The sequence below is a fragment of the Pinus tabuliformis genome, chromosome 2_1 (genome assembly GCF_031772625.1).
Source record: "Pinus tabuliformis cultivar Carrire ecotype Pingquan chromosome 2_1, CPIR1, whole genome shotgun sequence".
NCBI lineage: Eukaryota > Viridiplantae > Streptophyta > Pinopsida > Pinales > Pinaceae > Pinus > Pinus tabuliformis.
Window position 1 is genome coordinate 735,302,459 of NC_142299.1, and position 72,089 is coordinate 735,374,547.

The 72,089-nt window shown below is 35.8% G+C and overlaps 1 long non-coding RNA gene across 1 annotated transcript; it reads right to left on the reverse strand.

The window, feature by feature from the left end:
* Positions 1 to 19,344: 19,344 nt before the first annotated feature.
* On the reverse strand, positions 19,345 to 28,092 carry LOC149202689 (uncharacterized). The gene is made up of 4 exons (XR_016253559.1): positions 27,616 to 28,092; positions 27,414 to 27,502; positions 20,076 to 20,504; positions 19,345 to 19,962 (listed from the first exon to the last, which is right to left on the reverse strand). It is a non-coding gene; the product is annotated as an uncharacterized LOC149202689 (long non-coding RNA).
* Positions 28,093 to 72,089: the final 43,997 nt, after the last annotated feature.

Here is a 72,089-nt window from a genome sequence, read left to right on the forward strand (position 1 = left end):
ACTATGTGTACATTACGACAAAACAGATGGGCTTGTTCGCTTTGCTGACCTTGTTTACTTGCTCTCTCAAGAATCCATTTAAACGCCGAGAGTATTGTCCGAGCTTCTGTTGGCTTACTTAAAATTTTACCCCCAAAGCTGACGTCGCATAAAATCACATCCTCTGCTTTTAATTGTGCCTGAATGGCATCTCTGACTTGTGTTAGCTGTGGATAGCAAGGAATATCACATGGAAGGTAGCAAAAAACCCTAACTTTTGAAGATAAGGGTGACTTAGCACTTATCAGAGTACGGAATGTTGAACAAAATGCTAACGGGATACAGTGAAGGATTCCCTGGTTCCAACTGTTATTGAAAATGATGCTTTCTCTGGATGAAACCAGTAGAAAGTCTGCTTGTATAATAAATGAAAATCCAGTGACCATTTCGGTGGGATGTAAGGCATAGATACCCGCAGCTATCATATTTTCTCCTGTAAAGCATTTGCCCAATGGAAAGGCTAATGTAATGGCCCATTTTGCAACATCTTTCCTCTGCTCAACTCGATACTCATTTTCCACGGGAAACCATTGCCTCCACATGTAATAACTGCATTGTCTTGTCGAAAATTGATCTTCTTCTGCTACCAAATGCAGAACGAAGGATTCGGTGTCATTGGTCCCAGACCTTTGAATGTACTTTTCTCGAAAAACAGAGATTTTATAAGTTTTGTTAAGATCACTTTATTTCAGCTCACGAACTGAGAGCTTCTTTATCTTAGACATAAACAAAAGAACTTCAGGATGAATACTCGAGAGCTGTTGCTTTACAGCTTCAACCTTTTTGGGACGTAGGGGTAGAACTATAACAGTATTGGGAAGCTGGCATCCATAAATTTCTTCGAGTTGTGCAATGCACGGCTTATCTTCTATCCATTTGGGGATAATATATCCAATATTAACATCAGAGGGAGGGATTTCATTGAATCTGATCTTATATCCATTATTGAAAATGCAAGGCTGACTTGTGACCAAGAAAACGCTCTTAAATCCAATGCCTAAAATGAAAACAATAATTCTCCTTTCAAAAACGAAAAAAAAAAACCACACAATCATCTAAATTTTTAATTGCACTGATGACTAATTTAGAAACAAGGCAGATGTCTAATTCATTGCAGGAACAAGCCTACAAGGTGACTGAAAATATGTTTAATACCTTTTTCTCCAATATAACCACCTCCCCTGTCATTAGTTTTGGTAGATCGTCCCAAGCTGCATATGTAATCAATATTCTGTTTCTGAAATGGCAATTCTCGTAATGCACATTTTTATTATTCATATCAATTAGTAACTTAGTTTAAATTTTTGTTATCATGTTACGTGGAAGAATTAAATTTAAGTGGAAAAAGTAATAATTTGAATGAGCTTCAATAAAGCACACCAATAAATTTCATTGATTTTAAAACTTTTTATAATTTAATATAAGCAAATTAAAACCAATAAAATTATATTTGGAAAAAATATATAATCTACCCTATTTAGTTTGTTTTTTTATTTTAATTATATAGAATTTATTTTAATTGTATAGAATTTATTTAATAATCTAGTATAATAAAAATTAAAACAAATAAAACTATATTTAAAAGAAAAGAAAAAAAATTCAATAAAACTGCTTTAATTTTTATTTTAACATTATAACTTTTATTTTTATAATTTAATATTTTTATTATTATTATTATCTAGAAATTCATTTTTTGGAACCACCATAAGAACATTATAAAAAACTTTTATAATCTAATATAAGAAAATTAAAACAAAATTATAATAGATAATAGTATATTTGAGAGAGAGAATATTCTATGACATAAAAATATATCATTTTAACTATATAAATTTGTATAATAAGTTTTATTCAAATGCTATCTCATGAAAGTTGATTTGTATATATATCATCAAAGTTTACCTCTTTTCTTTTCATTATTTTTGGCCATTTTTTTCACTGTTCAATAAGTAATATGTTTTGTGAGATATAAACCACGTGAAATGAAAAATGTAAAAATAAAAATTTGTCAGACTAGGAGGTAACTCCTCAAATGTAATCGTATTATTCATTGAGGTTGTTTATTAATATATACAAGAGGGAGTGACTGTTCAGTTCATCTCCCGATGCCTCTCCATTTCCTCTATTATTTATTTACACTAATTACATTTGTTCACCCAATCCCTATGATCAGGTGTCAACATTCCCCCCCTTAATCTGAAGGGATGTTGGTGAGTCCAAGCATCGTTTTGAATTTTTCAAGCTTTTGTCTTCCAAGTGCTTTGGTGAAGATGTCTGCAATTTGCTCATTAGTGGAACAATGGCGAAGATGGATTGTTTTGGCCTCAACATGATGTTGAATCAGATGATATTTTGTATTGATGTGCTTCATTCGATCATGGAACTTTGGGTTCTTGGCCAACTTTATTGCCAATCATGAGTGGAGTCGATTGTACTTGTTTTACCTGCAAACCTTCAAGAATTTCCTGAGCCACACAATTTATTTTCTTGCCTCAGCTGCTGCCATATATTCTACCTCTGTTGTGGAATCTGCTGGAACTGATTGTTTGCGTGATCTCCAGGAGACAGCTCCTGATCCAAGACTTATAGCATAACCCGAAGTAGATACCCCAGTTTCTTTGTATCCATCGAAGTCTGAATCAGAGTATCCAATCAAGTTGAAGTCGCCCACCTGTGTATACTTGATTCCAAAGTATTGAGTTCCCTTCAAGTACTTTAGAACTCTTTTTGCAGTAGACCAATGTCCCTCACAAGGCTTTTGCATAACCCTGGAGAGGATTCCTACAACAAACAAAATGTCTGGTCTGGTAGTAGTTAGTTAGTTGAGACTTCCTACAAGCTGTCTATACTTTGTTGCATCCTCAAATTCTTTTCCTTCAATGGATGTGAACTTTAAGTTTTGTTCCATTGGAGTAGTTAGAGGATTTCATTCAGTCATGCCATATCTATTCAACAGATCTCCAATGTACTTCTTTTGAGAAAGGAATATGGACTTCGGATGTTGAGTTACTTCAATACCAAGATAGTAATGAACATAGCCCAAATCAGTCATTTCAAAACCTTTCCTCAATTCCTTCTTTATGGATGCAATGTAGCTCTCATTGTTCCCTGTTATCGAAAGATCATCTACATATACCACAAGATATACGACTATTTTTCCAACCTTCTTGATAAAAAAAGTTGCATCATCAAGATCATAATGTTTGAAATTGAGTTTCAGAAGATGCTCAGTTAGTTTTTCATACCAGGCTCGCTGTGCTTGTTTGAGGCCATACAAGGATTTCACAAGTTTTCATACTTTATGTTCATGTCCTTTTACAACAAATCCTTCAGGCTGGGACATAGAAACATTCTCTTTTAAATCTCCATTCAAGAAAGCAGTTCTTACATCCATTTGATGGACTTTCCAACCGTTCTGAGCTGCTAGGGAAAAGAGTGTCCAGATGGTAGCCCATTTTGCTGTGGGGGCAAAAGTCTCCTCATAATTGACCCCTTCCTTCTGTGCAAAACCTTTTGCCACAAGCCTGGCTTTGTGCTTTTCAAGTCAGCCATCATCTTTATACTTGTTCTTGTAGACCCACTTGAAGCCAATTGGTTTGTTTCCCAATGGAGGATCAACCAGCTTCCAAGTGTCATTCTTTATCAAGGCATCATACTCCTTTTGCATTGCTTCTTTCCATTCATCATGAGAAGCAGCTTCTTTGAAGGAAGTTGGTTCAAAATTTGTAGACAAATTCAATTCAAAATCATAAGAAACATCCATATCAATAGGTGAATCAGAGTCATCTACATCACCTCTAATTTTTCGAGTTGAATTTCTAGTTCTTGTCTTTCCAACCTCATCAAGATGAACACTTTCAAGTGTATTTGTCAACCACTTTGGGGGACCTTTCTGAGATGGTGCAGGCTGCTCCGTTGATTGAGTTGGGACTGAATCAAGATTGAGTCTCCCAATTCTGTCAATCACATCACTAAAAGTATCATCCGTTGTTGGAGTTTCATGCGGGGGAGAGAGTGCTTCAGAAGAACATTCTGTTATCACTCAGGTTGTTCCCTTTGACTCCTAAGGGAATACGGCCGAGGTAACCACAAACCAATCTTTGGACTGCAAGTCCTAGCCTACCTGCAGTCAGAGAGGGCTCTCTCTTTAGGATTTAGCTTTGTTTTAGGGGTGATTTTAGGCTAGATATGATGCACATGGGATTTGTTTGAGTTTGGTGGGATGGTTGATCTATTCAAGCAGAGTTGGCATGCAAAGTGTAAGAAGTTCAAACCATTGGGCATGGAGTCAATGAATGTGAACTGAAGGGTGTGTTTTCTTTGGCAGAAGAGGGGAATATGGAGCAGGATAGCTACACATGGCACAATGATTAATGCTGGAACAAGGATGAAATGGAGCAACCCTACTCGAAGGAATCGCACATATCATGGCTTACAAAATGGTCTGGAGAACTTGCAAGTGTCGTCGAATATTACTTAATGCCCGAATCTACTCAGAAAGAAATTACAAATCTAGATCCCAAGGAAAGTAAGAAACTGTGTGAGTGGTTGAAACAGCATCCTGAAATTACAGAACTTTCTACCTTAAAGTTTGCTGAGCTGCTACTGGATGCTATATCAAAATCGAAAGACAGTCAGCTTGCTATCACCACTGCACATTTTTTGCACTATTCTTCTACAAATAACAAAATCTCATACAAATAGCTTGTCGGCCTTTGTAAGAATGCTCCCCTGGTTGTTGAAGACGGGTATCTAATCAGGGAACGACGGTCGCGAAAGTTTCTCGTGCCTGCATCAATGGGTAACTGGGCCAAGTTAATCAGCATACCACTGATATATCTGTGTTCATTTCACATCGTTTCAGAAATTTCGTGGGCAACTTGGGCGCGGAAATAACATTTGAATTTTGAAATTTTGGGCACCCAGGTTGCATTGAATGAGTATAGTACACTGTCTTATCCACCGTGTGACAGGGTGGAACGGAGCAGCCGGGAAAGCTATGGGGCATAGTTGCCGGAAAATCATGGGAGTCCATGCAGCTGTGCTTGCAATGTTCATGCCCATGCGAATGCAGAGATATATGGGCCAGCCTACATAGGGGCATTTAATACCCAATGTATGGCTGGTTAGCTCTTGCCTATCACGTCGAACAACCCATGATATACAACGTATGCATTTAATTGCACAGTCGTTTGATTTTGAATTTTGAGTTTGAATTTGAAAACCCGCCATCAAAATTTTAATTTCTATCGTGACGGGCATGATCAGTGCAGCGAAAGGCTTCCATTCTGGCTCTCTTGAGGGTGCAGCAAAAGACGGTCTTCTGGAGGCTGCAGCGAAAGACGGTCTGGTGGTGGTTGCGGCCATCATGGCGGTGGCGATCAATATTTACATGGATTCCACTGTTGGCATCCTCGTGCAAGGTTACACAGTGACACTGATCGTTATGTTGGGGATGGCTCCGTATATTTTTTATTTTTCTGTTTCGGCACATTGTTTTGTTACAGTAGAACAAACATTTTTTTCTAGCAGGTGCAGTCACAGCTTTTCAGCAAACTATGAGGGAGTAAACTCACGAAGAAATTCGGAAATGATTGTTGCTGTCGTTTGGTTTAAAAAATTATAAATGATTAGAGCAAATTGGATACGATTGTCAATACTATATTTGAACTTTTGAAAGAACTTAGCAACAAAGATATACATATACATATAGTTGTATCTAAAACTATTTAAGCTTATTTCAGTTTCCACCATATATATTTCTTCAAAAAAGTTTGTTCTTCTCCAACTAAAAAATTATGTGTTGTCTTTTTTTAATTTCTCTTCCAATATCCACCAAAATATAGAAAATTATTTGTTGTTGTCTTTCTATATTTCTCTTCCAATATCCACCAAAATATATGCTTTCTCTATCTGATTTTTGTTATATGGAATTTATGATAAGAGGAACATGTCGCAAACTGTTAGGACTTAAATTGTTGTTTGTTTTCGGATTGTAGCACCAGTGTCACGCTCTATCACAAGAGTAAATTTTTTTTTTTAAATTCTTACTTACCGACTTACAATAAATAAAACCTTATATAGAGATTTCTCGTACCTTTGACATATATATATGTATTGACCCGCACATGATAAGCAACACAACTAAATTTCCACTCGACATATTGTAATGGTTATGTTTTGGAATACATGCATGCATGGGTTAATTGTTTTCCCATACCCGTTTAATAGAAATGTTTATATATGTTAACTTTTATGTGTGGCGATTATGGTTTCGAAACCACGGCAAGTCCCAGGTACAGTGGACCGTTCACCTTCTTAAATATATGCTTTATGGTAATTGCCAAGTATTGTACTGAATTGTTTCCCCGAGGCGCTGTTGTGGTGATGTTCTGCCGCTTACGGCGCTCGCTTGCTAGATGCCGTCCACCTGGCTTGATCAATGGTCAGCCTTTGAACTGCCATGTGCGGTGGCGTGCTCCAAGACTCCAAGTGCTATGAAACCGGGTACCTCGGTCTTACCATTTCGCGCTCATAATTCTTCCCGGTTCCTCCTTGTCGATCGAACGGTGGAAAGAAGCTCAATCAGATCAAAGGTTGGAGTTATGCCACGAGGCAGGGTTTTACAGTGAAATATTTAAGTGCCATTTCCTTTCGGCTTGTTATTGTCTTCATTTGAAACGACTGTGTGCTGCCGAAGTCTCTGGTGGCTCTCTGCCATACCGGGGTTTCATTCTCAGTCTCCAGAGCACGGTGACATGCTGCGGCCTCTCCTTTCGACTCAGGTATAGCCGTCTCGTCATTCTGCTTTACTTCCGGAGTTTTTCGAAGGTAGTCCTCATGGCTCCAGGTTTAACCATTTCCGCTGCTAAATTGTTTTGTCATTGTTTTCAACAATTCCGATAAGGTTCTAAGTTTAATTGTCTTAATGTATTCAGGAGGGCGCCTCGGCGACCAGTCGGCGTTGGGGTAAAATCTGGCTTTTTTCCCTTAGCTGTTCCACTACGAGTAAGAGCTGGTTGCTTACCCTAAGTCCTGCTTTCATATTCTTTTTACAGGGTATTGCCTGAACCACTGTTCCACTGAACAGGGATGCCGAGGTTCTTGCTCTTGCAATCAATTTCCTCCGCCATGCATCCAGGGTTTCTTTAATGAGAAAGCTATATGACTCATGTTTCTAGTTTGAATGGTTATTTATATCTGGTTGTTTTTATGGCCCAATCTCAGGCGGAACTCCACCTAGGCATGGTTTTCCGGCTTAAGTTGTATATATAAATGTACTGTTCTTTTATTCTAAGTTCTGCCCGGCTCATGGACGCTGCTTCTTAGCAAATATTGTGACAGTTTTATAATACTAATCTTTTAATGTTTCGGTTACAAGTTGGTTTTGCGATACTGGTGTTTTTGGTATGGCTATGGCTCTGCATTAAAATGTTCTCGGTGTGTATCGTCTTCTCCACAACTTTTACTTTGAACTCGTTTAACATACGAGTCGCCATTCGATTTCTTTTCAGGTATATTAGTTATTCTGTAGAAGTTATATCTTGGTTTTTGATTCGGCAAAGGCACCCTGCCGGCTAAGCACACGCTTACGCCCCGCAGCGGTGACTCCTTAGAGCCAGAATCTTTTGCAAATAACTATACGCATGCATAATGTGTTGATCTTTTCTTTTGTTACATGAACAGGAATATCTTCGTCTGTAAATTGTATCTATATTATGCTTGTACATAGTTTCAGTCAGTTGTTTCAATTATGTAATAACAGAGATGTTGTTATCGTGCCAGAATCTGTGTTTAGACTGCCGACGAATGCTCGGCCCGTTCTTGCTTTGATAAATGGTCTGAGCTCTTCATTATTTATTGCTACTTTGAATCAGAATAAGAAAACGCATCTATTCTGTTGATGGCTCGTTTTTTCCTTTTTCCTTAATTATTATTCGCTCTAGCATACAGAATAGGGTTAAATAGTTCCTATCTGTTTAATATTTGTTTTACCGCCTGTAATACAAGTTCTCAGCTCAATATATATATATATATATATATATATATATATATATATATATATATATATATATATATATATATATATATATATATATATATATATCTATATATATATATATATATATATATATATATATATATATATATATATATTCAATGCTTGCATTCGTGAAAGGAAATGCAAATACGGTCTCTGTCGAGCACATAGAGAGTTTTTCTTTCTAAGAAATAGGCAGTTTGTCTCCTTCTATTTCATTTGCTCACCACAGAAAGATAAAGTCATTTCTCAGTTAATAAGTTTAATAAGCCATACCTGCTTAGCTGCAAACCTGTATGTAATGCTTGTCAGCCACCCGTCCGTAGGAAGATCCTTCTCGATCTTCCACCCCCAAGCACATCTGCAGATCTCGTCTGCGATCTCACTGGCTATGCCATATCTCGCTCTCTGATCCTAACCAGACATAGCGAATACAAGAATTCTCTTCCTCACAAACATACCATCCAGTCCTTACCAGACATAGCACTTTCTTGATTTTCTTTTCTTTTTTTCCTCTGCCATCTGATCCTAACCAGACTTGGCATTTCCCCTTTTTCCTCTTGGGGTCCCAACTGCCTCCTCAAGGTAGTTAGGGTTTCTTTTATTTAACCACATCCATAGTGATTAGCCACAGTTAATCATATACTCAAATTGAATAATGATAACACAATTAATTATCATAATGGTTAACAATACTTAACAACAGAGTTTTTATATTTCATCAAACAGAGTTTATCTCATAGTCAAATTTACTAATTACCAACATTACTCCTCACGAGGGGCATCACATCTCCCCCTCCTGAAGTTCTACATCGTCCCGATGTTGCTGTCCAGCCAAAAATAGTTTGGGATAAGTTTCCCTCATACTCTGTTCATCCTCCCAGGTGGCCTCGTCAGGCCCAAAGTGCTGCCATTGCACTTTAACCTGGTAGATGGTCCTTTTCCGCAGCTCGACTCTTCTCCGATCTAATATGTTCACTGGCTCGACCATGAACTCTCCTTCCGGTTCCACCTGAAACACACAGTATTCAGTTAGCTGCTTACTAGCATTCTATTTTTTTTTTGTTTACGTTTATTAACAGCCTTTCTTACCTGAATATCCTGCCAACTTATTATGTGCCTAGGGTCATAGACATATTTCTTTAAAACTGATACATGGAAGACATTATGAACTCGGATATGGCTGGGTAGGGCTAGCTGATAAGCTACTGGCCCCACTCGTGCCAAAATCTGGAAAGGCCCACAGAAACGAGGTGCCAGTTTGGCACAAGCATTCCATTGAAGTGTACTTTTCCTAGCTCGGATTCTGACATACACATGTTCACCAACCTGATATTCTTTAAATGTCCTCTTCCGATCTGCAAAGTTTTTCTGTCTGTCTTGAGCTATCTTTAAATTAGCCCGGACCTTTTTGACCATGACCTCCATTTCCTCCAACATCTCAGGACCCATCAAGAGTTTGTCCTCCGGTCCACCCCAACTGGATGGTGTACGGCATTTCCGGCCGTAAAGCACTTCGAATGGACTCATCTTCAAGGATGTATGGTATCCATTGTTATAGGCAAATTCCACCAGATGCAAATACTCCTCCCATCGAGTAGGTTGTTGCATCACGTAAGACCTCAACATGTCTTCCACCACTTGATTCACCCGCTCAGTCTGCCCGTCGGTTTGCGGATGATAAGCGGTGCTGAAGTTCAGTTGAGTTCCCAGCCTTTCAAACAAGGTCCTCCAAAAAACTGATGTGAATTTCACATCACGATCGGATATTATTGTTTTTGGCAGCCCATGGAGTTTGAATATATTCTGCATAAAAACATTTGCGATTTGAGCCGCACGATAGGTGGATTGAACCGGTATGAAGTGAGCTGACTTACTGAGTTTGTCTACTACAACCATTATAGAATCATTGTTCTTTTTAGATTTTGGCAATCCCGTAATAAAGTCCATGGTAATGGTCTCCCATTTCCATTCTGGTATAGGTAATGGCTGTAGTAAACCCGCAGGGTGCTGATGTTCAGCCTTAACTTGCTGGCACTCTAAGCATCGCGCCAGATATTCCACCGCATCCCTCTTCATGCCTGGCCAGTGGTACTCTTTCCGAAGCGAAGTGATCAATTTTTGGTAGCCCGGATGTCCCGCATAAGGACTTCTATGATATTCATCCAGAATCTTTTCTTTAATACTGCTTTGATTGGGTACATAAACCTTCTTTTTGTAGCACAAAATTCTGGCTGCATTCAAGGTGTACCCTTGTTGCATTATGTGGGTATTTAAATCCTGCACCAGTTGTTTCTTTTGTAGATAAATCTGATCTTGAGCAGCAGCCTCTTCAATTTCTTTATCAAGGGTGAACTGTCCCTTACTAATACCGATTTCATAAAGGCAGTGCACTTTTCGACTCAATGCATCAGCTACCCGGTTTTCTTTTCCTTTCAAATGTTTAATTTCAAAATCAAAACCTCCCAAAAAGTCCACCCATCTTGCTTGTCTCGCGTTCAAGGTTGGTTGACTAAAGTAGCTAGTCAAACTATGGTGATCAGTCATCAGCAAGAATTTCCTTCCCACTAAATAATGGCGCCACATCTTCAGCGCATGAACCACCGCGGTTAATTCCAGATCATAAGCGGAATACTTCTGCTCATGCTCTTTTAACTTCCGGGATTCATATGCGATCACCTTTCCTTCCTGCATTAACACCCCACCTACGCCCTCCTTACTCGCGTCCGTGCAAACTACATATTCTTTCTCTGGGTCTGCAATACTCAGCACAGGTGCGGTGGTGAGCAAGTGTTTGAGCTGCTCAAAGCTCCGCTGACATTCTGCTGTCCACTTAAACACTTTTCCCTTCTTTTGCAAAGAAGTGATAGGGTATGCAATCCTGGAGAAACCTTCTACGAACCGTCGATAATAACCAGCCAACCCCATGAAGGATCGAATATCTGCTACATCTTTGGGGGTTGGCCATTCCATTATGGTTTTGATCTTTTCGGGATCCACAGCTATACCTTCTTTGGTGATGATGTGTCCCAAATACTGGATCTGTTCTTTATAAAAATCACATTTGCTAAATTTGCCATATAACTGATGCTCCCGTAGTGTCTGTAACACTATTCTAAGATGCTCCTCATGCTCCTTAATATTCCGGGAGTAAATAAGTATGTCATCAATAAAAACTAACACGAACTTGTCTAAGTATTGGTGAAATACACTGTTCATCAAGCACATGAATGTCGCAGGTGCATTAGTCAACCCAAAAGGCAGTACCACAAACTCGTAGTGTCCATAACGAGTACGAAACGCGGTTTTGGCTATGTCCTCATCCTTAATTCTGATTTGATGATAGCCCGACCTCAGGTCGATCTTTGAAAAGATTGTCGCCCCCTTCACCTGATCGAACAACTCATCAATGCGGGGTAGTGGATATTTGTTTTTAACTGTCAGTTTGTTCAGCTGTCTATAATCTATGCACATACGAAGAGTTCCGTCCTTTTTCCTAACAAACAACACGGGAGCCCCCCAAGGAGATACACTGGGGCAGATGTACTTCTTATCCAACAACTCTTGCAGCTGCATCTTTAACTCGGTTAATTCTGGCACACTCATCCGGTAGGGTGCACGGGATACCGGGGCTGCACCAGGTACCAATTCGATGGTAAAGTCCAAATCCCGCTTGGGCGGCAGCCCTGGAATTTCCTCTGGGAATACATCAGCAAAGTCTTGCACTACCGGTATATTTTCCACAGTCGTACTTTTATCCTTAGACCCAGCGTACCCCACCTGAATTGCATATATTTGGCATTTCTTCCGCACACTTCTAACTAGCTGTGAGGCCGTAATTGGCCAGATCTGCACCGGTTTTTGGATGCCTTGAATCTCTTTTTCCACTCCCTATTCATCTCGGTAAGAAATTGTTTTTGTCTTACAGTTAATTACAGACCATCGCTTCTCCAACCAGTCCATTCCTATCAGCACATCATAAGATCCAAGAGGGAGTACATTCAGTTCTGTTGTTATCATCTGACCAGCTAACCTTAGTGGACAGCTGCTGACCTTAGTCAGTACTCGTCTTTTGGCCCCCATGGCCAACTGTACTAACCAGGGATTTTTAAACTTAATAGTTTGCAAACTGCAGCTTTCCACAACTTTGGGACTTACATAGCTTAAAGTAGCTCCTGGATCTACTAAAATAGAAACAGTTCGATCAAAGATCTTACCTTCAAACTCGATCATGGTTGGCTGGTAGTCAGCTTGTCGGTCCTCAAGTGCTGCATTTATTCTGGGTATGGATCTGGCCACGTCTCCCACTGTAGAAGCTTCATAGATCTGGGACAACTGATCGCTTTCCTTCCGATGAGGACAATTTTTAATATAATGGGGTCCACCACAACCCCAGCACTGAACTGGTGGCCTTGTCGCACCTTCATTATCCATTCTAACCTGCTGTTCGCTATATTTAGTTTCAGCAGGTGGCTTCAATCTGATCTGACTTCTCGATGGGTTTTTAGTGCTGGCCCCTTTCGAGAATCCTTTGTGGAAGCTGCTGCGAGTTCCCTTAGTTCCCACAACCATTCTGCTGCTCTTCTTGTCTGCCCAGCGCTTCCCAAAACCTTCTCCTTTTTGTTTGCTCTGCTGGTAACAGAGTCTAGCCTTCCGAATTGCTTCATCCATCGTCTTCGGATTATCAAACTCGATCCTTTCTCGCATTGCCAGAGGTAGGCTGCTAACAAACCGCTGCACCTTAGCCTTCTCCTCTCGAATATACGGTACATAACGGAGCAGGGATGTAAATTTTGTTATGAATTCATCTATGGTCTACTGTCCAAGACGCAGATCATGGAATTCTCGTGCTTTTTCATCATAGAAGCGTTCTGTCAGGTATTTTTCCTTAAAATATCTCTGAAAAGCCTCCCAAGTCACATCCTGCTCACTCACCCCCCACACCATTTTGACCTCTTCCCACCATAATGTGGCCTTGGCCTGCAGCTGGAATATAGCCAGCCGGGCCTTAAGATGGTGATCATACTCGTACACTTGGAAATACTTATTCATATTAATTAGCCATGCTTCTGCAGCTTCTTCTGATTCCCCATCGAATTGAGGTGGCTTAATCTTCCGGAATTCACCTTGTAACTCTATTCGCGGTCTTTTTGGAGTTTGATATTCGGAAGCGTTAACAGACTTCTCACCTCGCGTCTCTGCTTTTTCCTCTGCTTCCTCCTGTTCCGTATGATAGCTTTGTTCATCTGTTACTCGTGTCTGTTCAGGTCTAGGATGAGACTGTTGATGATGTTGTTTGTCTGATAAGCTTTTCAGAATCCTCTCCTGTTCCATGTTTAATCTCGCATTGTCCTCACGCAAACGGACCATTTCGTCCTTCAGCTCCTGGACTGTCCTCAATATAGCCGAATCAGTGTTGCGGCCTTCTGCTCCCAGTTGTACCCATAGCTCAGGATTCCCTTGAGGATGAGCTGCATTATCAGGTTGTTCCAAGTTCCTATGAGGAGCGCTACTTGTTCTTCTCATTCTGCTGTTACCTGTACAAGATTAACTAATTCAACAGCTGTGATTATATATTTCAGTATACTCTTAATTTGGTTGTCATGTCACTATTTAAGCATTACTGCTTTATTAAAGTTTACCCGAGGTCACAGAGTTGTAACCTGGGCTCTGATACCAATTTGTCACGCTCTATCACAAGAGTAAATTTTTTTTTTTAAATTCTTACTTACCGACTTACAATAAATATACACATAAACCTTATATAGAGATTTCTCGTACCTTTGACATATATATATGTATTGACCCGCACATGATAAGCAACACAACTAAATTTCCACTCGACATATTGTAATGGTTATGTTTTGGAATACATGCATGCATGGGTTAATTGTTTTCCCATACCCATTTAATAGAAATGTTTATATATGTTAACTTTTATGTGTGGCGATTATGGTTTCGAAACCACGGCAATTCCCAGGTACAGTGGACCGTTCACCTTCTTAAATATATGCTTTATGGTAATTGCCAAGTATTGTACTGAATTGTTTCCCTGAGGCGCTGCTGTGGTGATGTTCTGCCGCTTATGGCGCTCGCTTGCTAGATGTCGTCCACCTAGCTTGATCAATGGTCAGCCTTTGAACTACCATGTGCGGTGGCGTGCTCCAAGACTCCAAGTGCTGTGAAACCGGATACCTCGGTCTTACCATTTCGCGCTCAAAATTCTTCCCGGTTCCTCCTTGTCGATTGAACGGTGGAAAGAAGCTCAATCAGATCAAAGGTTGGAGTTATGCCACGAGGCAGGGTTTTACAGTGAAATATTTAAGTGTCATTTCCTTTCAGCTTGATATTATCTTCATTTGAAACGACTGTGTGCTGCCGAAGTCTCTGGTGGCTCTCTGCCATACTGGGGTTTCATTCTCAGTCTCCTGAGCACGGTGACATGCTGCAGCCTCTCCTTTCGACTCAGGTATAGCCGTCTTGTCACTCTGCTTTACTTCCGAAGTTTTTCGAAGGTAGTCCTCATGGCTCCAGGTTTAACCATTTCCGCTGCTAAATGGTTTTTTCATTGTTTTCAACAATTCCGATAAGGTTCTAAGTTTAATTGTCTTAATGTATTCAGGAGGGCGCCTCGGCGACCAGTCGGCGTTGGGGTAAAATCTGGCTTTTTCCCCCTCAGCTGTTCCACTACGGGTAAGAGCTGGTTGCTTACCCTAAGTCCTGCTTTCATATTCTTTTTACAGGGTATTGCCTGAACCACTGTTCCACTGAACAGGGATGCCGAGGTTCTTGCTCTTGCAATCAATTTCCTCCGCCATGCATCCAGGGTTTCTTTAATGAGAAAGCTATATGACTCATGTTTCTAGTTTGAATGGTTATTTATATCTGGTTGTTTTTATGGCCCAATCTCAGGCGGAACTCCGCCTAGGCACGGTTTGCCGGCTTAAGTTGTATATATAAATGTACTGTTCTTTTATTCTAAGTTCTGCCCGGCTCATGGACGCTGCTTCTTAGCAAATATTGTGACAGTTTTATAATACTAATCTTTTAATGTTTCGGTTACAAGTTGGTTTTGCGATACTGGTGTTTTTGGTATGGCTATGGCTCTGCATTAAAATGTTCTCGGTGTGTATCGTCTTCTCCACAGCTTTTACTTTGAACTCGTTTAACATACGAGTCGCCATTCGATTTCTTTTTAGGTATATTAGTTATTCTGTAGAAGTTATATCTTGTTTTTTTGATTTGGCAAAGACACCCTGCCAGCTAAGCACACGCTTACGCCCCGCAGCGGTGACTCCTTAGAGCCAGAATCTTTTGCAAATGACTATACGCATGCATAATGTGTTGATCTTCTCTTTTGTTACATGAACAAGAATATCTTCGTCTGTAAATTGTATCTATATTATGCTTGTACATAGTTTCAGTCAGTTGTTTCAATTATGTAATAACAGAGATGTTGTTATCGTGCCAGAATCTGTGTTTAGACTGCCGACGAATGCTCGGCCCGTTCTTGCTTTGATAAATGGTCTGAGCTCTTCATTATTTATTGCTACTTTGAATCGGAATAAGAAAACGCATCTATTCTGTTGATGGCTCGTTTTTTCCTTTTTCCTTAATTATTATTCGCTCTAGCATACAGAATAGGGTTAAATAGTTCCTATCTGTTTAATATTGGTTTTACCGCCTGTAATACAAGTTCTCAGCTCAATATATATATATATTCAATGCTTGCATTCGTAAAAGGAAATGCAAATACGGTCTCTGTCGAGCACATAGAGAGTTTTTCTTTCTAAGAAAATAGGCAGTTTGTCTCCTTCTATTTCATTTGCTCACCACAGAAAGATAAAGTCATTTCTCAGTTAATAAGTTTAATAAGCCATACCTGCTTAGCCGCAAACCTGTATGTAATGCTTGTCAGCCACCCGTCCGTAGGAAGATCCTTCTCGATCTTCCACCCCCAAGCACATCTGCAGATCTCGTCTGCGATCTCACTGGCTATGCCAGATCTCGCTATCTGATCCTAACCAGACATAGCGAATACAGGAATTCTCTTCCTCACAAACATGCCATCCGGTCCTTACCAGACATAGCACTTTCTTGATTTTCTTTTCTTTTTTTCCTCTGCCATCTGATCCTAACCAGACTTGGCATTTCCCCTTTTTCCTCTTGGGGTCCCAACTGCCTCCTCAAGGTAGTTAGGGTTTCTTTTATTTAACCACCTCCACAGTGATTAGCCACAGTTAATCATATACTCAAATTGAATAATGATAACACAATTAATTATCATAATGGTTAACAATACTTAACAACAAAGTTTTTATATTTCATCAAACAGAGTTTATCTCATAGTCAAATTTACTAATTACCAACATTACTCCTCACAAGGGGCATCACATCTCCCCCTCCTGAAGCTCTACATCGTCCCGATGTTGCTGTCCAGCCAAAAATAATTTGGGATAAGTTTCCCTCATACTCTGTTCATCCTCCCAGGTGGCCTCGTCAGGCCCAAAGTGCTGCCATTGCACTTTAACCTGGTAGATGGTCCTTTTCCGCAGCTCGACTCTTCTCCGATCTAATATGTTCACTGGCTTGACCATGAACTTCAAGATTTTAGATGACACAAAGATTTTAGAAGAACTTCAAGATTTTAGATGCCACAGAGATTTTTGATAGTGCTGAATCCATTTTAACCATCAAAAAATTTATTCAAACACTCTAGCTTTTTGATTTTTAAAATTTATTTACCTCTATTCAGACAGATTTCACATTTCTGCCCATTGAGATGAATTTCACTTTCCAAAGAAATCGCAGTCTCGTTTGAAATAATACAAAAGTGATGGGTTTTCTCACCATGTCTGAAAATTTCAAAACCTCAAAACATGTTTATCTTTCATTTTTATTTTGACTAGTTCATTGTTCACACGTCTCACTTGTATACATGAAATTATTCCGAAATATTCTCATTTTGTTCCGTTACCTGCACCACAATTGAAAATCCCCATGATGGGATCTCTATTTAAGAGCTCAGCTAGGGTAAGAGGGATATGATCTATATATTCAGCGTGGTAGGTAGCAATATTTGAGTTTGTGTAAAGAGAAACCATTATAGGACGGCATTTCAGGGTCGTAGAATCTTTTAAAGAAGGGTGATGATACACAAAATTTTACCTTTTCGGGGGCTGTTCTCACGCCGGAAGCTCAGGATTTGGTGATACCCCACTTTTTTAATTATTTTTCCCTTTAGGTTAAGTGCTGTAGAACCGTTGTTAAGTAAAATCATAATAATAGACTATAATGATAAGTATGGAAATCTAGATTTTATGATGGTAAAATCATAATAATAGATTATATTGATAAGTATGGAAATCTACACATATATATTATAATGACAATATAATGGTAACTGTGGAAATCTACCCATACCTAATTGTCATTCCCTATTCTTTCTATAAATAGTCATTTGATGCTCTTTCTCATGTCTTCTTTTCGCTAGGGTAAGGTTCGATGGGTTTTACAATCGACGCACGTCAAGTTAGTATTTACTTTTTCTATTTATTTAGATCAGACATCGTAGGTTAGCTGTTCCCCGAGTGAATGGTACGCGTGCTAACGTATCGTTAATACGAGTTTATTAACGTAATAATTTACTAATTTATTATTAATATTAGAACACTGGATGCCTCCATCTGTCTCCGTAGTGAACACATTCTACTGAATCAAATTGAAGAACACTGCCATAAGAGATAAGTATACATACATATTTTTTACTCTATTTTCATATAGTATATATATAAACCATGACACATCGTGTAGATCTGTATGGTTGACAATGTTGGATACTTACACTTTTTTGTATATACATTAGTGTCATATAGTGTCGTAAAACTGTATGAGAAATAAGGAGCTTAATAGAGATGAGATTATGGAAGAAGGTGATTAATTTTCTGAATTATATAATACAATATATTTGTTTTACCTCAGTAAAGATAGATACGCTGTAATTATTTATTTTACCATAGTAAACAGATATACTGTAATATTTTGTTTTACCACAGTAAAGAAAACAAATTGGTAATTATGGTTGTTAATGTTAAGTTAAACAATGTGTTAACTTTGAAATAGGGAAATGTTGTGAATTAAGCAGGCTTTGTAACTTCTCAAGGGGAAGTTGGAAAAGAGCGGTTGCTTGGAAAAAAAAAAAAATCCCTAATTACCTCCCCATGCCCCAAAGAAAAAAATGGGAGGGGAGGGAAAAAACCTGTGCTTAAAGGTCAGACGGAAAGAAGGGGAAAACATGATGCTAAGTCTAGTGAGGACCAGATAGCGCAACACTCAGTGCGAATAAACTTGCAAAGGACTGTGGTCTTGCAAGAAGCTAGGGGGAAGATTTGGTCTGGAGGACAAATCTCAAGGATGGGTGGATAGAGCTACAGATGATAAGGTGTCTTCAACGCTGATGGTCTCCTTTTTTTAAGAGTCAGGTATGTAACACCTTCTTTAACTATCTGCTGCTCAGCCGAATTTATGAGACTATATACGAGTGTTAACTGTAATGATAGGAAGTTAAATATTTGCATGCTCTGTAATTAGAGAAATTACTGGAATGAAAAGATATAGTCTTGGGTTAATGATGTTTAACCCCCAGAAAAGATTAGAGACAGAACTAAACGGAGTAACTGGTTACTAAACTAACCCTAGGTCTCTAAGGAGCAATAGGTAGGGAAATATTACAGTTTAATGAAATGTTAACATCCAACGAGTCCACTACAGATACTCTGTATGTAGGAAGTAAAAGAAATAGTTCTGGGAGCTCTGTAATCTGAGTATTGTACACAATATGAACTGGTAGATAGGCTTAATTTATTAAATGGGAATTGTATCTTTAATAATAATAAAAAATATAGTTCCGTATATTGCTTACTCAAACTTAAATATTATAGAACAGACTTCTTTCGTTCAAGACAACTTTTAGCAGAGAGATAAAATCAATACATATAGCTGGATATCAACGAAACCCTTATAGCACAGCTAGTTATCTAAAAACAATGAAGTTAGAGAATACAATTCATTATTTACACAGTCTAGAAACAAGAATGTGAAGATCTCTGGAAACTAGTTTTAATAAATGAACTTTGAAAGAAAACCTTTGAAAAAAAATGCTATTGTTTAACATTCGAATGGAGCTATGAGCTGCAGTAGCTAGCACAGGCAGAGTTGCAATATAATACTGGATACATGTTAAAAAAATGAAGAAAAAGCTCAGTTGTAAAGGCCGTATATCACAGTTACATTAGAGCTGAATCCATAAGAAGGTTTCAATGACCCTCATGAAACAACACATTAATACACAACATGGTATGCACAAAAAGGATTACTCAATTGAGAATATTTTGCACCATAAATAACTCAAGACAAGTCAAATAAACTACGATCGAGAGAGACTTACATAAGCAGAAAACAGTCCATTATAAATTTACAGTAGAGAGAATTTAAAGACTCGGATAGAACTAAAGTAACCCGGATAAGAGAGCAAAGTTATGGGCTTAGCTAACATTCAGGTTCCTAGGTCATAAACGACTAAACCCTTCAACCAAATCCATTAGATGGACCTGTTAAGCTTCTATTACAATAGAAGAAAAATTCCGCAGCCATGTAGGCCGTCCTGCAAATGTCTAAAAAACCCTTCACATGTATAAACCCAAAACTAGCGTAAATATGGAAAAGTGACCAGACCCTAAATTGAATTCCATAATTGCCCTGACTGTCGAAAGCTGGATACTGCTTCGATCTTACCCGAAATTTCTTGGCGGTGGTAGGCTGGTAAGGGACCTCGCGCCCTTTAGAGCTACGAAACGAAACCCCCGGCCTCCTCGCTTTTGTCCCTATAGATTCAAAGAAGAAGTGGTGTTAGTAAGAACCGCGGTCATTTACAGTGCTAAGATAAACAAACTCAAAGTAGGAAAACAACAAGGAAAAAAGGAACCTGCAACCTTACCTGAATTGTAGAGTTGGTGACAACCAGTGAACAAAAGGATGTTTCATGGAACCCCTCTGTGAACACATGGCAGCACGCTACACCAGACTAGGCAGCCAGATGAAGAAATCGAGCTAGACTCCAGGAAGCGGGGAAGCCAAAATGAAGTGACAAAATGAATTGAATAGCCAGCAATCGAACTCGAATAACCCACCTGAGTTTGCTCAGCCATAGGATCTGGAACCCATGAGCCACACCGTCGATGTGAATAGCGTCCTAAGGATCCCATAGAGGAGGTACCATCCTGCCACGCCCCTTTTACCATGGCTAGGCAAGGTTAGTAAATGTTGGAGCAGAGAACAGATCTGTTGGCAGCTGACTGTATAGAAGGAACTGAATGAAAATCTATGTAATAAATGAAACCACCGGCCAGTCCATAGTGGAGTACATCTGGAACACGCGGCAAGGACCCATAATGGAATTAGGCATGTGAGAATAGGGGAATGATCTATACCTTGGGGAATGTAACAAGGTTGGTTTTAATGAGCGAATAAACTTTAGGTTACAGAGAATCACATTTGTATTATTAATGAGATTATGAACGAATCATTTATATGTACAGAGACTCAAACTCTCAAACTCTAAAGCATTAAAATAATTCTTTTGTATATGCATAAAAAAAACAAAAATAATATATATGTGAAATAGGGTTGTGACAGTGGTATCAAAGCCCAGATTTCAAACCTCTGGCCTTTGGCAACTAATTGTTGAATTCTTGATATAATCTTTTGTTGATTGTTAACTTACTGATGTATTAAGTACAGGATGCTAGTAGATTAAGAGAAGAGCAGGCAGTGTTCCACACAGGAGTATGGCTGGCCCAGGATCTGTGACATTCCCTCAAAATAATCCTGAGATATGGATACAGTTGGGAGAGGAGGCACACAATACCAATCTTACAATATTGGAAACAGTTCAGGAACTAAAGAATGAGATGGCTCGCCTACGGGAGGACAACGCAAGACTAACTATGGAACAGGAAAAAATTATGAAAGCCTATTTGATAGGGATAATCAACGTCAATCGATCCCCAACCCCGAATGGGAACGATTGAAGAACAAGGTTTCCACACAGAACAAGAAGAGAAATGGGAAGAGAAATCAGATAACGCTTTCAAGCACCCCAAGGTGAAAAGGCACCGAATAGAACTACAAGGGAAATTTCGAAAAATAAAGCCACCACATTTCAATGGAGAGTTGGAAGAGGCATCTAAGGCTTGGCTTATTAACATGAATAAGTATTTCCAATTATATGAATATGATAACAACCTAAAGGCCCGACTGGCCATCTTCCAACTGCAAGGGAAGGCCACCTTGTGGTGGGAAGAGGTTAATATTGTGCGTGGGGTAAAAGAGCAAAGTATCACTTAGGAGAAGTTTCAAAAATACTTCGAGGAAAGATACTTCACTGAACTGCGGCTTGGGCCACCCGATTTGCTTCTTTACTCCAATATGTGCCTTATATATCGGAGGAAAAGGCTAAGGTACAATGATTCGTCAGTATTTTTCCCATGGCAATGAGAGAAAGAATTGAATTTGATAACCCAAAAATGATGGACGAGGTTATACGAAAGGCTAGGATATGCTATCAGCAAAGTAAGCAGAAGGGAGAACTTATGGGAAAGAAGTGGACTGACAAGAAAGGAAACAGGGTCCCTATGGGCAATAAGGGAAATCGAGGCAACATTAGCAAGGGGTTCTCAAAAGGGAAGAACACCAGAAATCTGCAAAAGAATCAGTTCAAAATCAGACCACCTGCTGAAAACAGATTCAGTGAACAAACTGGTAAAGTTGATAATGAAGGGACAACAAGACCCCTAGTGCAATGCTGGGGATGTGGAGGGCCACATTACGTTAAAAATTGTCCTCACCGGAAAGGAACTAATCAGATTTCACAGATCCATGAGGCATCTACGGTAGGCAACGTGGCCCGGAGCATCCTAAAAATTAACGCCGCACTCGAAGACCATCAAGCTGAGTACCGGCTGACAACGGTGGAGTTTGAAGGTAAAATTTTTGATCACCCTATATATGTTTTAACTGATCCCAGTGCTACATTAAGTTATGTAAGTCCAAAAGTTGTGGAACAGTGTAAATTACAGTTGAATAAGTTTAAAAATTGTAGACTAGTATAGTTGGCAACTGGAGCAAAGAGATGTGTGCTAGCCAAAGTTGATGATTGTCCACTTGAGATACTTGGTTAGCCTTTGAAGGCAAATCTTAACATACTTCCCCTTAGGTCATATGATGTGTTGATTAGCATGGACTGGCTGGAAAAATGCTAGTCCATTATAAATTGCAAAACAAAAACAATCTGCTACAGGAATGAATTTGGTGAGTAGTAGGTAATGCAAGGCATTCTGAGGCTAGTACAGATACGGTCCATAACCGCTTCACAACTGGCAAAGTGTATCCAGAAAGGGTGTTAGGCATATGCTATTCAAGTTGGTTATGCCAATTCAAAGGAAGGGACTGCCACCTTAGGAAGTATTCCAATAGTTCAAGAGTTTGCAGATGTGTTCCCTGAAGAGATACCAGGGTTGCCACCCAAGAGAGACATAGATTTCACCATTGAATTAGTGCCAGGGGCATCCCTAATGTCCCAAGCTCCATATTGTATGAGCACACCGGAATTGACAGAGCTAAAAATGCAGTTACAAGAGTTATTAGATAAAAATTACATCCGCCCCAGCATGTCACCCTGGCGAGCCCCCGTGTTGTTCGTCAAAAAGAAGGATGGAACCCTTCTCATGTGTATGTATTATCATCAACTGAATAAGTTGACAATTAAGAACAAATATGCGCTACCTCGTATTGATGAATTATTCGATCAGGTGAAAGGGGCTATGGTATTCTCTAAAATTGACTTGCGTTCGAGATACCATCAGATCAAAATTAAAGAGGAAGATATAGCCAAAACTTCCTTTAGAACTCGCTATGGGTACTACGAGTTCGTAGTACTACCTTTTGGGTTAATCAATGCCCCCGCGACCTTTATGTGCTTAATGAGAAACATATTTCATTAGTATTTAGACAAATTTGTGCTAATTTTTATTGACGACATCCTGATATACTCTTGAAGCATCAAAGAGCACAAGGAGCATCTTAGACAGGTATTGAAAACTCTTCAGGAGAATCAATTATATGCCAAATACAATGTGTGATTTCTTTAAGGAACAAATTCAGTACTTAAGACATATTATTACTAAAGACGGAATTGCGGTGGATCCCGAAAATATCAAGACCATAATGGAATGGCTAGTACCAAAGGACGTAACGGATATAAGATCCTTTATGGGGTTAGCAAGTTACTATAGGCGGTTTGTGGAAATATTTTCCAGAGTGGCCTATGCTATCACCTCCCTGTAGAAAAAGGGGAAAATTTTTAAATGGACAGCTGAATGCCAATTTTTTTTTGAATAGCTCAAGCATCTGCTCACCACTGCGCCTGTATTAAGCATAGCAGATCCAGGTAAGGACTATGTGGTATGCACAGATGCAAGTAAGGAAGGGGTAGGAGGAGTCCTGATGCAGGAGGGTAAGGTAATTGCCTATGAGTCAAGGAAGTTAAAGGAACATGAGCAGAAATATTCTGCCTATGATTTGGAGTTGGCAGCTGTCATTCACGCCCTAAAGATGTGGTGTCACTATCTGTTAGGCAGAAAATTTCTGCTAATGACAGATCACCATAGCCTGACTAGTTATTTCAATAAGCCTACCTTAAATGCTAGACAGGCACGGTGGGTATATTTTCTGAGTGGTTTTGATTTCGAGATTAAACATTTGAAAGGGAAGGAGAACCGTGTAGCAGACGCTTTAAGTCGGAAGGTACACTGCCTCTACGAAATTTCTTGCAGTGAAGGGTGGACTACCTTCGATGAAGTGGTTAAGGAGGCAGCAAATCAGGATCTGAAATATCAGCAAATAGGACAGCAAGTTCAAAATCCAACCAGCAGCGAATATCAGCAAGGCTATGTGATGGATGCTGCTGGCCTATTGAGATATAAAAAAATACTATATGTGCCCAACCAGAGTAGTATTAAAAGTTTGATTTTAGATGAATTTCATAAGAGTCCCTATGCGGGACATCTAGGTTACCAAAAATTGATTACCGCACTCCGGAAGGAGTACTACTAGCTAGGCATGAAGAAAGATGTGGCAGAATATCTAGCACGATGTTTGGAATGTCAACAAGTCAAGGCGGAACATCAGCACCCTGCGGGACTATTACAACCCCTACCAATTCTGGAATGGAACTGGGAAACAGTCTCTATGGATTTTATAACCTGATTACCCAAATAAGAAAAAAAGAAATGACTCTCTCATGGTGGTGGTGGACAAATTAATCAAAGTAGCCCATTTTATACCAGTACAATCCACTTTCAAAGCAGTGCAGATTGCCAACATCTTCATGCAGAATGTTTTCAGGTTACATGGACTGCCAAAAACCATAATTTCTGATCGCGATGTGAAATTTACATCAGCCTTCTGGAGGACTCTGTTTGAGAGGTTGGGAACTCAACTAAATTTCAGTACTGCCTATCACCCTCAAACAGACAGATAGACAGAACGGGTGAACCAAGTAGTGGAAGACATGCTGAGATCATACGTAATGCAACAACCATCGAAATGGGAAGATTATCTGCATTTGGTCGAGTTTGCGTACAACAACAGCTATGATACTTCTTTGCAAATGATCCCTTTTGAAGTGTTGTACGGATAAAAATGCTACACACCCTCCAGTTGGGGGGGACCTGAAGACAAGCTGTTGCTGGGGCCTGAAATGCTAAGAGAGATGGAAGAAATGCTCAAGAAGGTGCGTAGCAACTTGAAGGCAGCCCAAGATAGGCAGAAGAATTTTTCCAATAGGAAGCTAAGTTCTAAGCAATATCAAGTAGGTGATCACGTGTATGTGAGAATAAGACCTAAAAAGAGTACGTTAAAGTGGAGCGGGTGCAGCAAACTGGCGCCATGTTTTTGTGGGCCATTCCAAATATTAGCAAGAGTTGGGCTAGTGGCTTACCAACTTTCTCTACCAAGCCATATTCGGGTTCACAACATCTTTCATGTGTCTGTCTTAAAAAGATACATTCATGATCCTAAGCATATAGTCAGTTGGCAAGATATCCAGGTAAAAGGGTAACTTAGGTAGACCTAAATAATTTTGTTATTAAGGAAAACAAACTGATGTGGGCTTTCTTTGTTTCAGGTCGAGCCGGAAGGAGAATTCTCGGCCGAGCTGCTGAATATACTCGACCAGAGAGAGGTAATGTTGTGGAAACGAGCCTCACCTAGGTTAAAGTGCAAAGGCAGCACTTTGGAGTGGATGAGGCTACCTGGGAGGATGAACAACTCTTGAAAGAAGCATATCTGGGTCTGTTTATGTCTGGAAGACATCAGAACGATGTTTGATTTTAGGGGAGGAAGATGTGATATCCCCAGTTTTGCTGTAAATATTTGTTTTACCTCAGTAAAGACAGATATGTTGTAATTATTTATTTTACCATAGTAAACAGATATACTGTAATATATTGTTTTACCACAGTAAAAAAAAAACAAACTGGTAATTAAGGTTGTTAATGTTAAGTTAAACAATGTGTTAACTTTGAAACAAGGAAATGTTGTGAATTAAACAGGCTCTATAACTTCTCAAGGGGAAGTTGGAAAAGAGTGGTTTCTTGAAAGAAAAAGAAAAAAAAACCCTAAATACCTACTCATGCCCCAAAGAAAAGAATGGGAGTGGAGGGAAAAAACCCATGCTAAAAGGTCAAACGAAAAGAAGGGGAAAACATGACGCTAAGTCTGGTGAGGACCAAATAGTGCAGCACTGAGTGCGAATAAACTTGCAGAGGGCTGTGGTCTTGCAAGAAGCTAAGGGGGAGATTTGGTCTAGTGGACAAATCTCAAGGATGGGTGGATAAAGAGTTGTAGATGATAAGATGTCTTCAACCCTGATGGTTTACTTTTTTTTACGATTTAGGTATGTAAAACCTTCTTTAACTATCTGTTGCTCAGCCGAATTTATGAGACTAGATATGAGTGTTAACTGTAATGATAGGAAGTTAAATATTTCTATGCTCTGTAATTAGAGAAATTACTGGAATGAAAAGATATAGTCTTAGGTTAAGTATGTTTAACCCTTGGAATCAGAAAAGATTAGAGACAAAACTAAATGGAGTAACTGGTTACTAAACTGACCCTAGGTCTCTAAGGAGCAATAGGTAGGGAAATTTTACAATTTAGTAAAATGTTAACATCTAGTGAATCCCCTACAGATACTCTGTATGTAGGAAGTAAAAGAAATAGTTCTGGGAGCTCTGTTTTTTAAGTATTGTACACAATATGAACAGGTAGATAGGCTTAATTTATTAACTGGAAATTGTATCTTTAATAAATAAAAAAATAAGAATAGTTCCGTATATTGCCTACTCAGACTTAGCTTTATAGAATAGACTTCTTTCATTCAAGACAACTTTTAGCAGAGAGAGAAAATTAATACAAAGAGCTGGATATCAGTGAAACCCTTATAGCACAGCTAGTTATCTGAAAACAACGAAGTCAGAGAATACAATTCATTATTTACATAGCCTAGAAACAAGAACGTGGAGAACTCCAGAAACTAGTTGTAATAAATGAACTTTGAAAGAAAACCTTTGAAAAAAACGCTACTGTTTAACATTCGAATGGAGTTGCGAGCTGCAGTAGCTAGCACAGGCAGAGTTGCAATATAATATTGGATACATATTAAAAAAATGGAGAAAAAGGTCAGCTATAAAGGCTGTATATCACAGTTACATTAGAGTCGAACCCATAAGAAGGTTTCAATGACCCTCATGAAACAACACATTAATACACCGCATGGTACGCACAAAAAGGATTACTTAGTTGAGAATCTTTTGCACTAGAAATAACTCCAAACAAGTCAAATAAACTTCGATTGAGAGAGACTTGCATAAGCAGACAATAGTCCATTATAAATTTACAGTAGAGAGAATTTAAGGACTCAGGTAGAACTAGAGTAACCCCGATAAGAGAGCAAATTTATGGGCTTAGCTAACATCCGGGTTCCCAAGGCATAAACGACTAAACCCTTCAATCAAATCCATTAGATGGACCTGTTAAGATTCTGTTACGATAGAAGAAAAATTCCTCAGCCATGTAGGTCGTCCGACAAATGTAAAAAAAAAACCTTTACATGTATAAACCCAAAACTAGCGTAAATCTGGAAAAGCGACCAGACCCTAGATTAAATTGCATAATTGTCCTGACTGTCGAAAGCTGGAGACTGCTTCGGTCTTACCTGAGATTTCTTGGCGGTGGTAGGCTGGTAAGGGACCTCGCACCCTTTGGAGTTGTGAAACGAAACCCTCAACCTCCTCGCTTTTGTCCCTGTAGATTGAAAGAAGAAGAGGTGTTACCAAGAACTGAGGTCATTTACAGTGCTGAGATAAACAAACTCAAAGTAGGAAAACAACAAGGAAAAAAGGAACCTGCAACCTTACATGAATCACAGTGTTGGTGACAACTAGTGAACAGAAGCATGTTTCATGGAACCCCTCTATGAACACATGGTAGCACGCTGCGCTAGACTAAGCAGCCAGACAGAGAAATCGAACCAGACTCCTGGAAGCCGGGAAGCCAAAATGAAGTGACAAAATGAATTGAACAACCAGCAGTCGAGCTTGAATAACCCACCTGAGTTTGCCAAGCCGTAGGATTTGGAACCCATGAGCCACACCGTCGATGTGAATAGCATCCCGAGGATCCAACAGAGAAGGTACCGTCTTGCCATGCCACATTTACCATGGCCAGGTAGGGTTAGTAAATGTTGGAGCAGAGAACAGATCCGTCGGCAGTTGACTGTATAGAAGGAACTGAATGAAAATCTATGTAATAAATGAAACCACCGGCCATTCCGTAGTGGAGTACATACGAAACACTTGGCAAGGACCCGTAATGGAGTTAGGCATGCGAGAATAGGGAAATGATCTGTACCTTGTGGAATGTAACAAGGTTGGTTTTAATGAACGAATAAACTTTAGGTTACAGCGAATCACCCTTGTATTATTAATTAGATTATGAACGAATCATTTATATGTACACAGACTCAATCTCTCAAACTCTAAAGCATCAAAATAATTCTTTTGTATTTACTTTTGTATATGCTTAAAAAAAACAAAAATAATATATATGTGAAATAGGGTTGTGACAAGTACAAACATTAAATCTCAATATTTATGAAAATTTCATTTCTAAATAGGCGTGTAAAACTCATCTCTGACTTTTAATTAATGTGTAATTAAAAAAAAAAATTACAATCATATTTTTATTTTATAATATTCTTTTTCTTGTGGATATATATATATATATATATGATGGCTTTTATATATAATATTAACATATACAATCTATTTAATAGAAAAATATCTAAAATTATTGTGCCACTACTTAAATAAAATATCTCTAAATTATAATGACAATAATTTAACAAAATCTCTTTTAAGCCTTGTGTTCCCTCCATTATAGATATTTATAGCTCTTTGGTATGCCCCTCAGTCAACATGCATTTTAAAAATTACTTATGTGTTCCATTGATATTATATAATTTTTTTCTTTCAAACATTTTTACCTACCTTTAATAGCTAGCTTGATTTTATAGGCAAATTGTGTAGGAGACATATATTGCCTTGTAAAAACTTATAAGCATTTGTAGATGCATGAGTTATATAAGAATATAGACAACAAACAAAAGTCAATAGATGTCATTTGTTGTGGAAATTTTTGTTATAAATGATTTCGATGCAAAATAGAAATTTCATTATTTTAACTAAACACTTATTGATCTGAACGTTGTGGATTCAATTATAAACATCTCCGTACTTAAGAACTTTAACAATTTTATTTGTTTTAATATTTTAAATTTTGTTTTAATATTCTGAAGTAGAAACCTAAATTCAATAGTTGAAGAAGATATCAACTATTATAATGTCACCTCAAATGGAACCTTGCAAATCACAAGTTTTAATAATTAAAAATTTTAAAATCTTTATGCATAGGCATGGGGAAAATTTTGATCTTAAATACAATAACTTTTTCTATCAATTAGTTTTCACATAAGAGACAAGTACTAAGAAACAACACTCCATATTACAGGTGTCTTAATAATGTATTAGTTTATTAACATATTAATTTTTTTAGTATCTTATATGAGATGAGGTTGAATGAAGTGCAACTCTTCACTATTGTATAATTGTGTTCTAATAAATTAGCATGTAGGGAAGCTTCTGGTCATTAACTATATATATGTAGAAGTGAAAAATAATAATAATATGATACAATCCAATGAAATAATAAAATACAATATATTGTTAAATACTCCTACAAAAGAACACTCTATAAATTTGAAAATTACATAAGTGTTTAACTATTTAATAAACTTTTAAAAATATATATGTGAAAATATGTATAACATATAGGAAATTATTACATAATAAAATATAAAATTAAATATTTGAAATTAATTTAAAATACAGTTTGATATACTAAAATTAAAAAACAAAAAACAAAAAATTATAATTATAATTTATGTTTTAATAAAATATTTAAAATAATATTTAATTATTGTTTATTACAATTTTTTTATCATAATTATAAATTTAATTAAAAAATAAATACAATTTTAATTAAGTTTATAAAATATATTAACAAGTTAAATTATATGATTATTAAAAAAAATTAAAAATATATACCTTTTCTTAGCTAAAATTAACAAATATCTTCGGTTTACATCAACAAATTTTTAATTTAATTAAAGAAAAAAACCATAATTATAGCTAAATGCAGTCTCATTAATTTATATTTATCTATTGCAATATATATCTATATATATATATATATATAATATATATATAACCATAATTATGGGTAATTGTATTCTCATATATATATATAAATAAGTATTCTCTGCTAACACTCTTTAATAACATATTCTTTTTTCTATTCATAATAAATTTATGTAAATGGCAGCAAATTATTTTGTTTAATTAAAATAAAATTAATTTAATTAACTATTTATAAGATTAAACATTATAACTTGTGATCAATGAAAAATTAATAATGATCAAACTAAAATCCTAATAACATTTTTCTATTTTCATAAAATAAAACAAGAATAAAATAATGTCAAAATATTTACGATTCAAAATGTTTAATTATCGATTCAAAATAATAATAAAGAAAAACAAAATACTAAAAAAGATTATAGAATAATTAAAAAAAAAAAAAATTTAAATGTATTTTCATAGTGTATATGAATTCATTAAGGCATTAAATTCTTAGAAAACTTAAATTAAAATAGTTGTTTTTAGTGTGATTTTTTTGGAAGTTTTTCTAGTGGGTTATTCAGGTCTAATTTCTCTAAAATCCGGCAAGAATTTTTTGAAATCACAAGCTTGATGGGTAACCCCTGCAAAATCGAAGTGCCATAGGAGTTTTGAAGTTGCCGAATCTATATATACTATCAAAAAAACCAATTTAAATAACACAAATTAAGATTTCACATGAAAATTTTCCACCAAATTTCACCATAAAATTCAAAAATCACACTAAAAACAACTCATAAATTAAATACCAAAATTTATATATATATTCGACATAAATTTCAACCACTAATTTTTTATGGTATGTTCACACCCCGTCGTGCATTAAATCTTGATATCATACTTATACCTTACGAAATAAGATAACAAAAGATAATAATAGTTTTCGTAATTTGTGATCGAGTTCACTTCTCTAAACAAAGTGTAAAATAATAATAGGTTTCGTAAACTGTGATCATTGAGTTCACTTCATATGAACAAAGAGTACAACAGAGAACCTGCCGTATGGACATTTGTGTCATTGCTAAACGGGTTCATGGGAACTTGGAAGGATTAAGAAGACAGAATTCAACTTCACAAGGTGAATGGTTTATTAGAGCTGATCATTTTAAAAACTAGAACAATCATATTATACGGTGGAAAAGCTTAAAATTAGGATAATTATTATTAATTAATATTATTATTATTGAAAAATAAATTTAATATCATTATTAAATAATAAATGTTAATAATAATTAATTAATTAAAATTAATTAGTTGGTCAGTTAGTTAGTTCACTATTAATAATAAATGAATTCATAATTAAATAATAATAACAATTAAGTAATTGATATTTTTATTTATTAATAGTGTGGTATTATTATAAATATTGTTAATTAAATAAATATTTATTAATATAAATATTGTTAAGTAAATATTAATTAATATAAATATTTTTTGAATTTGGTTTTTTTGTGAGATATAATGAATTAAGAAAAATATTTCGGTAGAAATCATATAAGAGAAATTTTTGGTCAACACATTTTGAATCAACAAGTGCGGTTCAAATGAAGAGGCAGGCCATGGAAACGACTTAAATAGAGATCAATGTAGAGACCATAATTTCGAGTAACAACTATATTTGATCAATAATATTTAAATTAAGATATTAATTACTATATTAAGGACAAATATTATTAAATAACGGCTATATTAAATGGCTAGTTTTTGAAAATAATATTTAAATTATGATATTAATTTTATTTTTTTTAAGAAAAGTCTTTTGGTAGAAATCACATAGGAGAAATTTTTGGCTAATGTGTTTTGAACCAACAAGTGTGGTTCATCATCACCACACTTGTTGGTTTGAAATTCATAGGCCAAAAATTTCACTTACGTAATTTCCACCGAAAGACCTTCTTAATATAAATATTGTTAATAAATAATAATAATAATAATCTAACCCAAGGGATAAATATTATAAGCTAAAGGTATATAAACCCTTAGATAAATATTATAAATCTTGAAATAAACATGGTTGACCATGGTTGATTTTCATATTGACAAAATCTTTATCACAATGCGACATTAGACTGTGATTAACCATGATTGTTTTTCATATTGAGACAACCTTTCTCACAATGTGACATTGGATAACGGTTGGTCATGGTTGTCCATGGTCGATATTCATATTGAGACAACCTTTCTCACAATGCGACGTTTGACCACGGTTGACCATGGATGGCCACGGTTGTCACAATGTGACATTAGATCAAGGGATTGATAAACCAAAGGGATATGAACCCTTAGATTGATAAACCCAAGGGATTGATATTATAAACTCAAGGGATTGATATTATAAACTCAAGGGATAAATTCTAAAACCCCAAGGTATTATAAACTTAAGAGAATAATATTAAACCCAAGGGATTAATATCATAAACCCAAGTGAATAATATTAAACCCAAGGGATTAATATTATAAACCCAAGGTATATAAACCCTAAGATAAATATTATAAACCCAAGGGATTAATACTAAAACCCAAGGGATGAATATTATAAACCGAAAGAATATAAACCTGAGATAAATATTATAAACCCTAAAATAAGCATGGTTGACCGCAGTTGATTTTCATATTGACAAAATCTTTGTCACAATGTGACACTGGACTATGGTTGACCATGATTTATCTGCATATTGAAACAACCTTTTTCACAATGTGACGTTGGACCATGGTTAAACTTAGTTGACCATGGTTATTTTTTCATATTGAAACAATCTTTTCCACAATGTGACGTTTCACCATGGTTAAACATAGTTGACCATGGTTATTTTCATATTGAGACAATCATTGTCATAATGCGACGTTGGACCATGCTTGACCATGGATTCACAATATGACGTTGGATCAAGAGCCAATATTTGTCCCAATGTGACCATGGTTATTAACCATGGATGACCATGATTGAGCATGGTTGACCATAGTTGCTTTTCATATTGAGACAATCTTTGTCACAATGCGACCTTGGAACACAGTTGACCATGGTTGATTTTCATATTGTCACAATCCTTATCACAATGTGACATTAGACCATGGTTGACCATGATTGATTTTAATGTCAAGACAATTTTTTTCACAATGTGACATTGGACAATGGTTTACCATGGCTGATTTTCATATTGAGACAATCTTTGTCACAATGTGACATTGGAACATGGTTGACCATCATTGATTTTCATATTGAGAAAATCCTATGATAAACCCTAAGATAAATATTATAAACCAAGATATATAATAAACCCATGATTGAATCCTTAGATTAATAAACCCAAGGGATTGCGATTGGTTTTCATAATGACAAAATAGTTGTCACAATGTGACATTGGACTATGGTTGACCATGATTAATTTTCATATTGAGACAACCTTTCTCACAATGCGATAATGAACAATGGTTGATGATGTTTGGTTTCATATTGAGACAACATTTGTCAAAATGCAACATTAGACATTGGTTGATTATCCTAGTGAGACATCCTTTTTCACAATGTGACGTTGGACCAAGAGATAATCTTCATCGGAATGTGACCATGGTTAGTGACCATGGTTGACTATGATTTACCATGTTTCATTTTCATATTGAGACAATATTTGTCATGATGCACCGTTGGAACATGATTGACCATGGTTGATTTTCATATTGAGACAATCCTTGACACAATGCGACATTGGACCATGGTTGACCATGATTGATTTTAATGTCAAGACAATCTTTATCACAATGTGATGTTGGAGCATGGTTGACCATGTTTGATATTCATATTGAGACAATCTTTTTCACAATGTGACATTGCGCCATGGTTGACCATGATTGATTTTCATATTGAGAGAATACTATGATAAACCCTTAGATAAATATTATAAACCAAGGTATATAAACCCTATGATAAATATTATAAACATTAAAATAAACATGGTTGAGCATGGTTGATTTACATATTGAATCTTTGTCATAATACGATGTTGAACCATGGTTCACCATGTTTAACCATGATTAATTTTCCAATTGAGACAATATTTGTCACAATGCGACATTGGACCATGGTTAACCATGGTTGACCATGATCGACCATAGTCGACGATGGTTGGCAATGGTTGTTTTACATATTGTGACAATATTTATTGAAATTTGACATTAGAGCATCGTTGACCATGATTATAAACTGAACAAATTTATATTAAACCCTAAGATTAATATTATAAATCTTATGAATAATATTAAACCCTAGGGGATAATGAACCCAATGGATTATAAACCCAAAGAAATAATAAACCTAAGGATTAATACTAAAAACCCAAGAAATTTTAACTGTAAGGGAATAATATTTCCCTAGGGATAAATATTATAAACCAATGTTATATAAACCCTACGATAAATATTATAAAACCTAATATAAATATTGTAAAACCTAAAAAGATGGTCAAACTATGGTTGACCATGGTCCAATGTTACATTGATAACCATTTAGATGAAGCATCTATTAAGCATATTCCTTTAAGAATCAATCTACGTCGTTGATTGAAAACATAAAATAAAAAATTCAATGTCGCCTCATCCGCCTAAAGTGAATAATAAACCCCATGAATAACCATGTTGTCACAATGTGACATTGTACCAAGAGAAAATATTATTTTTCATAATGTGACTATGGTTATCGACCATGGATGTCCATTATTGGCCATGGTTGACCATGGTTTCCTCTCATGTTGAGACAATCTTTCTCATAATATGACATCGGAACATGCTTGACCATTGTTGATTTTAATATTGCGACAATCCTTGTCACAATGTGACATTGGAGCATGGTTGACCATGATTGATTTTAATGTTGAGACAATTTTTGTCACAATGCGACATTGGACCATTGTTGACTTTCATACTGAGGCAATCTTTGTCACAATGCGACATTGGACCATGGTTGACCATGATTGAGCTCGACCATGATTGACCCACTACTCAAATTTAATTAACTCCCTAATTTATCTGTGCGGGATTTAGAAGGGAAGATCTGAGAGTGTAGGTTAATAACCATGGGAATCTTGTTATCAATGGAGAATGTGGTATGATGGAAATGGTTGGACCATGGTTGACCATGATTTTTTTAATATCGAGACAATCTTTGAGCTAATGCGACATTGGGTCATGGTTGACCATGGTTGATTTTTATATTGAGACAATCTTTGTCACAATGTGACGTGGGATTGACCATTTTTTACTATGATTGATTTTATAAAACATGGTTGACCATTGTCGACCATGATTGACCATGGTCAGCCATGATTGATCATGGTTGACCATGATTGATATTATAAACCCAAGGGATTTATACTAAAAACTGTAGGGATTATAGACCCAAAAGAATAACATTAAACCCGAGAGAATAATACAAACCCAAGGTATATAAACATTAATATAAATATTATAAATTGTTAAATAAACATGGTTGACCATGGTTGGCTTTCATATTGAGGCAATCTTTGACACAATACAACACTGAACCATGCTTGACTACAGTTGAACCAAGAGAATAATATTAAACCTTACGAATATGAAGTCTTAGATTCATAAACTCAAGGGATTGATATTATAAACCCAAGGGATTAATACTATAATCCCAAGGGATTATGAACCCAAGGGAATAATATTGAACCCAAGGGATAAATATAATAAACCCAAGGCATATCAACCTTAAGATAAATATTATAAACCCCAAAATAAACATCATTGACCATGGTCAATTTTCATATTAAGACAATCCTTATCATAATACGATGTTTGACCATGTTTAACCATGCTTGACCATGATTTATTTTCATATCAAGATAATCTTTGTCAGAAAACGACATTGGACCATGGTTTATTTTCATATTGAAACAAACTTTGTCACAATACAATGTTGGACTATGGTAGATCATAATTGATTTTATAAAACATGGTTTACCATTCCCTAAAATATTTTTAAATTATTGTTAAACCTAAAACTTTCATATATTGTCTATACTATCTCAATATTGTTTAGCCTTTTTTACCCATTGAGTGACACAAATAACCAAAAAAAATTAGATACTTTATTTATAGAGTAAGAATTAATGTATGTTGGCACATAATAATGGTTTGTTTTAGGAAGGCAATGTTTTGGATTTTTAGTTAGAATAATGTGATATAATTAAATTGTAGTTTTAATGTTAAATTTGATTAGCTATTGACAAAATATACAATTTAAACTATTTAAATTTAAATATATAATTGTAGTTTTAAACTTAAATTTGATGAGATATAGGCAAAATGCTTATATTTCCTTTATTCTTGAAAATCAAAAGTAACATGTATGCAACAAGTATTAATGTATGTTGGCACATAATAATAACATAATAATGGTTTGGTTTAGGAAAGTAATGTTTTGGATTAATAATAACATAATAATGGTTTGGTTTAGCAAAGTAATGTTTTGGATTTTTAAATGGAATAGTGTGATATAATTAGATTGTAGTTTTAATGTTATATTTGCTTAGCTATTAACAAAATATACCCTTTGAACTTTTTAAATTTAAATATGTAATTGTAATTTTAAAATAAGGTATAAGAAAAATGATTATATTTCCTTTTCTATGAGAAATAAAAATAATATATTCCCTCTTTTTCCATCCAAAAGTGAACACAATTATTTAAACACAAAAAATACAAAAGTGAAGACAATTATTTAAACACAAAAAATACAATTTTTTATCTGATCAATATTATGGATAATAATACTATGGAATTATTTATTTGATAGTGTTTACAAAGATAAGAAGAAAGTACATCTGTCCATATATATGGACAGCGTTTAAAAGTGGAAAAGCCTCCCAAAAATGCTCTTAGATACAACTCTCCATTTATCTGTGCTATATGTTACCAAAAGTGTAGTTTGTTAGACATTTTTTTTTTTAACTTTTCGTCACTTTCTTTTTAAATATTCGTTAGGTTTTTTTTTTTTCATTCATCGGAACTTTTAATTATATAACTTAAATAACTAAAGTATAATTTAATTATATAATTTAAATCAATTTATACATTTGGGAACTCATTTTCAATAACTAAAATAACTGAAAAAAACAATGATGCGAGAGAGGTAAAACCTTAAAATAACTGAAAAAAACAATGATGCGAGAGAGGTAAAACCTCAAGAGTGATACTGCGTAAATTGATGAGTGAAAGTTTTCAAAAATAGAAATTTGGTACACCAATCATTATCTCTGTTAAGGATAGATGACACGCCCCTTAACACAGTGATTCACCCAACCAAATCTTGTTCGTGCTTCCAACCTCGCACAACAAATATCACTTCACATGCCAATTAGACACCAGGACAACTGTTATCACCCTAAGAAACTCTCCTAGGTTGTATCTCGGAGATGCTCAGGAACATTACAAACTCAACAAAATGTTGGAAATGGATGAATGGAAGGAATACTGCTTTTCCAAGCTAGATAACCACTTCTACTATGCTTGACTCCAGACATGGGTGAACACCCCCAGACTACAAGGCTTTAGACCACCAATTACTCATAGTTTGAGGATTAGGTGAACATGGAGAATACTGACCACACCAACAGATGCATAGGACCTTGTGATGGCTAGCTGCAACCAGTAAAGAGGTCTACAAATGTATTTCCTAATGAACAGACAGGATGACAGCTCTTTGGCACTAAGTAAGCAGAAACCTGCATAACACATTCAATGATACATACTAGACTTCAACACAGAAGTGGGATGACAACCCCTCTAATGCTAAATATCAAGAGCACATGAATAAATGCATAATAGACACAATCTAGAATAGAGTAGAAATGGAAAGTGAGCAATTAACAACAAAAGAAGCTTTAATTAGCTGAAAATGAAGACTAGACGTTGCAAGTATCACAGTAGTTACAGTCTCCAGAGGTTGAACCTTACATCAAAACAACAACCCTCAACCTTGATTCATTGTGTTTTTGGGTATATATAGAGTTTTATTACAAAGATATTTTGTTATTCTGGACGTGGAGGGGTCATAATGGACCACCAACTGCTTTAACTCTCTGATGGAGTCTCTACTATGATCTGCTGGCTTTAATGAACAAAATTGATCCTCTCGGATGCTCTGTTGTCCTTCTCGAGCAGGTGGAGTGTTGACTGAAAGAAGCTCCATAACTAATAAATGCATTGAACTGCTCGAGGCTTGTCCTTTCCTTCTCGGTCATGCTGTTTGTTGAATGCGGTGGTTGAAGATTAATTGCACAGAGTGCTGGTAGGTGATCACCTTCGTCCTTCGGTGGCACAGAACAGGCTATGGAAACAGACAGTATGGCGGAGGCATGGTGGAGAAAGATCAACCATTGAATTGCATGAATCGATGGCAGAGAGTGCTTGATAAGGAGTATCGGGAGGTATGTGAGCAGGGTAAACGAGGGCCTTCAGATCTTATACGGGCATATCCAACGGTGATCGGGGGCGGAAGCTGCATGGAGTCTATCAGGTGGGGAGAGCAGGGCTAAGCAGTAAGCGGTATTCCCCGCACCGCTTTCGGAGGATGGCAGTATTCGTACGTGGGCAAGTGATGTGAGTAATCGTCCAACGCGTGGCAGATGGGACATGATCAAAACCGTTTTCCCCGTGAGTTAATGCGTGGGCAGTTCGTGGGATCGGGAGAAGCGACTGCCGTCCGATTGTGGTGGAGTTGATCGGACGGCGCAGATTTGATCGCGCAGGTGAAAAAGTCAACGATCACGATTAAGGTGGAGGGTTATATGGGTGCGGGTTCGTGGGTTAAGCACTTGGGGCTTAAGGAAAAGGGGCTTATGTGGGGCTACAGAGGTAAAATGGACTTTGTTGGATTTAGGAGGGTTTAAACGGGGAATGGAGAGGTTTTGGGAGGAAAAAGGAGATAGCGGGGCTAGGGGAGTATAAGGGAAATGAAGGAGGAGAAAATGGAGGCAGTGGGGTGAAAGGGAGTAGGCGACTGATGTGAGCTTTCTTTAAGCACAAACAACACCGCCAAGCTGTCTTTGACCTAACAAATGCCGAAGTATGTAGCAGGGCTAACATTGGCTCCTTCTCGGGATGAGATCCTCCCTGTGAGGTCTCAAGAACTGCAGACCAATGCCTTCATACAAAACAAGCTTAAAAATATTTCCTAGTATTCCATTGGGCATGGAGTCTAATTAAGTCTATGCTAAAACCTGCAAAAGAACATGCTTATACTTGTTAAGGTTAGGAAACCTTAAATATAAATCCTCAAAAACTGGCCATCTACTGGGCCACCAAAAATGTTTCTCTGCCTCTCGGCCCCTTCATCGTAGATCTACAAAATTGCGTTGATTTGATCCTCTACCTCAAAGAGTTTAGGGCATTTGACCTTATGTGGTAAATATGGATCAAATTTCATCCCCCTTCTGTATACTCTCATCCTCTGATGTTCTTCATGGAAGCCTTTGTACACCTGCTGGATAACAATGAATGCAGTGTACTTCTCTGTGTCATCTGTGGCCTGCACAATTAATATAAAAGGTGTACCAATGTGTTCATATGTGGAGAACACAAAGACATCATCTGCTCCCGCATCTTGCTTAGAACAGCCTACATCCAAGGAGGAGTCCCAAGACTGTGCACCCTCTTCCTCTGTCATCTGACAAGCTGCCTTTTCAATCTATGTGGAGGCTACCTGAGCAGGTTTCAGAATATCAAGACTGAGGTGATCAGTGTTAGCCTTGAGAATGGAGCTATGACCTGCCTCCATGCCTAGGGGGAAACTATGAGGGATCTTCTTTTGAGTAGACAGAGAAACATAAGATGATGGGGAGCTTTCTTCTCCCTTATTGATCACTAGGCAGGGGACAAAAGCAGGTTGGCTAATTTGCAAATTTGCATAGTCATTGGAGGATGGGCTAGCTTTAGGCTCAGCTTCTTTGAGGATGGGAGGACCTACTGCTGGTTGCTTCTGCTGATAAGCTTGTTGTTCTACAGGTACAACAAACTCACGAGAAGTGCCTCTAGATAATGCTTTCTCATAAGCAGCCCTGGTTAAAAAAGGAGCACAACCCTTATCTTCCAAACCATGAACCTCCTCCTCTTCTTCAGACTGCTCTTCCTCCATGACTATACTCTGAAAAAGGGTTTTCACCCTTTGATCTTCATTTGCATTTTTGCTTCTCTGCAAAATCTGCAACTGTTCCTTTGCTCCTTTATATGGATTTGAAATTGAAAGAGTAAAGGTATTAGGAGCTCCTGCTTCCTCAGAATACTCCTCAAATTTTAATTTGGAAACTTCAGAGGCTAATAACTCTATCATCCTGGCCATTTTATCGATCTTAAGATCTAAGGATGATGAGGACTCACCCCCCTGTCTTCTCCTTTCAGCATCACCTTCGATTCTTTCTGCAGCCATGATGTTTGATTCTACTTCAAAGGCTGTATCTTGCATATCAGCCAAAGAAGCACATCTTCTTTGTCTTATTAGCAGGCAGAACTGAGAATCGAAGGCATTAGCATAAGTGAGCATAGTAGAAGTAGGGGTAGGTTTGACTTCAGCTGGTATTCTGTTGTACATATGGTTGAATCTGATGTTGAAATTGGAAAACAGCTCACCATCATCCCTCTGCAAGTTCCAAATTCAGTATGATAATAGAGCATATCTCTCTTATCCCCCCAATGATTTAGGAACACATCATCTAAAGCCTCAATGTTTGCAATACACCTATGGGGTAATTCTCTGAACCATTTTCTAGCATCTCCATCTCGGCTTCGGACAAAAACCCTCATCCACTCATCCTCTTCATAGATATCTAGGTTATCAGCATAACAATAAAAGACTCTAGATGCTCTTCAGCTATTACTCCTTCTGTACCAATAAACTTAGGCATGTATTCCTGATAATCTCCTGCAGGCATGGCATTGAAAGGAACAGGCAAGACCAAAGGTCCATACCTAGCAGCAACGATTCTTTCTATCTTTGTGAGGGCTTGTTGGCCTACCATGACTGGAGTTAGGTGTAAGGATATCGGTAGACTGAGTGGTATGAAGTAATGTAATGGATGACAGAAACAGAGGAATATGATGGACTATATGGGATGCTTTCTTTGGACTCAGATCTGAAAGGAAAATGAATGAACTGGAGCTTTATGAATCTTCGAAGGTGACTTTCAATAGCAAAGATACATGGGACTTTTAAGGCTTACCTGATCTTGATGCTCCTTTCGACGATGTTTTCTTATGCTTAATGATCTTCTCAGGATCGAGCACTGGGTTAGTTGGTGATTTTTGAAGATTTCTCCAAGCATGCCTCACAAACTGATCCAGGACTGTGATGTGGAGTCGCCAGATAGATGATTACAACAAAAAATGTGCCCAAACTTTGTCTATCATCAAAATATGGAACTGTGTCGTTCTCCCAGGGAAGCTGAGCTTCATAGAAAATTTTAGGGGCGAATGTTCGCCCTTTGGCGAAATTAAGGGGTTTTAAATTTTTAGTGGGCGAATATTTTGTATCATAGTACATTTTTACAAATCACATCAAATAGCCCACCTTATTTTAAGGGAGAGGGTAAATAAGGTAAATTTAGCCCTTGAAATTAGGAGTTACAACCTTCCATTCGCCCATTTTCAAGAATAGGTTTTATTTAAGTTCGCCCATTTTCAAGAATAGGTTTTATTTAAGTGAATCCTATGGGCCAAAGGCCCAAATACCATATTTATAAAAGAGGTATGGTAAATTAATAAAAATATAAATAAATGAGAGGTATGGTAAATAAATAAAACATTTTTTATATTTACTCCATCAGTCACCATATATACATGCAAGGGTGTAAACAAATAAAAATATAAGTAAAGCGGAGGTATGGTAAATAAATGAAACGTCTTTTTATACTTACTCAAAAGGTATGGTAAATAAATAAAAATAAAATAAACTAGACACATGGTAAATAAATAAAACTCTTTTTATATTTAGTCCATAACCCTCGTTCTATTTATGAAGGCTCAAGAAAGAGGTTTTATTTAAGTGAATCCTATGGGCGAAATACCATATTTGTAAAAGAGGTATGGTAAATTAATAAAAATATAAATAAACGAGAGGTATGGTAAACAAATAAAACATTTTTTTATATTTACTCCATAAGTCACCTTATATTTACGAACACTAAAAAAATGTGTTATATTTAGGTGAAACCTATGGGCAAAATACTATGGGACAAATACCATGGACTAGATTGTTATTAATACCATGCAAAAAAACATTATTAACCCTAATATTAGTATTAATAAAAAAAAATGGCACATGGTATTGACCCATGGTATTCACCTCGAATGTAGCCTATTTAAATGGGGGAATTAAACCAGCATAGATCCATCTTTACTCTAGATCTACTAACCCCCGAGAGGTATCAAATATTGTGATATGCAAACTAGCATAGAGTGAAAAAATATTTGATCTGATCAAGAGTAAAAATGGATGTTGTAATTTAATGTATGTTAAACATTTTAGCTTGGTTAAAATAAAAAATAAAATAAAAATCAACTATTAATTTTATTGATTTTTATAAATTACTAATAGTAATTTTTAAGCTCCAGGTTTATGATAACCCATGGTATTGACCCATGGTAATACCATGGTATTCATGTGAGCATAGACTATTTAAAAGGGAAATTCTATCATCTTAGATCCATCTTAATTCTGGGTCTACCAAGTGCTCATCCCCTTAAGAGTGGTAGATGTGGAGTTAAGATGGATATAGGTTGGTTTTTATGATAATGAAGATATTAAATAGACTTAGGAAATTATATTGTAAAAACATCTTAAGGTAAATGGTTAAAGCATAAACATTGGACAAGTATATTTGTATACTTCTGTTTTAAACTGAAACAAATAAAGGGCTAAAAGGAATGGATTGATTGCACTAGTCATCCTTCTATAACTTTCCAACATATGCTGGAGTAAATAGATTGTAATTTGGGTAATTTTTCTAATTGCAAACAGGAACATACTTGTGTATTCGCAGGGTGGTTACGAGGTCCCTAGAAGTGATGAATTTGAATTTTTCTTAGTTTTATATATAGTATTAGGTTCTTTCTCATGCTTTTTGTGAATGGCATGGGTGAATTTTGTCCTACACCCACTAGGTTATCGATATGTAATTTCGGTAATTTTGATTTCAAAAGATATTTTAAAGAAATGCAATGATTTCATTTGTGTATTCAATAAACACAAGATTCTATAATTGAGTAAAATATTCGCCATGCCTGGTGAGAGATTCGCCAAAAAATTATATATACATATCATATTATTGATAAAATCGCCTTCCATTTTTCCTATATACCATGAAGATTCGCCCATTTATTATACATGTAAATTTGGGGGGGTTCTTAAAATTTTCCCTGCTGAGCTTCAATCTCCTCTCCTCGGCAATGGCACCAATTAATGTTATCACCCTAAGAAACTCTCCTAGGTTGTATCTCGGAGATGCTCGGGAACATTACAATCTCAACAAAATGTTGGAAATGGATGAATGGAAGGAATGATGCTTGTCCAAGCCAGATAACCACTTCTACTATGCTTGACTCCAGACATGGGTGAACACCCCCAGACTATAAGGCTTTAGACCACCAATTACTCACAGTTTGAGGATTAGGTGAACATGGAGAATATTGACCACACCAGCAAATGCACAGGACCTTGTGATGGTTAGCTGCAACCAGTAAAGAGGTTTTCAAATCTATTTCCTAATGCACATATAGGATGATAGCTCTCTGGCACTAAGTAAACAGAAACCTGCATAACACATTCAATGATACATACTAGACTCCAACACAGAGGTGGGATGACAGCCCCTCTAATGCTAAATATCAAGAGCACATGAATAAATGCATAATAGGCACAACCTAGAACAGAGTAGAAATGGAAAGTGAGCAATTAACAACAAAAGAAGCTTGTATTAGCTGAAAATGAAGACTAGACGCTGCAAGTATCACAATAGTTACAGTCTCCAGAAATTGAACCTTACATCAAAACAACAACCATCAACCTTGATTCATTGTGTTTTTGGGTATATATAGAGTTTTATTACAAAGATGTTTTTCTATTCTTGACGTGGAGGGGTCATAATGGACCACCAACCACTTTAACTCTCTGATGGAGTCTCGGCTACGATCTACTGGCTTTAATGAAAAAATTGATCCTCTCGGATGCTCTGCTGTCCTTTTCGAGCAAGTGGAGTGTTGACTGAAAGAAGCTCCATAACTGATAAATGCATTTAACTGCTCGAGGCTTGTCCTTTCCTTCTTGGCCATGCTGTTTGTTGAATGTGGTGGTTGAAGATTAACTGCGCAGAGTGCTGGTAGGTGATCGCCTTCGTCCTTCGGCAGCACAGAATAGTCTATGGACACGGACAGTATGGCAGAGGCATGGTGGAGAAAGATCAACCATTGAATTGCGTGAATTGACGACAGAGAGAGCTTGATAAGGAGTATCATGAGGTATGTGAGCGGGGTAAACGAGGGCCGTCGGATCTTATACAGGCAGATCTAATGGTGATCGGGGGCGGAAGCTGCATGGAGTCTATCGGGTGGGGATAGTAGGGTTAAGCGGTAAGCGGTATTCCCCGCACCACTTTCGAGGATGGCGGTATTCGTAGGCGGGCAAGTGATGCGAGTAATAGGCCGTTGCGTGGTAGAAGGGACATGATCAAAACCGTTTTCCCTGCGATGCGCGGGCAGTTCATGGGATCAGGAGGAGCGACTGCCGTCTGATCGTGGCAGAGTTGATTGGACGACGCGGGTTTGATCGCGCAGGTGAAAAAGTCAACGATCGCGATTAAGGCGGAGGGTTATATGGGCGCGGGTTTGTGGGTTAAGGACTCGGGGCTTAAGGAAAAGGGGCTTATGCAGGGCTACAGAGGTAAAATGGACTTTGTTGGATTTAGGAGGGTTTAAACGGAGAATGGAGAGGTTTTGGGAGGAAAAAAGAGATAGCGGGGCTAGGGGAGTATAAGGGAAATGAAGGAGGATAAAATGGAGGCAGTGGTGTGAAAGGGAGTAGGCGACTTATGCGAGCTTTCTTTAAGCACAATCAACACGACCAAGCTGTCTTTGACCCAACAAATGCCAAAGTATGTAGCAGAGCTAACAACAACAATCAACATGTAATTGCGCAATGGCAATGGCGTTCCTTCTGTCAAAAAATTGTAACATTGCAATACCGCCACTGTTCGAGAGGTGAGGTGGCCCTCCCAAGGAATATATGTGGGATTGTTTAATATGCATAAATTTATAGCTGTGATTACGACGTGCCAGTTGTATATAGTCTGTACTGCTATTGTTGAAAGTTACTCACTTGGGTTTATAATCGATGCTAACATAAACAAGAAGTGTTTTATAGTAGTTATTTTTGCATTTTAGGTTAAATATAGTAAAAATATTGAATTCAAGTTAGTGTTAAGATTTGAATTTTAGGTTAAATATAGTAAAAATATTGAATTCAAGTTAGTGTTAAGATTTGAAACCCAGTTAATTTAAGTTTTATTGATTGATAAATTGACGTATTTTGTTAATTATAATTATCTTTGTTTGAAAGTATGAACAATTGTTGCTAATTTCATTTGTTGAAATATGAATTCTTTCATGGTCAATGAATTAAATTATTTTAAAAAAATAATAAATTTTAATATATAATGTTCAACTATACAAATTTTGCAATTTTTTTTGGTCAAACCCAAATAATATGAGTTTGACAAAAAACCAAATGCAATATTCCAAGAGATAATAATAATTTAAGTATTATATAGTAAAAAAGAAAAAAGGGAAAATGGATAAAACTAAATGTAATAATTTAAAAAAGACAAAGTGGACTTTTTATGTTGATTTTTTGTTTGGTAATTTTTTTCATGGAAACTTATTCCAATAATTAATAATTTAAATATTATATTAGAAGTTTTAATATTTAAAAAACTAATTTTAAATTTATTCATATTTTCAAAAACCTGAAAAGAGTTCCTTATCATTAAAAACATTGGTTTTGAATTGTGTGACATTTTGACAATAAAAATAAAATTTATATAAAGTATATTATTTAAATTTATACCAAATTGGTATTTTTAAACCATAATATTTTAAAAAATATATGATATTAAATAACTTGAAAAAAATTGATTCGTATGATATTAAACGTGAAACAAGATTAACATTTTCTACACAATTTCGATTAACATTTTCTACACAATTTCATTTGAAAAATCTACAATATCTTATCTAATAAATTAGTTAATCTGGAAATATTTTTAATCAATTTCCTAATAATTGATAATGATACTTGATGTGCAGGTGAAATTTATTTAATGCCCGACCAAAACCGTCTTGTGGAGCGGAAAGTTGCAGAAAAGCATTCGCCTACCCTTGCGAATGTGTAGACATCGATCTAGAAATGCATTGCTGTGAAGTTATGTGTTTTCCCAAACACTGCTGCCGAGAGTGCAACAGTTGGCTTGCATGTGATGATGACGCATATCAGTGTCTATGATAGTGAGAAATCCTCATAAAATCTTAGTACAATACATTTCAAAGTCTCTCTCATCCAATAAAAGTGGGAAGTTTTAATATACAAATTTTTCTGCGTGCAAATAGTCTCTGTGACGTTAAAAGTTTGACGTTTAATAATGGCTATTTAGACGCAAATTGGTATAGTTTACAAAATTTTCAGTTTTGCAAATGGTTTTTTTTTATATAAGTTTAATGAAAATGGCAATATTATATAATTAGATATTAATTTTTTCATAACTGTTGTTATCATAGGAGTGTTGGGACCTTAGTACTCTTGGTTAATAAAAGAGTAAATCCATGCAAGAAGAAATAATATGTTAAACTTTATTGTGAGTTAAATTAAAAATAAATAGATTAAATTGTTTTTAGAAAATAATAAATTTGAAGTTGTAATTTTAAATCATAAAATTTTTACACATTGTTGTGGTCAAATCCAAACTATTTTGACTTTGACCAAAAACCAAATGCAATATTACTCCCTAAAGCAGAGATAATAAGAAAACTCTGGAACCATCTCCCAATTTCCTTTGTAAAGAAATTATCTACATATTTTTGTCATCGATACCAACACCTTAATCTTGACCCTACATATGTTTCCCTTTAGAAATCTACGACCGAGATGTATTTTCTCACCTCTAGGGTAACCACCCCAGGAGTTTCCAGTGGATTTCCTCATTTCGACTACTGTTTGTTGTCTACTTGGTGAGCTCCGCTTCCAGCTACAACTAGGGTTTTACCTCTTCTCACACCAGCAGGCAAAGTCAACCGGTTTTATTTTCGCACAGTTGTTCTGTGGAGGTTGTGAGTTAGGGTTCACTCTACAACTGCATGGGTAAGAGTTATTAATTTTTTTTTCTTACTATTTGGCTCAGTATATTGGATCCTTCAACTTACTATGAATGTTCTTGCTTGTGTTCCTTCCTTTTGCTTCAAGGGATTATTGATGTGATGTGGATTCAGACAAACATAGTTTTTCCTTCTCAACTAAGCCCAGATGTGCTCTTAGGGTATATATTCACGTGATTATTTACCCAGGTAACTCACATAGTTTTTTTTTCCTATGAATTTATCAGGTCCTTTGTTTACGTCAAATATTTCCCTGTTTCATTTTAAAAATTTTATGGTCTAGGGTTAACTTATATATATCATTTCCATATTTCCATTTTCCAGCTTTACAAGTGTGAAGTTCATCTAGCCCTCACAAAATCTCCCTCCCTCTATACACAAGTAAAAAAAGGACGCTTGTCTAATTAGGGTTTAGCCCATCTATTCCTCTAATTTCTTTTTTGGTTAACTTCTTGAAACAAATTTTTGTGTGCCCTCCTTATTTCCTTTAGATCATTTCTCCTAGTTTATGCAGGGTTTTTACCCGTGGCCACTATGCCCCAGCTACACAGGAGAATGATATTGCAGGGTTCAACTTATGATGAACCTAACAACTGTTAAGGTTGGTTCTAATAATGGGTAGGAATTCCACGACCTATCCCTAACACGATTGTATTTTTTTTTACCAGATAATATATACTTGGCAATGTTATTGTCACTTATATTTTCAAGGCTTAAAGCCCTAACTATTGATGTATCATATTCTCCTGTAAGGGACTTTTACGGCCTTTCTGGCTAGGATTAGAACTGTACATTCGACACTGTTGTATTTAACTTTCTTATGAATATTTATTTATAAATTATGTAAATGGCTAGTTTGTTTCTAGTATTTTTTTTTTTAAAAGGGAAATATTGGAACTACTATCCTGTTGTTCAAATTTAATTCTATTGTTTTTATTTGCTACCAAATTTAATGAGGATTGATATTGGGTCAGACACCTCTCTGCACTTTCTCCGATCTCCTTTCCTCCATTTCCTTCGCACCACGTTCTTCATTGATGACAAGATTACCATAGTTATTAACCTGCGCTCTCAGGTCTTCCCTTCTAAAACATGCACAGATAAATCATGGAGTAAATTATCCCAAAGAGTGATAGAAAACAATGAAGACTCTTCAGAAGAGATTCATATTCCATTACTGAATATAATTATTTATAGATACATATAAAGGAGAATAAATAATGACCTCTGCCGATCTCCGCCATCTTGAAATGATGTTTGAATGATTCCTACAGAGTCACATTAATGTTCTAACACTTCCCCTTAATCACAATGACCTAAATTTTTACTTATCTGTTGGTCTAAGTCTCAGCTAGGCTTACAACAAAACATTTCATTTTTGCCTTCTTACTAAAGGGTCCATGCTTGTTCATTTGTTGGTGCAGTTTCATCTTCACCTTTTTGGCTTTCCTAAAAAACTTCCTCTGCTCCTTGCTTACATACTTAACATCAACAACCTTTTTCAGATTGGAATGCAAAGAAACATCCCAAACAAGGTAATCCAATTCATGCTCTCTCCACTTTCCATGAGGAGCCACCAAAATGCACTCATCTTCGAACATGAGCGGCCTCCGAACAACATCCATGGTAGGATCCTCCACTGTTGCAGCCATCTTCGAAGCAGATCCAATCACAACACTAGAAATTGGGTTCAAGGACAATAGAGTTTCGCTCTCATATGGAATGGATTCCAACTCTGCATATTTGTGATAATCAACATTATGCTGATCTAATAGTTCTTGTAACTCAAAAACACTGCCTGAATAAAAAATATTACTAGCCCCAAAAATACTTCCAAATGAACTATCTAAAAATGCATCATAAAAAAATCAATATCCAATATCATCCCACTCATTGTACTCCATTGTACTCCAATCAGAGCAGTAACCTTGTACTCGGATCTCCATACAGGTTGGCCCCTTCTTTATGTAACTCCTCTGCTCTTTTCGCAACCCCTCTCCTCTGCTTCTTCGAATAGAAAAAAAACTGCTACGCACCATAGCTCCTCAGAATTCCATGTGCTCAAAACTCCACTCCAGCTCTAGTGTCCAAGCTCCACTTAGCTTGCTTCTAAGCATTCACTTGTACACAATGCTCACACCACACAATCTACATTGGTTGCTTCTCCAGGCTGAACGCTCCAACACTAATACGCCTTTAGAAATATGCTTTCCAAGACTAAACTCTCCACAACCGTAGTAGCTCAAGAAATATGCTTCCACACTCCACACACATAGGATATTGCAGCAAATTTGTGTGCCAAATACACTTCTCCCTTGCAGACAATGCTTCTGAACAATGTTTTCCAACAATGAGCTCTGCTTCTCTTGTCAACATTCAGCTTAAAAAGGCCTATGATTTTCCTCATACACCTCACACACTAGCCTCTATATGATTGGCCAACATCTCTATTCTATAGCAGATGATAACACAAACAGCAAGAATAACAGCCCCATGTCAGAGCCGGCAGACTCTCGCAACATCACCAGCAACCACACCACCACCAATTACCACAACATCATGAGCAACAACGGCTGCAACAATGGCAACATCTCTTTCATGTCTTCAGAACCCCTCCATGCTCTCACTCTTAAAACAACACTTTTCTTTTAACACAGCCACAGATGCTGTGGTCCATAATAGGCACAAACAGGTTCACTAATCTTCATATTCCAGAGGGGGAATCTTCACATTCCCGGCCCCCTCTGGAGCTGTAGTGAAACAAACATCACACAGTGCTGCAGAAAAACAAAATACTTGGGAGCAGTCTCCAGTTCTTCACCGCAACATGGCAATCTGACAGTCGACAAGAACACAACATATTCCACTTTCAACACAACTCTATTCTTATGTACTGCACCACAACTCTCTACTTCCATAATGACACATACATTCACTAGGAATTCCCCATGGCTGCAATAACACGTTAATCATAGCAGTCTTCACACCAGTACAACAAAGGCTCACAGATCCCGGCCCTCTGGTTCACGATGGCAGTTGCAGCAACACTGGCTATGATAAAACCAAATCACACACTCCAAACACTCTTACAACTGCAAACACTCTTACTACTGCAGCGCATAGCTCTTGGCTCCACCGAGCTTATTCGAACATGGCCAAACAAAACCCTCACTCTTCCTCAAACAACGGCCACAACGGAAACCTCAGCCACTAGGGAAGCGACCGGCCACACCAATCTTCCCTCAGAAAACAGTTCTGCTTAGAAATTCCACAAGTTCGCAGCTCTTTTGACAATCGCGACCTGCTCATTTTTCCACTTGTCTGACCACCTGATACCACAGTCATTAGCCAACTCTCTCACACTATTCTACACATAGTAGCACATCAACACTCCCTCACTATGTTCTATGCACAACAGAGCAACAACACTCCCTCACTCTGTTCTATGCACAGCAGAACAGCAACACTCCCTCACTCTGTTCTACGCATAGCAATTCCTTCACGCGTCTCATTGATCCAGGTCCAAGTGTGAAGAAGGACCTTTCCAAGACATTTTACTTTCATGATGTGTTAAAATTTCATTTTAAAAGAACATTAACAAATATAGCTGCAGACTGTAAAGAACATGAACATAACAATCATCAACACATGAAAACATAAGCGTTGATAATGGAGTTTATCCAGGAGGGACTACGTCTCCAGGCCCCGGTGTCAAGATGGTGTAGGCCGTTGCATTAAGTGTTGTCAATAAGGTGATGTACACAGAGATGATGTCTCAATCATACAAGGAAGAATGCCCTCATGCAGGAGTGGATCTAAGAGATGTTCCACAACTAGAACTCTCAATCAAAAGACTCCTATCAGTATGACACAAAAACAAGCATGGTGCGCATCCCGCCAGCATGGCACAAAAGGGATGTCAAAGAAAAACACATGCATGATGACAACAAGAGTATCCTGGAAACATACCACAAGGGATCTCAAAGCATAAAATGATAAGTGATGACATAAAGTACATCACATAAAAAGATTCTGCATCAAATCAAGCAAGGAATCATAACAAAATGTAATAAACAAGATCCTGCATCAACATCAATCATGGATCTGTACAACATAATGCAGAAAGAAGAAGTACATGGACACATCATATACCTCACAACCAAGGGCCATCTAAAGAAGTGAATGTCTCACTGCTGAAGCTGCTCCGACCATTACACTCAAGGCATCGATCTCATGAAGATGGTTGCTCGTACATGAATGTGGACATCTGCACTGGCACTTAGAAAAGTGACGAGAAGAAGAAATGTGAGAATAAGAAATTTGAAGCCACCATTAGCTTTGTGGCATTGAGTAGTGCTGAATCGACTGTCCAAAATTTGAATTCTAAGAAGCTAATAATTCTGGGCTCAAGGAATCTCCTAGATTCCCTCAGGATTCCTCAAAGATTCTGTTCCATGGATGGACTATAAATCTGGAACTCAGATGATGAATCTAATCTCTCCATTGTGATCCCTGCAGAAAACCATGAAAAACAAGTATAAACTTGACTATATTCTGAAATGTCAAAATTTTACCTCAAGAAAATTTCATGGCTCATGGTTTTGCTCCCTGTTTTTGCTGAAACCATGGTTCCACGTGCATTTTGGAAATGACTGGAAAATTCATATCTCTGATGAAGAAACAAACGACACCATTGTGTTTGTGGCGATGAGAGGTGTAAACACCATATAAAATTTGTCAAATTCTGACAAAGTGAAAATTTTGCCCTCCTGCAAAATTCATGGTTCTTGCATTAAAATATTAATTAATTCACTGCCTTGAAATCCGTGCTTGCATTCTGCCTCGAAATCCGTGCCTTCAGTCTCTCCTCCTGGAACTGTGCGCTAAGGTGAAAATGTGAGTTTAAATAAAAACTCATCGGCAGATTTCCCAAGGGAAGTGGTTGGCACATTGGTTAAAAGTGGCTTATGGTTAAGGAGAGGTCGAGGGATCAAATTCCGCCTTCTCTGCATATAGCACCTTTTAAACCACAATGATGCATAAACAGGGGTCAGGTCTACATTGGGTGCCCTGCCCCTTAAACCTCACATTAATCCATTACCCATTAATGGTCGTTGGCATATATTAATCAGCACTTTTCCCAAATCGGCGATCGGCTATGGTAGTTGCATATATATCAATGCCCTAATCAAGGTTATGCTGATATATATATCGACGATGTTACAATCGGCGATCAGCACCAAGAACGACACATATATCGCCATCTAAATTCTGCGATCGGCAATCATATTAAGCGGTGGTGTCGGTGCATACATCGGCACATATATATAATTGGGTTGGGGTGATAGGGTGTGGCCCGGGTCCACTGTTGATGGCTCGCTCCCACCCCATAATACAAAGTTTTGTTATAATATATATCTATATATATATATATATATATATATATATATATATATATATATATATATATATATATATATATATATATATATATATATATATATCTATAATATAATATAATGGCGATTGCGATTTTAAAGGTTTCGGCGGGGCTTGTTGCCACCGATCCCGAAACCATGTGTTTTGGATGATTTTTATATAGCTATTTTTAATAACTATATTTATTATCAAATTTCGTTATATAGTTATAACCACATAAATAATGATTTTGTCCCTTATGTAGGTTTAAGAGACAAATGAGAGAATGCCAAGTGTTAAAGGCTGTTGGGCTGCCATGTGGGTCCCACTTGCTTACTGGGATGCCATGTGGCATGCTGTGGGCCCCACTTTTCCCCTGACATGTCAAAATTTGAAGAGCTCTATCTTTCGCATACGAGCTTGGTTTGACAAGCCGTTCACACCACCACGATCAAGACGATGAGGTATTTGATCTGGTCCTGGTTTGAGCATTATCCAAACACTTTGATTTTTGAGCCATCTTTGTCCTGTGTGTCTTTCTGGAGCCACCTGGATCAATCCTCCCCGCTGAGGAGCTTTTCGTCCTACAAAAGCATGAAAAATAATCTGCATCTCTATCTGTACCCTCTCCACATCACAAGTGTCCTAAAAAGGTCTCGCTTCCATATCCTTCACCTTTGTTCTTTAGAGCCTTAAGCGACGAGTCGAAACCTGCTACTTTTGCAACCTGTAGTACATTGTTTACAAATCACATGCTTTGAATAACATGACCAAACTAAAGACCCAAACATCCCATACTTTCCATGATTTTATAACACATCCTTGGTGGTCAAGTTTACAACAAGATGGATGTAATACCCCAGCTATGACAACAAGGCCAACTCATCATGGTTGCTTCAAAAAGTGATGGAAAACAAATCATCACTACAACACATGATTCACATACATAAGGCCAAACATGATTGTTTTTACAAGGATGGAAACATAACATCACTTTCAGAGTTTTAACATGCAACTCAAAATATGACTCAAAACATGACTAGACATCATTGTTGCTGACCAAGTGATGGAAACACATCATCACTTTACACTTTAAAATGCAACAAATGATTTACAAAATAATTATCATGAAATGACATCATGTCAAAAAACCCACTTTTCACATATCAATGTGAATGGGTCACCTCCTTGAGGTGGTTTTGCTCGTCGAACAACTGCTCTTCCTGGTTCACACACCGACGCTTTGTCTTTAAGGTGCTGCTCTGGATGGAGCTTCCAGCAAGTGGCTCTTTGATGGCCATTTATGTTGTAATCACTGCAATAGGCTTTCTTCCTCCATACTTGCCTGACCTGTTCCTTTTCATGCTGTTGAGAGGGTCTTTCACACCTCATGAGTGCTGCCATTATTTTCCAACACTTGGAAAAGGTATGGTTAGGTAAACCACAAAAGGTGCATGTTTTCCGATGCCTTAATCTTCATTCATCATTAACAACATGATCATAATCAAAATCAAAATTCGAAGATTGAAAGTGATTATACCTTCCTTTGTTATCTTTGATGTTAGTATGGCGATGAGAGCTTACCTCAGCTCTCTTCCTGCGATGGAAACTACCATGGGATGATGGGGATGTTTTCCCATCATTTTCTTTCCTTGACGATGTCTCGGATGAATCTGACACCTTTGAGCACTCTCCTTTAGCGTACCTCGAGCCTGCAAAATGAGGTTCGTGGACAACCTCTAAAGGTTGAGTTATGCCTTGGTTGTTAACACCAAGCTCTTTCCCCTCTTGCCTTGTCTTTGTAAGGAGCCTCATATTTTTCCCTGTTGTTTGGATCTCCAAATCTCCAACAAACATCATACTATTAGAAGATGAAATCGAAAGGAAATCAACATCTTTTACCTTCTCTTTCAATTTGGAAAGAACTAATGAGGGTTTCTCATCATTTTTTGTTGGTGGATTGCATTCCCCAACTTCTTTCTTGACATACCCAGGTCCTGCCTGATGAGGTAATTCCTCTACTTTGATGGGATTGACAATGCCTTGGCCATTAACGCAAAATATTTTTCCTTCATATCCCATTCTCTTCAGCAGTTTGGAGCCAATTATTGTGGTATGATTTTCAAACACAACGAAATCATCATCAGGAAACATACATGAAGATGGAGAACTACTTTTTACCTCACATGGGTCTCGCTGAAGCTTTTCCAAGGTCTCATCCTTTACTTGCAGTTGTAGTAGCAAACTTTGTTTCTCCTCTTTCTCTTCATGTAAGCACATCTTCAATTCATCATTCTCTATTTGAAGATTATGTTTGTTTTGCTCCAATTCCTCCATGGCCTCTTCTATGGCTTTCAATTGAAGCTGTAAGCGCTCCCTTTCCTCTATTTCTTTTTGTAGAGTTTTATACACAATTTACACTTTCTTGGAAATGTTAAGCATGGTATCGTACATTGCTCTTTCATCCTCCGTCATTGTTCACACTACAATTCACATCAACATAAAGACCTTCTCTGATACCACTTGATCCAGGTCTGAGTGTGAAGAAGGACCCTTCCAAGACCTTTTAGTTTCATAATGTGTTAAAATTGCATTTTAAAAGAACATTAACAAATACAGCTACACACTGTAAAGAAGAGGAACATAACAATCATCAACGCATGAAAACATAAGCATTGATAACGAAGTTCGTCCAGGAGGGACTACATCTCCAGGCCCCAGTGTCACGATGGTGTAGGCCGATGCATTAAGTGTTGTCAATAAGGTGATGTACACAGAGATGATGTATCGATCATACAAGGAAGAATTGCCTCATGCAGGAGTGGCTATAAGAGATGTCCCACAACTAGAACTCTCAATCAAAAGACTCCTATCAGTATGACACAAAAACAAGCATGGTGTGCATCGCGCCAACATGGCACAAAAGGGATGTCAAAGAAAAACACATGAATGATGACAACAAGAGTATCCCGACAACATACCACAAGGGATCTCAAAGCATAACATGATAAGTGATGACAGAAAGTACATCACATAAAAAGATTCCGCATCAAATCAAGCAAGGAATTGTGACAACATGTAATAAACAAGATCCTGTATCAACATCAATCATGGATATGTACAACATAATGCAGAAAGAAGAACTACATGGATACATCATATACCTCACAACCCAGGGCCATCTGAAGAAGTGGATGCCTCACTACTGAAGCTGCTTGGACCATTGCTCTCAAGGCATCGATCTCATGAAGATGGCTATTCGCACTTGAATGTGGACATCTGCATTGTCACTTAGAAAAGTGATGAGAAGAGAAAATAAGATAATAAGAAATCTGAAGCCACCATCAGCTTTGTAGCGTCGAGTAGTGCTGAATCGACTATCCAAAATCCGAATTCTGAGAAGCTGAGAATTCTAGGCTCAAGGAATATCTTAGATTCCCTCAGGATTCCTCAAAGATTCTGTTCCATGGATAGATTTTAAATCTATAACTCAGATTGAAACTCTGATCTCTCCATTTTGATCCCTGCGAAAAACCGTGAAAAACAAGTATAAACTTGACTATATTTTGAAATGTCAAAATTTTACCTCCTTGGGAAAATTTCATGGCTTATGGTTTCGCTCCCTGTTTTCGCTGAAATCATGGTTCCACGTGCATTCTGGAAATGACTGGAAAATGCAGAGCTCTGATGTAGAAACGAACAACACCATTGTGTTCGTGGAGATGAGAGGTGTAAAAACCATATAAAACTTTTCAAGTTATGACAAAGTGAAAATTCTACCCTCCTGCAAAATTCATGGTTCTTGCATTAAAATATTAATTAATTCACTGCCTTGAAATCCGTGCCTACATTCTGCCTCAAAATTCATGCCTGTAGTCTTTCTCCTCCTCGAATTGTGCGTTGAGGTGAAATGTGAGTTTAAATAAAAACTCATCGGTGAATTTCCCAAGGGAAGTGGTTGGCGCATTAGTTAAAAGTGGTTTATGATTAAGGAGAGGTCAGGGGATCAAATCCCGCCTTCTCCTCATATAACATCTTTTAAACCACAATGATGCATAAACAAGGGTCGGGTCCGCATTGGGCGGCCCGCCCCTTAAACCTCTCATTAATCCATTACCCCTTAATGGTTGTCGACATATATTAATTGGCGCTTTTCCCAATTCGGTGATTACCTCTGGTGGTTGCATATATATCGATTCCCTAATCAGGATTATGCTGATATATATATCGGCGATGTTACAATCGGCAATAGGCGCCAAGAACGATGTGTATATCGGCATCTAAATTCTGCAATCGGCGATCGTATTAAGCAGTGGTGTTGGTGCATACATCGGCGCATATATATAATTGGGTTGGGGTGATAGGGTGTGGGCTGGGTCCACCACTGATGGCCCGCACCCACCCCATAATACAAAGTTTTGTTATAATATATATATATATCTATATATATACATATATATATATATACATATATATATATATATATATATATATATATATATAGATATATATATATATATATATATATATATACATATACATATATATATATACATATATATACATATACATATATATATATATATATACATATATATATATATATATATATATATATATATATGCATATATATATATATATATATATATATATATATATATATACATATATATATATATATATATATATATATTATATATATATATATATATATATGCATATATATATATATATATATATATATATATATATATATACATATATATATATATATATATATATGGGCAGACAGTTGTGGAGGGTTCAACGAAGGTTGTGGCTGCCGATCCCAATATATATATATATATATATATATATATATGATCGTGATTGCAATTTTAAAGGGTTCGGCGGGGTTTTTTGTTGCCGATCCCGAAACCATGTGTTTTGGATGATTTTTATATAGTTATTTTTAATAACTATATTTATTAACAAATTTCGTTATATGGTTATAACCACATAAATAATGATTTTTTCCCTTATGCATTTTTAGGAGACAAATGAGAGAATGCCAAGTGTAAAAGGCTGATGGGCTGCCATGTGGGTCCCACCTACTTACTGGGATGCCATGTGGCATGTTGTGGGCCCCACTTTTCCCTTGACATGTCAAAATTTGAAGAGCTCTATCTTTCGCATACGAGCTCAATTTGACAAGTTGTTTGCACCACCACAATCAAGATGACGAGGTATTTGCTTGGTTTGAGCATAATCCAAACACTTTGATTTTTGAGCCATCTTTGTCCTGTGTGTCTTTCTGGAGCCGCCTGGATCACTCATGCTCCTTGCGTGATCATTCAGCAAGAGCACAACAATTGGCCTCATGCAGCTAATACCACTCGGCCTCTCCTCACAGCGAGTTTTGTCTCGTCAAGCTCACCTGAGCTTCGATACCATGACAGAAAACAATGAAGACTCTTCAGAAGAGCTTGATATTCCATTACTGACTATAATTATTTATAGATACATATGAAGGAGAATCAATAATGACCTCCGCCGATCTCCACCGTCTTGAAATGATGTTTGAATGATTCCTACAGAGTCACATTAAACTTGTTGACATGTGAACAGTGGGTGGCTTAGTTTGTGCAATTGTGATTAATGTTCTAACAAAGAGTATCGTAAAATTAAATGCAGACATTCTGAAATAAATAATTTTTAAAGGTATAACACAATGTTGAACGATCACCTGGAATATAAATATCTACAATGTGAGCTTCAGGGGTCTCCTCCTTACATACAGTAGGCTCGAACATAGACCCTATCTCGTACCTTAATCTCCTCTCTTAACACTAAGGTTGAAACAGTGATGAAGAAACCAATTTAAAAAGCACATAACCCAGCCAGAGCCATGTGATGAAGAAACCAATGCAAGAAAGCTATATGAGGTTATTGAGGCACTAGAGAGATTAGCCGCATTTAACATTGAACTTGAAATGCTTACTAGTCCACCAACCACCACTTTAATTCACACACCCCCAACCAATTTAAAATATAAAAATATATTTTTTGATGGTTGATTCAGACAAAGCATACTTTGTCTGGACTCAATTGTGCCCATCCATATATGTAAAAATTAAAAGTCAACATGGGTTCATCCACCTAAGGTTGACGTAAGAGATTCCTTCAACAAACTAATCATGTGTAATCACTTAGATCCATATTATAATCACACAATTCATGCATATTATTAAGAGTGTATTCATTTAAAAAACCATATAGAGATACTATTCATATTAGATTTATGTGATAAATGAATAGACACATACTTTCTAGGTTTCTAGAATAAAAGCGTGTTCATTTTTCAATGTTTATGCAAATAACTAGTGAGGTTCTTACTATCCTTCCTGCTTCGACTATTTGCATGGTGAGCACCTTCAATTTTGAGGACATTCTTTGTCTCTTGTTTCACTTATAACTATGCTTTCTTCTATTTTTCAACTGTCAAACTTTTTTGGTATAATGAGCCTACCATTGCCTTGAATTTCCATAAATATGTTATCATTGCCTTGGTTTTCCATAATATGTTATATGTTATGGACTTTAGGTTCAATGCCCAAGGAATTTCAATCATGTTTAATCATTTTAATCACTTGAACTTATTACCATAAATAAAATAGATTTAAAATAATCTTTAAATTCCAAAAGTATTCTGAAATTGAATTCCAAAAATATTTTGAAATATGGAGGTTAAAAAATTCTTTGTTTCTTGATTTCACCCATGGCTCCTCCTCAGTCCCCTCTATCCCATCATGTATTTCTCTAGAGAGAAAACTAGGGCACACAGCAAGAGCTTGGAGCACAAGAGACCCCACAACAATGACTTCATTCATTATTTCATATCATCCATTAAATCCATTGTCCTCATGATTGACATGAAAGAAATAGAATTTTAATTACATTAACCAAATAACAACCTCTGGTATGATTGGGTTCAAAACTCCTCAAGACTATAATTGTGAAGTTAATACTATGTGCTTATATCTATTTTAACTTTGATCATTTTGTTTAATTATATTACAATATCATGTGAAAATTAGTAATCCCTATGAAATCTGGCGAGCTATCATGGTGAGAAAATTTAATGGTCAACATGGTAGAACCCTGAAATAAGACATACAAGTTTTTAAGCCAATGAAATGCTAACAAATTGATTTTTTAAATTAAAATAAAAAATACTTTAATTATTTATAAAGTTAAACATCATAACTTGTAACTTGCCATCATTAATGCAAAACTAATAGTGGTCAAGAAAATTGATTGCTAGAGTCATGCCTTCATAGGGACTAATAAGAGAAGGATTTACATGCACAATATATTTCTAAATTTAATATGATTTTGTGCGAATTAAAAGTGTTTGAGAAAATTATAAAAATAGTATTTTAAAATATAAAATTATTTTTTTATAAATTGATTTAATATTCGAAGAAGAGAAATTTGGAATATGCCCCAAGCATCTTGTGTTGATAATGCTAGTATCGACTTCAAACATTGACTTGAAAATTAAACTTTGGAGCATATTTTGGATTTCTCTTCTTCAAATTCTACTCACAAAAATATGCAAACAATGATTAAATATTATTTAACAAATATATAAATAAAGAGTAATAAATAAAAATTGATAAATGATAACAAGGTAATATATAAAAATATAAATAATGTGTATACTATTTCATTTTTTATTATCAGCTTATTTTATAATCATACTGACTTTTTTATATATATATATTTCTATTTAAACAATGATTAAATATTATTTAACAAATATATAAATAATAAATAATAAATAAAAATTGATAAATGATAATAAGGTAATATATAAAAATATTAATAATGTGTATACTATTTCATCTCTTATTTTATAATCATATTGACTTTTTTGCTTTTATATATTTCTTTTTAATTTATCCTTAAAAAATCATTTTAGAGATTTTGGATGACTTTCTTATGGTTTCTTTATTAATTGATATTGATAATAAACCAATATTAAATTTAATTTAATAATCTTTTCTATTAATAGTTCACAAAATTAAGCATAACCTTCAAAAATTGATGATGGTGATGGTGATGGTGATGGTGATGGTGATGGTGATGGTAATGATGGTGACGATGATGACGACGACGACGATGACGATGACGACGACAACGATGTTGAACTTTTATTAAGATAAATATGGTCTATTGGACCTTAAGAAAGAAAGATATTAATTCATATTCTTTAAGATTTTATTTCCGTGATCAAAAAGAGGGGAGAGAAACATGCTTAGATCACTATAGTTTTGTTGGCTTAACAAGTCAAGAAGGTCGGTAGTGTGGCAAAGGTTTTGGAAATGAGATCGGACATGAGTAAGAGTTGGTAAATCTAGGAGAAAGTGTTCTTTCATCCCAAGGTGTTTTAGGAATAGACCAATGCCTCATTTCACTTTAAAGCTCGTGAGAATTTGTTCTTTTCTTCACAATATTCATTTTCTTCTTAGCAGTGGTCAAGACAAAAAGATAATTCTAGTTAGCAAGATTGGGGTTGATGACCTCCTTATAATATCGTAACTTCATTTTTCCCTCTAACTACTTTCATCCTACAACTTATCCTTCAATTTGAAAATAATAGTATTTTTAATATTATCCTTATTTTCCAAGACGATCTCCTCTTTCATCAACTAATGTTCGAGTCAAGACTCGACATCTTTATGCCCGCCTCACTTGAGTTAGAGGTGGGGCTTTTGGCTAGAGTTAGAATCTATTTTGTGAAAACTCTTGGCTTACATGTAAAGATTCTTCTTATACATCAAATACTTAAAAAACATAGTCATGATTTCAATGAGGGGAAGGTTGGTTTCAATCAAGAGGATAGGGTAGTGATTATTTCCTTTAATCTTTAAGTTGTAGGTTATAAATTTCTTTTGGATCAACTTGATCTTCCTCCAGGATTCGCTAGATACACTAAAACCCAAAACCATACAACCATATAATAACAATGGTGAGAAGGGTCTCAAAGAGGAACTTATTCTTACTCCATACACAAAGATCAATCAATTAACAATTATTTTAGGATCATAAGAAGTTTTATAACATCCTATTATCCTTTTGTTAATAATATAATTATAATTGAGCTAATGATGAATGCCAATACCTAAATATTTGTATGAAGAAATCTTCTCCAATTATTTAGTATCATAACTGAAATTATCATAGTTAATCTTTTTGGATTTAATTATCATGACTTTAGTATTGTAGGTACTAACAAGCATACCCATATTGGAGCAGTAACCAGGAAGGATTTTAAGCTACATGTTGAGATCATCATGGATTCTATCAAGAACAATAATATCGCTAGCATAAAGGAGAAGAGTAATAACTATACCAACGAACTGGGGGGCCTCGTATCTTGTAGCTTCCAAACACTATTCTAGATTATCAATATAAATGCCAAAAAAGGTAGGAGTTAGGGGAGACCTTTTCTTAATCGTGATATTGCATTTAATTTCTTCATATGAACCCTTAATGGCCTTAATGTTGGGAATAACATTCTCATACATCCTAGTCACAACAACCTTCAACTCGAGAGGAACCATTATTTCTTCAAATCTGTCATAAATTATCTTGAGGAACTATGTCGAAAGTTTTTCTAAATCAACAAAAAAACATAAGAGATCAGATTTATTATTGTGACATTCCTCGACAATGATCCTAAGAGTAAAAATATGGTCGATAGTTGAGTGATGTCTCCGAAAACCAAGCTTCCCTTTAGCTCTTTTACCATGGCTTTCAAATTTGACGTTAATCTTCTTTTCCAAAATAAGCCCAAATAGATTGACTAAAATGTGGCTAATCATAATGGTCCTATAGTTAGAGACGACATTTTTATCCCCACTTTCAAAGATAGGAATAATAAGGATTTGCCTCTAAGGCTTAGGGAATTCATGTTTCACTGCCAAATTGAGCGGTTTGTGTATATGAGGGATGAGGATTGACTTTCCCATTTTGAGAATTTGAACTTGGTAGCATTCAATATCCCTATCTTTCACATTGCCAAGCTTCTTAATCCCAAACTCCACATCATCCAAAGGAAATATATCCTCCTCTATAGGAGTGTTAAAGATGTTACTCACGATGTCCAAGGAATCATAAAGATTCTTATGATAGATATCCTAGTTCTTAAGGGGATTGAATTATTTTATTTCATTTTAGGAACAAGTATATTCCTACAAAACTTTATATCCTCAACTTCAGGAAGGTGAATAAGACACACTTGTCTCTTATTTATATAGGACTTCTTTTTCGTATTGATAATAGCTTTGTACATACCTTTTTTCCAAGCTTTGCAGTTTCATTAGGAGCATCTCGAATCGCTTTTTAGGAGATTTTACAATCATTATCATACCAAAAGTTGGAAGTTCTATTATTTCTTTCATACAACACCTCGGTACAGAACTTTTTAATACTATTAGAAAGGGTCGAAGTAAAAGTGTGATAGATGTGATTAATATTATTATTATACATTAAGAAACCTAAATCACTTTCTAAATCTTTTAATAAGAGATCCATTTTATATTTGTCAAAATAAATCCAAATTCTTTTGCATAGAACCAGAATATATATCCAAATTAAAGTTAAAAATAAAGATCTACTACATGGATATACTATATTATTTTAATTTATAAAATAACATTTAATTATATTATTCTAATTTATAAAATAACATTTAGTTTTTCATTTTCTTTTATTTTTACATTTTGTTTGTTTATTTTCTATTATTATAAATTAATACTATATTCAACTCCTTAATATCCTCTATTAACTCATTCACGAATGAAGTATAAACTTCAATACTATAATATAATACTTTAGTTTAAATACTTGGAAATTTTATTTAATCTTAAATTAATATTAATGTTATTTTAATTTATAATATTGAAAGAATATATTATGATTAAAAAACCTAATATTATAATTATTAAATTGCATAAGTTTATTTTAATATACTCTTTTACATTTGTATAACCTAAATCAGTTTTTAAAGTAAATTCACATTAAAAAAACTTATTAAATTTTGAAATAATAGAATTCAATTATTTTTTTAAAAATATTTCAATATCTTGTAATTTTCAAATCAATTTTATAATATAAAAAAACATTTCAGTAAATGTACATAAACTATATACCTAGATCCTCTTGCTTGTCCTTTAATTTATTCCCCTAAGTTAATTTATATTTTTCACCAACATCCCCATGGTCGCCACCAGTTTATATTCAATGTAGCACAAGGCTATGTTGTGGTCATATTTCTCATGACCTTAAGTGCAGTTTCAATCAAAACGAGATGTAGCCTTTATTACTTGGTTTACCTTTGGTTTGTTTACCTTTTGGGTTTTGCATAGGTACGCTATGGAACTACTATAAATTTATTTGTAAAATATTTTGCAAAGATTTTTAGTGTAACAAAATTGTGGTTTTTTTAAAAAAGACTCAAGATTTATTTATTTTTATTGGTATTAACGATTTTAACAGAATTTTATTGTAGTTAAAAAATATAGGTTGTTGAAAGTTTTTGAAAGTTTTCTTCACTATAATTGAAAATCATAGAATGTTGTAAGTTCTAGAATAGTTTTTTTATGTGTTTATATTGATAATGCATATTAATCTATTTATAAATATAAATAATACACATGGTTGATCATAATTATTTTTTAAATAATGATCAATTAACCATACTTAGCACATAAATTGTGAACCAGGATAGGTGTTTTATTTCAAGGTTATTATGCAAATTATATGAAGAACAATGTATGTATAATTAGCTCTAGTGACATGAACCCTTAAATTTTTGTTGCAATCATCACTCTCAACACTTAGAAATCGTTATTGTCACACTCACACAAATCATTTCATCACTTAATCACTCCTTGAAAAATAAAAGTATCATTCATCCACTCAAATCTAAATTCAAAAAAAATACACATTCAATCAAGCTAAAACACTATGTAATAGTCGCATAATAATGCATCAATAAAGGTCTTCAAACTGTAACAATAACACATATTACGCATGAATACGAGTGGACCAATCTTGGACATAAATTACTACACGATTAACTAAAAGCACTATTCTATAATTCAATCAATCAGTAACCACAATGCATCTAAAGATAAATAACAATAACAGAGAAATAAAAACACAACAAAGTTGAGAGAAACTAAAAATACATCTATAGTACCTTATTAACTCAACAATCCCTTCCAAATAGGAAGGCCCTTCCTCCTTAGTAGGGAGCTGGTACATGCAACTCATGAGCTAATCAATAAAGAAGTAAGATGCCACAAATCATTAGAGTTGCATTTATATTTAGGAATGACTACATTTACACAATTTTCCAAAATCACGGTGTTGATGTTGCGCCCCAATATGAGGCAGAGTGCATCCTCTATGATAAATTATAGACATCTATATTTGAAACACAGTAAATCATGAGAATCTCTCAATTCTCTGATTACCCAAATCAAGAAAAAAAGTAAAACAATTTTCTATGAATATAAAATACTATAATAGTCTTTCCAAAATACAAAAAATCTATAACCGGAAGTCATAACTGTTTCGATCATCCTAGGTGTATTGTCAATAAACTAATCTCTTTACTTGTACAGTGGTCAATGCGGACTTCATCAAGTGATAGCCCAGGTTGACCACTGCAATGTTGGAAAAAAAAGGATCTAAAAGACAAAGTATCGACATGACAACAATAGTATCAACACATCTTTGATTCTAGAATTGGTAAGAAGAAAATTAGAACATAACATCCCTGCAACAACACCTTAGTGAGTTATTCTTCCCCTAAAATATTCCCTTTTAATTTTCTTTAATAAGATTTCTTAAACTAGTCAACCTCACATCAAAATACAAGAAAATCTAATAGAGTAAAGAGTCATAGAAAAGAAACATACACTATTCAAAGTACGATGAATGAGGTAACTAGGTATAGCTTTCAAGCCCAAAATGATAGGAAATATAGGAAAAATAAGTACAAAAGGGTTCTAATTCCATGTCCCAACATCTCTCTCCAACTGAAACAACTACATGTCCTCATGCAAACCTCTTGAGTTATATTTTGATGTGTGTTGTGAATGCAGTTTGAAGAAATGATATATTATTAATGTATCATATATGGGGGCATTATAAAAACAAGAAGGAAACAAATGAAACCACCATCCTAAATCTAATGACTCTAGTTGATATGGACATTGATATTGAGGTATAGGAAGCCAAATTATTCGAAACTTGAATCTGAGTCCCAACCAACCAAATCCACATTTTCTAACATGGTCCAAATACCGAGGAATCCTGCAAGGTGTATGCACAAAGTTTTGAGAATAGTATGGGTCCTTGTTTCTTAGCTTTTTGTCACATGTTTCCCATATTAACTTTCTCCCATTAAGCATGTCCTTTCTCATCGACTCAATACTTATGGAATAACATTCCAAAAATTTGTTTCTTATTTCCATCATTTGGTTTCATGTTTTAGGACACTGCAAAAGTTTGTTGGATTATCTCAATACCACATCAACAAATCCTATCTCATTTAAAACATATAATGAAGTGGTTTTCAAATTTATTGTTACAATTTCCTGGGATGCCTTCCAAATAAATTGGTTCTGCAAAAATGATGTCAAAGCCATGAATTGAATATCCCTTAAATAGGGTGTAAAATTAAACTTTTTCTCCCAAAAACAAGTATACTCATGTAGGTATAAGTCACACAAAAAATGTTGTTCAACAAAACTAGCTTGCTGAAATGTTTTTAGGAAAGTCTAGGGATCAATCATTTTGTATGGCCTTTGCTTCTTATTGGTTGTCAATCTAAAAAGAAAAAGTTTCTCTTGTAAGAAGAAAGGGTAAGAAGGAGAAGGGTTCCTACAACTTAATAGACTCAATTCCATATCATACATACCTTCCTTATCCTTCTGCAACACTTGAACCTTCTTCTGCAACTCCCTTATTTGCATTTTTTTTTCTTTCTTATTTTATCCTTCATCTTTTTTTCTTCTTAGTGTTTGTATTATTAAGTCTTCAAACGAGGACTTCTTAATGTCAAAAATAATTTTCTCATGTTCATTGAAAGGGATTGCCTCCTGAGGTAGTGAAACTGCCAATCGCCTCCATTTGCTTAATTCAAAAAGAAAAAAATTGAATCTATTACCTCAGTTACTACCACATTTTCCATTGTTGTTACAATGGTGGCTCCAATAGATTATTGCAAATATCCTTTCTTTTTCAGTTCTTCTGCTATTTCTTTTGGTTCTACTACCTTGACTATTAGTTCTTGTGTAAGAATAGTGTCATGAGTAGGTTCTTGTATATCACTACTCTTATCCTCCTTGAGTTGCTTTGTTTCAGTTGTTGGTTCTTATGTAGAAACAATATTATCAACAGGTTCTTGTGGTGTAGCCAATCTATCCTTATAAATTTTCTATGTTTCAACCATTGTTTCTTATGTAGTAGCGGTATCAACAGGTTCTTATGGTGTATCTAATTCATCCTCCTCGAGTTGTTATGTTTCAATTGCTAGTTCTTGCGTAGTAGCAATACCAATCAGTTCTTTTGGTGCAATTGAGAATTCTACATCCTCCTTGTTAATTTCAACTTGTATCCCAAGAAAAATAGTCATTGGTTTTTGAATTACAACTTCCTTAAGAAGCTCCTTACACATTGTACACATGGTTTTTTCACTTGTACTAGTTCGAGGGATTATTTCTACCATTTCCAATGCTTCAACGAGGGTTTCTAACTATGGTTTCTTCTTATATTAAAATTTCTCTTTGAGAATTTCAAGATGATTTGTTTAACTCTTCATTCTCTTTTCTCAACTCATCAATTTGTTGAGTCAAAGGATTAGGTTCAAACTTACGAGGTGGGGGATATTCTTCTTGGTTTTCCTCAATTTTTTCTTCTTTCTTTTTGATATATTATTCTTCTAACCTATTCACTTCTTCTATAATAGTAGGGATTTTATATGATGGAGTTGTTGGTAGTGAAACAATAATTCCATCCCTCTTATTTGGAGATGTTCCACCCAGAGGGGTCTTTAATGAAATTTTCCCTAATATTCTTCACTAGGGTTTCTCTTGTTCTTCCTCTATATGGAATCCTCCATGAAATTTTTCAGACTCCCCACTACCAATTTCCACCGGTGTTTCAGCATGCACTCCTTTCTGAGCAACATAATCTTTAATTCTTGAATTAGTAGGATATTTTTACATAGGGGTGTATTCTTGAAGGGTTTGTGCAAGTGTTTTAGTTGGAGAAACACTTCTTCTACTTGGTTCTTCCTGTATTGTTTCAACTCCTTCTTCTTTATCTTCATGTACTTTCTTCCACTTCCTTATAAACTAGTACTACTGCACCAATCAACAACCTTGTCCATGTTCCTCCCCGATTTTCTAGAAAATATATTATAACCAGATTGATCAAACTATGATTAGTCACACAAGTTTATGGATTCTTGGCATGATTAAAAGTTTCATCCATATGCTATAGCGAATATAAAAGACAATAATGCATATTGACAAGTTTCATATTTTGTAAATGGACCAATAACTAAAAGTGATAATTTAAAATGACTCCAAAATGGCCTTCACAAGTTATGAATTTCTATATGAAATAGGCCACTTATTCCCAAGGATGTGGAAAGGAATTCTTGTTTGAATCTCTCCCTTTATGCTTTATTTCTTCCACCTCTTGTAAAAGTGTGGTTTTAGTTAATAGAAATGAAACCTTTCTATTGAACCAACACACACCCTCCTGAGGTATGGTTTTCCCCAGTAACCACTTCTTCTATATTAACAATTTTCCATCTTATTAACTTTACACCATGCTCATTCAAGTTTTTTTCAAATTCAAGAGCAATTTGATCATCAAACCCTTGCAATATATCAAACTATGCAAGCCATCCAACATTCTAAAATATTTTATAGGATCTTTGGATGATTTTTCAAATCCTCAATTGAATGTGGTTCATGTTTAATTATTGCTCCACCCATAGCTTGAGGTAGTAGTTGTAAATTGTAACACCCCACCCCAAATTTACCCACTTTAACCTTCTCACAAGGGTAAATGTGAGATGAGGGTACACAATTAGAGGTACAAAAAGCACAAACTTAGAGGTTCAATATTTGAGGAGAAATTGAAAATGTCTGCAGAAAAACATGTGTAGACACCATAATTAACTCAAGAGGAAAAGGAGAAAGAGATCTTGACCAAATAATTATTAGACAAAAATCAGGAAGTTGCAATTCTCAAATAACAAAATGCAGAATTGTTGCAAAGAATTGAAAATCATGTTTACACAATAGTAATACCATCTAATTCAGAGGACCATACAAACAAATTAACCAGGGTCATGACAAAGTTAAAATATAAAAAAATGAGTTGAAGAAGTTGTAGAAGGATCTGGATGACACCAAGGAACAACTAAAACATAAGGAGAGGCAATTACATATGGAAAGGGATAACTCAAGTTAGTACAATACTAAATATCAGTTAGCATGTGATGAGGTAAAGGATTTGAAAGAGAAGCTTAAGGGAAACAAGTGTTTGATTCAAGCAAGGGGAATTATATGGGGTGACATAATTCAACAAATTCTAGTTGTTTGGAAGCATATGATTGTAGTTGCTGAAGAAAAAATCTATGATTAACACATATGAAGTAATTATTTACATAAATAAAGACCAAGAACATGAAGGTGCACAGTTGGAAAAGAAGATCATTAATAATGTAAATGCCAAATCCTCCTAAGAACTCTAAGGAGTGGACATTTCAAACATGACAGTTCTAGTATAAAAAATAAGCAAAATGGTCCATAGATATATGTATAGAAATAAGGAAGAGAGCTAGTTGGAAGAAGATAGAGATTTCATTATATATTTTAATTTTAACTTTGATAAAAGGATCAGAGTAGAGATTCCAACATGTTGGGATCAACAAGGGGACCTTCTTTCCGTATGAAACATTGTTAGTGGATGCTAAAAGAAAAATTAGCTCTTCACATGAGAAGACGGCAGTGTTAAATGGATCAACAATAACCAACTACCGTAAATGGATTTTCAACCGCTTTGGTTAGTTAAGACCTTATTCACAAAAAAACCAATCCATACCAAATTAACCAATTTGAGGATGGCTTACAACAGGATACTCCTGTGCCAAGTCCCTAATTTAGCACTTTGGAAGAAGTGCCATAGTCTTGTCATACCACAAAATATTTGAGTTTTTGAGCCAGGGACTTCATCAAAAGAGGCAGATGTATTAAAAGAGCAAGAGTTCCAAATTTCTAAATAGTTCATTTTTGGAAATTTCGAAAATATTTTATTTTGTAATTTCATAATAGTCTGGAAGTGATTTAGTATTTAAATATTAAAAAAAAAATAGTAGTTTAAAGGTATTTAAGACAGTTGACAGTTTTCATAATTTCCCCTCATGTAAACTTTCTCTAAAAGAAGACAAAGGGCCCAGTGACAAGGCTCTCAATTTTTGCCTGGTGATCAATTTTTTTGTGTAATATGAAACTAGATTTTCTTAGAGATTCAATAAATTTATTCAAGTATATGTGTGCTAGCTATAACATGTTTTTATTATCTGTATAAGTCATTCAATTTGTTCATTCTTCTATTGAAATAAATGTAATGAAGTTGTTGGTTGCTTTTCATCAACAGATTCACTGATGTTGTGATAATGACATAAAGTACCTATATATTTTATTTAAAGAAACCTTAAACTGCACTCCACATTTTTCATCAGTTCACTTTCTTGCATTCCATTATTTCAACTAAGGTTTTGCGTAAAGGATTTTGTCTTAGCCCTTTACATTAAATATTTTTCTCACTATTCTTTCCTACCATACTACAAATTTAGTGAGTTGTATCCATAGACATCTTGGCCATCTTGAATGGTTTTTTCATCTTCTCGAAGAACTAAAATTACATTACACTTTAAGAAAACATATTTGGGAAATAATTTTTTCAAGCATAAAAGAAATTTTATTTATTTATTTTGAACCTATGTCCTAGGCATTGGCGTCATCTCTGCCAAAGGTTGTCCCTAGGGTTACAACATATTTTTCCACCATTATCTGGGAATTACGAAACAAAGTTTCTTTTTTGTGGGTATTTATTTAAAGCATTTCTTTATCTTGTGAGGAGATAAAGTGTTTTTGTTGAATTCACTCACCAAGAGGGATTTATTATTTGCAATCCTGGCTCCAAAAATACCTCATACTTGGTTTGATACCTCCCAATAGAAAACCCTAGACCTGTCTGATCCTGGAAAACTTGTTTCAAGAAGAGTAACGAAATCTCCAAAAGCCCCAATTCCTACCTTGTTTTCTCTTCAGATCTCTGGCTCTATTTCTCAGAAGATTGATGTTGATATCCCTAACATAGCCACAAAAACTTTTGACTTTTAAGAAGGGGAATTTCCTCCTCATTTTCCTTTTCTAGAATGTACTCTAGAATAGAAATATTTTGAGCTAGTCGCCTTTTCCTTTCCTATCTTGCCAAAATTTGAAGAAATAAAGAACATTGATACACCACTCATATCTTAGGCTATTATGATGGTTCCACAACCACTTCTTATTTATATAAACCCTCCTTCCTCGTCCACATCTCAAACAATAAACCTTCTTCTACCTCCAATTAAAAATATGGTGATTCCATGGTTTTTAATCAACATATATGCTCCTTTAAATATGCCACAACCCATTAATGTCATGCCACATGATTATTTCAAATTATTACCTTATTTTATCAGGGAATATGAGATAATGGTAGAAAAATATGTGACTACATTTTTTTTATTTTATAGAAAATTTAAATGAGGAATATTTGGATGTCATCATGAGATTGTTTTTGTGATCCCTTGATGGAGAAGCAAGGAAATGATTTAACACTCTCCCTTCTAATTCAATTAACACATGGGAAGAGTTAGATACTAATTTGATACAGAGATGGGGAGAAAAGAAGGATAATGGATTTTTTCTGACAGAATTCAATAGCATTAAAAATGAAAATGAAGAGTTTTTATAATTTATAAAGAGATTTAGTAAACTTTTTAACAATTTTCCAATAGAGATTAAACCCCCACCAACAGCTTCCAAGGTATGTTTTGTAGGGGCCTTTGAATCTGAATTTTGTTTTACTTTGATAGAATGGAGTTCACATACCTTAC